This window comes from Salvelinus namaycush, unplaced genomic scaffold, assembly GCF_016432855.1.
Source record: "Salvelinus namaycush isolate Seneca unplaced genomic scaffold, SaNama_1.0 Scaffold338, whole genome shotgun sequence".
Lineage (NCBI taxonomy): Eukaryota > Metazoa > Chordata > Actinopteri > Salmoniformes > Salmonidae > Salvelinus > Salvelinus namaycush.
In genome coordinates, this window is record NW_024060319.1 from 16,998 (window position 1) to 89,086 (window position 72,089).

The 72,089-nt window shown below is 44.0% G+C and overlaps 2 protein-coding genes across 3 annotated transcripts; one reads left to right on the top strand and one right to left on the bottom strand.

Annotated features, from left to right (window-relative positions):
- Positions 1-24,640: 24,640 nt before the first annotated feature.
- Positions 24,641-47,511, bottom strand: LOC120040271 (alpha-N-acetylneuraminide alpha-2,8-sialyltransferase-like). The gene is made up of 5 exons (XM_038985465.1): positions 46,726-47,511; positions 45,448-45,592; positions 31,386-31,495; positions 30,764-30,856; positions 24,641-28,612 (listed from the first exon to the last, which is right to left on the bottom strand). The coding sequence occupies exons 1-5, from the start codon at positions 46,902-46,904 to the stop codon at positions 28,132-28,134; spliced, it is 1,008 nt and encodes a 335-aa protein (XP_038841393.1). The 5' UTR covers positions 46,905-47,511; the 3' UTR covers positions 24,641-28,131.
- Positions 47,512-59,637: 12,126 nt separating this feature from the next.
- LOC120040272 (troponin I, slow skeletal muscle-like) lies at positions 59,638-66,084 on the top strand. 2 transcript variants are annotated; one of them, XM_038985466.1, is made up of 8 exons: positions 59,638-59,727; positions 60,940-60,943; positions 61,224-61,268; positions 61,754-61,795; positions 61,981-62,112; positions 64,077-64,166; positions 64,422-64,610; positions 65,025-66,084. In XM_038985466.1, the coding sequence occupies exons 3-8, from the start codon at positions 61,245-61,247 to the stop codon at positions 65,121-65,123; spliced, it is 576 nt and encodes a 191-aa protein (XP_038841394.1). In that variant the 5' UTR covers positions 59,638-59,727; positions 60,940-60,943; positions 61,224-61,244; the 3' UTR covers positions 65,124-66,084. The 2 variants fall into 2 exon arrangements, with proteins under 2 accessions (XP_038841394.1, XP_038841395.1); XM_038985467.1 differs by lacking the exon at positions 60,940-60,943.
- The last annotated feature ends 6,005 nt before the right edge of the window (positions 66,085-72,089 follow it).

Consider the following 72,089-nt stretch of genomic DNA (forward strand, 5'->3'; position numbering starts at 1 on the left):
ACACTGTCTGTCTTCTGGTAACTGAATAGGACACTTCTCCATACACTGTCTGTCTTCTGGTAACTGAATAGGCCACTTCTCCATACACTGTCTGTCTTCTGGTAACTGAATAGGCCACTTCTTCATACACTGTCTGTCTTCTGGTAACTGAATAGGCCACTTCTTCATACACTGTCTGTCTTCTGGTAACTGAATAGGACACTTCTCCATACACTCTCTGTCTTCTGGTAACTGAATAGGACACTTCTCCATTGCTAATTAGTGTGTAGTGATGTAAGATTATTCATTCAGCTCTCTCATTGATTTACATTGGGTTCCCAGGTGCATGTGGTTAAAAACAGCCTAAAATGTCCAGTGGCGCCCCCTCTGCCCATCTGTGCCCCATTTAGCACCCTATTCCCTATATAGGGTGCTACTTTTGACCAGGGCCCATATGGCATCCTATTCCTTGCATTTTATTTAATTTATTTAACCTTTATTTTATCAGGGAATCATACTGAGAAGAAAACACACATCAAAATATAAATACAAAATTCAAGCAGAATAAAAACACAAATACAAACACATTAAGGTTCTCAAACAGTAAGAAGGTCCTCAATCAGCTTTCTGAATTACCCTTGAGGCACCAACACATCCAATTTAAGAATATTGTGAAGATTGTTCCACAAATAAGGTGCAAGAAAAGCTGCTTTACTTAACTCAGTACAGATGAAAGGGATTTCAGTTAGCCATCCCTGAGACCTGGTTGTGGTGACTCAAGTTTAAAGTTCAGTAGTGATGTGACTTACAGTGGGACTTTTTGTAAAAGGGCTTTATACATGAAAACATAGCAATGTATCAACCTACGTGACATCAAAGAGGGCCAACCAACTTTCTGGTAGAGAATGCGGTGATGACTACTAAAACTGTTGCCTGTAGTAAAGAGCAGTGCTCTATGATAAACTGCATCTAGCTAACGCTTTAATGAAGGGGCTGATGTGTTCATATAGATGGTGTCACCATAGTCTACGACTGATAGGAACGCCGACTGAATAATCGGCTTTCTACTATTTAGCGAGAGGCGGGACTTATTTCTATAGAAGAAGACCATTTTTATTCTCAGCTTCTTAACTAACTCAATCTTCTTTTTCTGTAATACAATGAAGGCAGACTGTAGGTCAGATAGAGCCTGATCAACCGTGGGGACAATAGCATACACAACAGTATCATCGGCATGCAAGTGCAAGTCAACATTGTTAATGTAAACAGTAAAAAGTACAAGCCCCAGAATTGACCCCTGCGGGACACCTTTCGTTATGTACCGAAAACCTGATTTAACACCATCAGTAGATTCACATTGAGTTCTATCTCTCATGTAACGTTTTAAAGCCAGTTACATGCAGACTGGTCTCGGCCAATTGAGGAAAGCCTCTGAATTAGCAGTGAGTGATCAACAGTATCCAAGGCCTTTGACAGGTCAATGAAGAGGGCAGCACAACATTGCCTTTTATCCATACAGTTGACCACATCATTTATAACTCGGGATGCAGCAGAGATAGTGCTATGACCTGGTTTAAAACCCGACTGATGTACATTTAGAATACATTTCAAAGATAGCTGAGAATTAATCAAGGTTTCTAATATTTTAGCTAGGCAAGAAAGTTTAGAAATAGGGCAATCATAATTTAGGTCACAAGGGTCACCACCTTTGTGAAGGGGGAGTACATGGGCCACGTTCTAAACCTTGGGGATAGTACCAGATATAATCGTCAGGTTAAACATATGGGTTAATGATTCAGCAATCAGGGGGGCAGAGAGCTGCAGCAAAAATGGATCAAGCATATCAGCCCCAGTGGATTTGTTTATTTTTTTTACATCATTCTTAAGCAAGGCATCTAGCACATCACAGGTAGTAAATTGTTGAAATGAAAACAAAGATTCACTAGAAGTTAACGGGTTAACCATTGAGTCAGCTAGAGGCTGGCAGAGGGAAGAGCAGTCGATTGACTGATCAGGGTCAATTAAACCTCAGTTTCTCTCAAATAATAAGCCTGTTGAGATAAAATGATGATTAAAAGCAATGATGATTAAAATCCTATTCTTCTCAGTTGTGATACCAGAGTCAGACAGAACTTGCTTAGGCAGGGAAGAAGAGGAATTTGTATGCTTCAGTGCATTTAGAAGGATCACCAGCAGAGTCAGAGATAGAGCTTAAAAAGTAGCTTGATTTAGCTTTCTTAATCTGTTTCTCAGTTGTCTGAAAGATTTCCAGTCCACTACAGAGTCAGTTTTCATTGCTTTGGCCCGGGTCTGATTTCTCATCTGAATGAGCTCAGATAGCACATAAGAAAACCAAGGGTTAGATCTATCTTTGACTCTGAATTGTTTAAAAAGGGCGTGTTTATCTGCCAGACAAATAAATATGAAGGATACATTTTCTAAAGCCAACTCAGAGTCAGGAATACAGGAAACAGTGGCCAAATCAGAGAAGAACATGTCATGTAAAAACCCTTGAGGAGAAAACATTTAAACATTTCTGTTCTTAATTAAACAAGGTTAGTATTTTGCTAGTTCGTATCTCAAATACATACTATGGGACAATGATCACTGAGATCATATGCTAATACTCCACAAGACAAATATTTATGGGGATTATTAGTAAGAATTAAATCAATCAATGAGGAGTTAACAGGGTTTTTGTCATTTAGACGTGTGGGTCTTGAGATTGATTGAGTCAGATTAAAATCAATGCATATACTCTTAAATTAATCTGAGGCCGGGGATAGCCAATCCAGATTCACATCCCCTACAATGTATTCTGGTTTATGGACACATCTACAACCAGCAGCTCAAATTTCTTGGGAACAGAATTAGTTAAAGATTGGGATGCCATGAAATTTGATTTGACATACATATATGGCCACTCCTCCCCCTAAATACATTATAAGAATTAACTTCAATGTCTTTATTAGAGACAGAACCATTTAACCATGTTTTCGAGAGAACCAGAATGTCAGGACATGATTTCTGTACCAAAATGTCAATTGTGTCCATTTTTTAAAACATACTTGGTAAATTTAGGTGCATTAGCCCAAGCCCCTTAGGAGATGTAAAGTCAGAGGGGGTATTCAGCTCATTACCTTAAGAGCTAACAGGCATAGGGTCATCTGCAGATATTTGTTGCGTGAGCTGACACTTTGCCACGGTCCCTAGTCAACCACGTGAGAGCAGAGAAGACTGAACATTCGACAGACCTCCCTCAAGTGGTTGTATGCAGTGGCTAGGGTGGGAACTGGGTGAGCAGTGTTGGCAGAGCTCAGTCCACCCGGATGAAGCTCTCGCCAAAGGAGTGGAGCTGCAGCAGGGGACCGGAGTGGCTGCATAGTGCCCTACTGGGGACCCTGGACAAAAGTAGTATACTCAAAAAGGGTGCCATTTGGAATGCAATCCAAGAGTGCCATGCATTGATTTAGCTCCAGTGAGGGGAGGAGCACAGATTGAACCTGCTGATTTATTTGGGCCACGTGCACTTACCAAAGCTTTTAAGTGGATTGATTTCTGCTTGCACCGGCATCGGAAGATCAGGACTCAATCACTTACTCCCCACCTCAACACTTCTTGGCCATGCGCCAACCAGCTTCCGATTGGCTTACCTCCAGGTGCACTGGAGTCTCATTGGTCTTGGAGCCAGACGGACAGGGGGTGATGATTGGCTGAGGGGAATCTGGCTTCCCTCTCACTTTTTTTCTCTCACCCTCTCTTTAGCTCTCTTTCTGGCTCCCTCCGTCCCTCTGAGGTAAAAGTAAAAGCACAGACTGTACAGGGACTGATAACCTCTGATGCCAGCCTAGATTTACAGAGGACAGAGGGAGAGGGGGATGTGTGGAGTGACATCCAGAGAGAGAGAGAGTCATCAGACCAAGAAATAATGAAATAGAAAGAGAGAGAGAGCGAGGGAGAGAACGAGAGTTGGCACAAATATAATCTCTTAGCCATGACACAGGCTCGTACAGCCCATTATCAACCTTCAATAACATAAAAGCCTACAGCAGCAGATCATCATCCAGCACAGTACAGAGTAGGGGTCAGTATACTCTGTACTCCACTGAAGGCTCAACTTGTTTTGGCCGACTGATGCATTTCCCATCTCTCAGGATAGCCCTATGGGCCCTGGTCTAAAGTAGTGCACTATATAGAGAACAGGGTTCCTTTTGGGAAGCGTTCCAAATGTCCCTGGCTCACCCCTATCTGATATCTGAATGATTCAATCAGGACAAATGGCTAAAATGGGCCTCCTCCAAATTATCCTTCACTCACCTTTGGAAAAAACACCTCATGGACATTCATTCATTCTCCCTATTGGTCACAGCATGCAGAATGGATTGGTTGGAGAAAAATGTTGAGTCACTTGGAGAGAGAAGACAATAATGTAAAGCCAAATGCCTCACAGGCAGCTCTTGTGAATATGCAGTCACAGCCACATCTCTGGCAACATAATCCAGCTGGTGGCAGGTGCATTGGTTACAGTTAATGGTGTTCATTTCCTGCTGGTAAGACAGGAAGCATGCACGGCTGAACTGTCTAGATTTAGCGACTTTTGTGTAATGATGACGCTGTGAGTCGAGAAGCAGGCGCAGGTGAAACGTTTAATTAAACAAACATGAAACAAGACAGCGTAACATTGGCAAGATGGCATGAAAACAGGGACAATACCAACTGAGGAATGAACAAAAGGAAGGGACCTATAAAGGGCAGGTAATGAGGTCTAGGTGTGAATCATAATGATGTCAGGTGTGCGTTATGATGATTCACAGGACCGGTGGTTAGTATTCCGGCAACGTCGCACGCCGGAGGGAAGCAGCAAGAGTAGACGTGACATATTGTCCTGATTCTAAACGGTTGATTGGAGTGTGTTGACTACTCTTTATTGGACTAGGCTTGATAACTGCATTTCTATGTTTGTGGAATTATTTTGTTATTATTGTTCATTATTGCGTTTTTAATCACACAGTTACCATCAGCAGCACTGATAAGCAACTTCAACCAACAACCGCCACTCCTATTTTCATCCTTCTGCTTTGCTGAAATGTATGACTAATCAAACCCATTGTTTGCCCAGTTGATCTTATTCAAGACTCAGGGTAGAAATTGCCCACAGGCACAGGATCAGCACTCTTGCCCAAATCCTAATCATCCTACTATATTTTGGAGACACAGAGGCACCTGCAGTTATTGGTGTGTCTCATCATCACTGTGTGGCGCCAGGAGGTCAAGGACCAAGAAGACGTGAATAATGGAGCCCCTGACTGAACAGCAGAGAGAGACAGAGAAAGAGAGAGAGGGAGCGAGAAACACAGAGAGAGAGAGAGAGAGAGAGAGAGACAGAGCGAGAGAGAGAGAGAGAGAGACAGAGCGAGAGAGACAGAGAGAGAGAGAGAAAGAAAGGGAGAGAGAGAGAGAGAGAAAGAAAGGGAGAGAGAGAGAGAGAGAAAGAAAGGGAGAGAGAGAGGGAGAAGAAGAATGAGAGATACCTGGAATGCTAAGGATCATCAGTGTGCAAAGAGCTTCTGTCCTCAACATGTACACTTGCACACATGCACGCATGCAGGCACGCACACACACAAGCTGATGTCAGGGGAGATAAAGCATCTGCAGTGGAATGATTAAAGCTAGTTAGCCAGCTTTCATTTAACAACTGAAAATAATGCGTCCTGGGAGCTGTGGCCAACCATGTCAGCAGCATGAAAATACTTAATTAATCATATGATTACAGTCATATACTGTATCACGTCATGGTCCCATGTGGCTCAGTTGGTAGAGCATGGTGCTTGTAAAGCCAGGGTTGTGCATGTGGCTCAGTTGGTAGAGCATGGTGCTTGTAAAGCCAGGGTTGTGCATGTGGCTCAGTTGGCAGAGCATGGTGCTTGTAAAGCCAGGGTTGTGCATGTGGCTCAGTTGGCAGAGCATGGTGCTTGTAAAGCCAGGGTTGTGCATGTGGCTCAGTTGGTAGAGCATGGTGCTTGTAAAGTCAGGGTTGTGCATGTGGCTCAGTTGGTAGAGCATGGTGCTTGTAAAGCCAGGGTTGTGCATGTGGCTCAGTTGGTAGACCATGGTGCTTGTAAAGCCAGGGTTGTGCATGTGGCTCAGTTGGCAGAGCATGGTGCTTGTAAAGCCAGGGTTGTGCATGTGGCTCAGTTGGTAGAGCATGGTGCTTGTAAAGCCAGGGTTGTGCATGTGGCTCAGTTGGCAGAGCATGGTGCTTGTAAAGCCAGGGTTGTGCATGTGGCTCAGTTGGTAGAGCATGGTGCTTGTAAAGTCAGGGTTGTGCATGTGGCTCAGTTGGTAGAGCATGGTGCTTGTAAAGCCAGGGTTGTGCATGTGGCTCAGTTGGTAGAGCATGGTGCTTGTAAAGTCAGGGTTGTGCATGTGGCTCAGTTGGTAGAGCATGGTGCTTGTAAAGCCAGGGTTGTGCATGTGGCTCAGTTGGCAGAGCATGGTGCTTGTAAAGTCAGGGTTGTGCATGTGACTCAGTTGGTAGAGCATGGTGCTTGTAAAGCCAGGGTTGTGCATGTGGCTCAGTTGGCAGAGCATGGTGCTTGTAAAGCCAGGGTTGTGCATGTGGCTCAGTTGGTAGAGCATGGTGCTTGTAAAGTCAGGGTTGTGCATGTGGCTCAGTTGGTAGAGCATGGTGCTTGTAAAGCCAGGGTTGTGCATGTGGCTCAGTTGGCAGAGCATGGTGCTTGTAAAGTCAGGGTTGTGCATGTGGCTCAGTTGGCAGAGCATTGTGCTTGTAAAGCCAGGGTTGTGCATGTGGCTCAGTTGGTAGAGCATTGTTCTTGTAAAGCCAGGGTTTTGCATGTGGCTCAGTTGGTAGAGCATGGTGCTTGTAAAGCCAGGGTTGTGCATGTGGCTCAGTTGGTAGAGCATGGTGCTTGTAAAGCCAGGGTTGTGCATGTGGCTCAGTTGGTAGAGCATGGTGCTTGTAAAGCCAGGGTTTTGCATGTGGCTCAGTTGGTAGAGCATGGTGCTTGTAAAGCCAGGGTTGTGCATGTGATTCCCACGGGGGACCAGTATGAAGAAAGTATGAAAATGTCTGCACTCACTACTATAAGTCACTGGATAACAGCATCTGCTAAATGACTAAATAAAATGGTGAGTTGAAGAACATTGCTGCTGATACAAATCCAACTCAAGGTATATGTAGTTTCTAGTGTCTGGGAAGTCAAAATATTGTTTGCGTAACATGGTGCAACAATTCCAATAGATCACGTACATTATTGTACTACTAGAGCATCAAGGACCTGTCCATTGTCAATACAGTGCAGTGTGAGACTGATTCACAAACCTCACTCCCTGTTTCACACTGATTGAAACATTCCCTGTGTGTTGTACTCCCACTAATCTCTTTCTCATTAGCCTTAGAATGTCAACACAGGGGAGGTGCTTAGGCTGGCCAATCACAGAGCACGAAGCAAAACAGCTAATTGGCCCAGGGGGCTGCTGCTGGAGGTAATCAGAGCTGACATTGGGTGCCTGTGGGGAAGCATGTTTGTGTTCGCCTCCTTCTCCACCACTGACTGGCACTTTCACTTTCAATTAGATGACCATGGGCTGGGTCAGGATGAGTAGAGAGAGAAGGAAGGGGAGAGAGAAAGAGAAAGCGAGAGAGGACGGACGGGAAGAGAGACAGAAAACAAGACAGACAGAGAGGGGGAGGGACGAAGAAAGAGACAGAAAGATCTCTCTGCTCTGTGGCCCTCATCAACAGTGTGGATTAAATATAGATGGTGGAAGCATGAAAAATGGAGAGGCAGCAGAGGAGAGTCATTAGAAGACAATCAGCCTTTTCTTTTGACTCTTCTACAGGACTTGCTAGTCCATCATAAGATAGGACACCTCAATCCATCAGTGTGATTTGTGGTGTGGTAAAATTGACTGTATTTATGGTTATAATGAAGGAGAGATATATCATCAATAAGAAGTGGGGTATTTTGGTTTCACTTTGAGCCTAAAATGTGCCGTCTGTCTATACAGGTGTGTGTTTAATTTACATCACATTTTAGTTATTTAGTAGATGCTCTTATCCTAAGCAGCTTACAATTAGTGCATTCATATCTCAGCCATAGTAAGTAAATATTTCCTCAATAAAGAAGTTATCAGCAGTCATTGCTGGTAGGGGAAAAAACTGTTTCCAGTCACAGTGTTCATTCTGAGCGACCTCTCTAACCAACGGTAAAAAAGCCAGCTGAGTCAAAATAGTACCCCGCCGACCCTCTTCTCTGAATAACGATGCAGCATTTCCTTCCCCAGCCTGCATACTAAAACCACAGCTAGTTCTGATATGCTAAACCTACAGTTTAGTCTTTCCCCACATTCTGTCAAAAGGGTTGATAAATGCTATGCAGCAGCTTGTGAGCATAGTACTACCCTGCCAAAATACTAGATAAACAGTCCTACCCTGCCCAAATACTAGATAAACAGTCCTACCCTGCCAAAATACCAGAAACAGTCCTACCCTGCCCAAATAGCAGATAAACAGTCCTACCCTGCCCAAATACCAGAAACAGTCCTACCCTGCCCAAAGAGCAGAAACAATCCTACCCTGCCAAAATAGCAGATAAACAGTCCTACCCTGCCAAAATACCAGATAAACAGTCCTACTCTGCCAAAATACCAGAAACAGTCCTACCCTGCCCAAATATCAGATAAACAGTCCGACCCTGCCCAAATACCAGATAAACAGTCATACCCTGCCCAAATAGCAGATAAACAGTCCTACCCGGCCAAAATACCAGATAAACAGTCCTACCCTGCCAAAATACCAGATAAACAGTCCAATCCTGCCCAAATACCAGATAAACAGTCCTACCCTGCCCAAATACCAGATAAACAGTCCTACCCTGCCCAAATACCAGAAACAGTCCTACCCTGCCCAAATAGCAGATAAACAGTCCTAACCTGCCCAAATACCAGATAAACAGTTCTACCCTGCCCAAATACCAGATAAACAGTCCTAACCTGCCCAAATAGCAGATAAACAGTCCTACCCTGCCCAAATAGCAGATAAACAGTCTTACCCTGCCCAAATACCAGATAAACAGTCCTACCCTGCCAAAATACCAGATAAACAGTCCTACCCTGCCAAAATACCAGATAAACAGTCCGACTTGGCACTTTAATTGGCACATTCTCACACCAGATCAACGGGTGTATCTTCTCAGACACACTGAAAGAAACCCTTGGAAGATTGTTTTCATCTCCAGTCATCTCACAATGGCTGGCTTGGTGAGGCAGTGCCTCTAAACATCCTCCAGCATCAGCAGACCCAGGACTTGTTCATATAGGGCTGTTCTTTCATTGGTTTATTCCTTTGGGTTTGTTGATGCCTCATGCTGTAAAGTGTGTTGAGACCCATGTTGACTTGACTTGTTCAGGGCAGTCAGGTCTGCTTTATAGCTGTTAAAACCCCACTGGGAGAGAGGGAGAAAGCGCGAGACAGGGAGAGATACAGTGAGAGAGAGACAGAGAGAGACACAGAGAGAGAGAGAGAGAGAGAGAGAGAGAGAGAGAGAGAGAGAGAGAGAGAGAGAGACAGGGAGAACGTTAAAGAGGGGGGGAGAGGAAGATAGTGGGAGGGGGGAGTCTGGCTGCCGCTAGAATACTTGACCTGCATGGCTCTTTCCAGGAAACACCAATGTCAGGCACATGGGGAAGACATGCACTGAGTGTACAAAACATTAGGAACACCTGCTCTTTCCATGACAGAGACTGACAAGGTGAATCCAGGTGAAAGCTATGATCTCTTGTTAAATCCACAGTGTAGATGAAGAGTAGGAGACAGGTTAAAGAGCCTTGAGATAATTGAGGCATGGATTGTGTATATGTGGCATTCAGAGGGTGAATGGGCAACACAAAATATTTAAGTGCCTTTGTATGGGGTACGGTAGTAGGTGCCAGACGCACCGGTTTGAGTGTGTCAAGAACTGTAAAGCTGCTGGGTTTTTCACGCTCAACCGTTTCCCATGTGTATCAAGAACGGTCCACCACCCAAAGGACATCCAGCCAACTTGACACAACTGTGGGAAGCATTGGAGTCAACATGGGCCAGCATCCCTGTGGAACGCTTTCGACACCTTGTAGAGTCCATGCCTCGACGAATTGAGGCTGTTCTGAGGCCAAAAGGGAGTGCAACTCAATCTAAGAAAGGTATCCCTAATGTGTTGTACACTCAGTGTACACATGAGAGAGAGAGAGAGAGAGAGAGAGAGAGAGAGAGAGAGAGAGAGGTAGCGGGAGGGGGTAGCGCATACAACAGAGAGAAAATGAGCCAGGACGATAACAAGAGAGAGAGAGAGAGAGAGAGAGGTGAAGAGGGAGAGGTATACATGGAGACAGATGGTGATAAACATTTCAGGGACAAACAGTCCAGTGCAGGCCAAATTGTACCATTATGACCCGTCCTCCGGTCAGTAAGAGATAGTAGAAACTAGATTAACATGTAGATTAGACAGTATTCATCTTATCTCTTCATGGCCAGGTTTTGTATATTCAAACTCCAAGCAAAATATATGCATTGTTATTTGCTTGTGGTTGTCCCTTTGTCGCAGTTATTCAGACAAAATGTGTCATGCTATTTTGATACTGACACAGGACAGTAAACGGAGGCGCTCATCTTTGAGTTTTTCCCCAAAATGAATTTAACGCAAAAGAAACCTGGAGGGGTTTCCGGAATTGGCCACTGGGTTCGATTGTAATTAAACAACAACATTGAATTTGAGGGCCAGGCGAAGCGAGAGTCAGCAAACTAACTCCATTTCCAGTCTCGCCTCAACTTCCTTGGTCTCCCTAAATTGGCCTATCTGTAACGGGTGTCCTCCTCCTCTTCAAACGAAAAGGAGGAGTAGTGATTCGACCAAAATGCAGCGGGTTGTGAATACATAATGATTTATTAAAGCAAACGACGAAACACGAAAACAAACACTTGGATTACAAAAATAACAAAACAACGTAGACTGACCTGAACTTAAGAACTTACATGTAACACGAAGAACGCACGAACAGTGAAAACAGACTACACAAAAACCGAACGAACAAACATACCGAAACAGTCCCGTGTGGCGCAACATACACAGACACGGAAGACAACCACCCACAAACAAACAATGTGACACCACCTACCTTAATATGATTCTCAATCAGAGGAGATGAAAACCACCTGCCTCTAATTGAGAACCATATCAGGTACCCATTAAACCAACATAGAAACACAAAACATAGACTACCCACCCAAACTCACGCCCTGACCGTCAAACACATACAAAAACAACAGATAACAGGTCAGGAACGTGACAGAACCCCCCCCTCAAGGTGCGAACTCCGGGCGCACCCCTAAAACTCAAGGGGAGGGTCTGGGTGGGCATCTGTCCGCGGTGGCGGCTCCGGCGGTGGACGAGGACACCACTCCACCACTGTCTTTGTCCCTCTCCTTCGCGTCCTTTGAGTGGCGACCCTCGCCCCCGACCATGGTCCAGGAACCTTCACTATAAGGCCCCTCCTACATAGAGGAGACAGCTCAGGACAGAGAGGTAGCTCAGGACAGAGAGGTAGCTCAGGACAGAGAGGTAGCTCAGGACAGAGAGGTAGCTCAGGACAGAGAGGTAGCTCCGGACAGAGAGGTAGCTTAGGACAGAGGGACAACTCTGTACTAATGGCAGCTCCGGACTGAGTGGCAGCTCTGGACTGAGTGGCAGCTCCGGACTGAGTGGCAGCTCCGGACTGGGTGGCAGCTCCGGACTGGGTGGCAGCTCCGGACTGAGTGGCAGCTCCGGACTGAGTGGCAGCTCCGGACTGAGTGGCAGCTCCGGACTGAGTGGCAGCTCATGACTGAGTGGCAGCTCATGACTGAGTGGCAGCTCCGGACTGAGTGGCAGCTCATGACTGAGTGGCAGCTCATGACTGAGTGGCAGCTCATGACTGAGTGGCAGCTCATGACTGGAGGGCAGCTCATGACTGGAGGGCAGCTCATGACTGGAGGGCAGCTCATGACTGGAGGGCAGCTCATGACTGTAGGGCAGCTCATGACTGTAGGGCAGCTCATGACTGTAGGGCAGCTCATGACTGTAGGGCAGCTCATGACTGTAGGGCAGCTCTGGCAGCTCCTGACTGGCTGGCGGTTCTGGCAGCTCCTGACTGGCTGGCGGCTCTGGCAGCTCCTGACTGGCTGGCGGCTCTGGCAGCTCCTGACTGGCTGGCGGCTCTGGCAGCTCCTGACTGGCTGGCGGCTCTGGCAGCTCCTGACTGGCTGGCGGCTCTGGCAGCTCCTGACTGGCTGGCGGCTCTGGCAGCTCCTGACTGACGGACGGCTCTAGCGGCTCCTGACTGACGGACGGCTCTAATGGCTCGGGACAGACGGGCTGCTCTAATGGCTCGTGGCAGACGGATGGCTCAGAAGGCGCTGGGCAGACGGATGGCTCAGAAGGCGCTGGGCAGACGGATGGCTCAGAAGGCGCTGGGCAGACGGATGGCTCAGAAGGCGCTGGGCAGACGGATGGCTCAGAAGGCGCTGGGCAGACGGATGGCTCAGACGGCGCTGGACAGACAGATGGCTCAGACGGCGCTGGGCAGACAGATGGCTCAGACGGCGCTGGGCAGACAGATGGCTCAGACGGCGCTGGGCAGACAGATGGCTCAGACGGCGCTGGGCAGACAGATGGCTCAGACGGCGCTGGGCAGACAGATGGCTCAGACGGCGCTGGGCAGACAGATGGCTCAGATGGCACTGGGCAGACGGATGGTTCTGGCCGGATGAGGCGCACTGTAGGCCTGGTGCGTGGTGCCGGAACTGGAGGCACCGGACTGGAGACACGCACTTCAAGGCTAGTGCGGGGAGCAGGGACAGGGCACACTGACCTCTCGAAGCGCACTATAGGCCTGGTGCGTGGTACCGGAACTGGAGGTACCGGGCTGAGGGCACGCACCTCAGGGCGAGTGCGGGGAGAAGGAACAGTGCGTACAGGGCTCTGGAGACGCACAGGTGGCTTAGTGCGTGGTGCCAGAACTGGAGGCACTGGGCTGGAGACACGCACCATAGGGAGAGTGCGTGGAGGAGGAACAGGGCTCTGGAAACGCACTGGAAGCCTGGTGCGTGGTGTAGGCACTGGTAGTACTAGGCTGGGGCGGGAAGGTGGCGCCGGAAATACCGGACCGTGCAGGCGTACTGGCTCCCTTGAGCATTGAGCCTGCCCAACCTTACCTGGTTGAATACTCCCCGTCGCCCGACCAGTGCGGGGAGGTGGAATAACCCGCACCAGGCTATGTAGGCGAACCGGGGACACCATGCGTAAGGCTGGTGCCATGTAAGCCGGCCCGAGGAGGCGTACTGGTGGCCAGATATGTAGGGCTGGCTTCATGACATCCGGCTCAACGCTCAATCTAGCCCTACCAGTGCGGGGAGGTGGAATAACCCGCACCGGGCTATGCACACGTACAGGAGACACCGTGCGCTCTACTGCGTAACACGGTGTCTGCCCGTACTCCCGCTCTCCACGGTTAGCCTGAGAAGTGGGCGCAGGTCTCCTACCTGCCCTTGGCCCACTACCTCTTAGCCCCCCCCCAAGAAATTTTTGGGGTTTCTTCTCGGGCTTCCTTGCTAGCCGCGTACCTTCATATCTGCGGTTTTGGGCTTGATTCTCCGGCTTCCAGCCTTGCTTCATTGCTGCCTCCTCATATCGCCGCCTCTCAGCTTTAGCTGCCTCCAGCTCCTCTTTGGGGCGGCGATATTCTCCTAGCTGCGCCCAGGGTCCTTTGCCTTCTAGGTCTTCCTCCCATGTCCATTTCTCCAAATAATTCACCCTCTCCTGTTGTTGCTGCTTGGTCCTGGATTGGTGGGTGGTTCTGTAACGGGTGTCCTCCTCCTCTTCAAACGAAAAGGAGGAGTAGTGATTCGACCAAAATGCAGCGGGTTGTGAATACATAATGATTTATTAAAGCAAACGACGAAACACGAAAACAAACACTTGGAAGGATTACAAAAATAACAAAACAATGTAGACTGACCTGAACGTAAGAACTTACATGTAACACGAAGAACGCACGAACAGTGAAAACAGACTACACAAAAACCGAACGAACAAACATACCGAAACAGTCCCGTGTGGCGCAACATACACAGACACGGAAGACAACCACCCACAAACAAACAATGTGACACCACCTACCTTAATATGATTCTCAATCAGAGGAGATGAAAACCACCTGCCTCTAATTGAGAACCATATCAGGTACCCATTAAACCAACATAGAAACACAAAACATAGACTACCCACCCAAACTCACGCCCTGACCGTCAAACACATACAAAAACAACAGAAAACAGGTCAGGAACGTGACACTATCCCTCAACTCTTACAGAGGAAGAGGTAATGAATGGCAGGAAGTTAGCCTGTGGCGGGGTGACATTAGCCATTAACTTTGTCTAGAGACTTAACAGAGATACCTTTGTCTGTTTTTTGATGCATGGACATCACCAGAGCTTCCTAATTAGATTAAATGTAGTTTATATTTATGTACATAGAGAGTTGAGGGTTCTGGTTTTGCTACAGTGCCTTGCAAAAGTATTCATCCCCCTTGGCGTTTTTCCTATTTTAATGCATTACAACCTGTCATTTAAATAGATTTTTATTTGGATTTCATGTAATGGACATACACAAAATAGTCCAAATTGGTGAAGTGAAATTTAAAAAATACTTTTTTTTTAAATGGAAAAGTGGTGTGTGCATATGTACTCACCCCCTTTGCTATAAAGCCCAAAAATAAAATCTGGTGCAACCAATTACCTCTAGAAGTCAAATAATTAGTTAAATAAAGTCCAACTGTGTGCAATATAAGTGTCACATGATCTGTCACATGATCTCAGTATATATACACCTGTTCTGAAAGGGTGGACCTGCCCGCGCGTCGTGAGTTTAGATTGTGTACTGAACGCGCAAACCAAAATAAGTTATTTGGACATAAATGATGGACTTTATGGAACAAATCAAACATTTATTGTGGAACTGGGATTCCTGGGAGTGCATTCTGATGAAGATCATCAAAGGTAAGTGAAAAGGTATTTCCTTAAAACTGCATTGTTTGGTTTAGGGCTTGTAAGTAAGCATTTCACTGTAAGGTCTACACCTGTTGTATTCAGTGCATGTGACAAATAAAATGTTATTTTATTTTATTTTACATTGTAAATATGGTACTGGAACTGAGCCCGTATTTAGCTTACTTACTTCTCATGTTCTTATTATTTCCTATTTTTATTTCTTGTGTGTTTTGTTCATATGTTACTTTTAGTACTACATTACATTAATATTTATTACTGCATTGTTGGTTTTAGAGCTTGCAAGAACAGCATTTCACTGTACTTGTGCACGTGACATTAAAACTTGAAACTTAGTTAAAACTGATAACCTCACACTCAATGGAGGAAGACAGGTTCTTGTCATCAAATGTTGATATAATGTAGGCAAAAGGGCCCTTATGATGTATCTTGAATAGCATTGTCGCACGAAGGCCAGGGTCCGACGGGAGTCCGGGTGGCAGCAATGTATGGAAGGAAAGGTAATTGACTCTTTTACACATTATACATTATGTCATTCACCTTTTGATTGTATATTACATGACGTCATTACAGCATTTTGGGGGTTCAGTGTATGGAGTAATGTCAGTGTGGTAGGAAAAACAAACAAATATGGTTTCTGAGAACCACCCCCCTCCCAAAAAAACTACAAAGCCCCCCTTTCTTTCTGTTCTGAATAGTCATATGATCAGTGTGTTTCAAAAGTAGGAACACAAAACAAGGGTGGAGAAAGAGAGAAGAGATCAAATTTAAAAAACTGGCCCTTGAGCGTATATCTTCCTATATATATTTTTGTACAGTGCAGTAAATGTGCTTTCTAAGAACTTACTGCCCGCATCCATAAGCTATGCTGATTTTTTAAATTATTATAAAACATTTTTCCAATCCGATCCACCACCATTCCAGCCAGGTCTCGGAAAATCTCATTCAGGTCAGAGATGTCTCCTCAACCAATCACGTAGTGCAATAACTGGATGGATGTCGGGAGGTGTCTCGGACCAAAATGGCAGTCGAAGGGACAAGATATATGCTTTATATTTACTATTTTGTTTGTTGTCAGATTTGTCAGATAAGTCAGATTTCAACATTCTAAATAGGTCATCACCTTTGTGCACAAAACATCCATTGAATTATTCAAATATTTGTAGCTGATGCCAACATTTTATATTCATCTGTCTGCCATGTTTTTGGATGAGGTCTGCGCTGCTCCCTGTGCGCACTGAGTGCTAGTGTGCATGTGATGTTGGGGTACGAACGGAGAAATATACTTGTACATGTATTCCTTAAATGGCTCTGGGACTCTCCAACAAGCTCTGTTGGTTTTATTTACTTTTATTTTGTATTTTTTTTTAAATCATGGAATATATTTATATTCATGCTGGTCTTATCAATAGCATATGTTAGTATAAATATAATAGTGCTTTATATAGGCCTATTATGCAAATATAATATTCTATAATTGTGGTACAACAAAGGTAAACTAATAGGAACAAATATGTAATGTTTTTTATTTGAATTTTCGTTTCATTTTACTTTTATTTTATTCTGTTGGAAAAGTTTTATTCAGTTGTATTTGTCTTCAAAACTAACATTGTCTTCTTAATATCAGGAATCAAGGTAAGACCCAGATGCAGACTTTAACTAATAACGAGGAGAGGCAAAATCAATAATCAATCAAGGTATTACTTTTATTAAAAACGTATTATAATAAGGAGGCTGGACGCCCCACCCCCGCAGGTGAGATGGAGTGAGGGCCCACTGAGTGGAGTTAGCTTCTGGGTTATATACTATCTCAGGATAGGTCAGTATAGGTGCAACCTCAGAGATGACGTACAATGGTTCCAAACACCAAGCCCACACATCCTGTGCCAGACCTTCGGCCCCAAATACAAATAACTTGTTGCTTTGTTCAGTACTAAGAACTTAGGACATTTGTTGTTACTTAGTTTCCACTTTGAACTAGGGGAGAGAACATTCTCCCACTAGGAGGAGGTGACTGATGCACACTGTGGAGACAAGTGATTGGTTCCCCACTTCCCCAGGAAGTGCAGCTGCCAACACCAGAGTCCGAAAGGAGACATTCTAATGGCAAGAGTTCAACAGTTCAATCATATAAGCATATTCTGCAGATAAGACATCTTAGTTATCTTTGTTACTTAGCTAATTCTGATTTCTCCACCACAATCTTTCCCCAGAAACAGGCTCCAAAACAGAAGAATGTCTCTGTTACTGCTGTGCAGGATATAACCTTTTCTCTGTCTAGGATCAAGAGGAACCAGTCAGTTTCTGTCATATTCTTGGATGAGTGCCCAGACATCATCGGTCCCTCTACACACACAGAACAGTTAGAAGAGGCCTCTCTCAATGCGCACACACACTTTTCTTATCTTATATGAGTTAGTTAACAAAATCTCAAGCCCAATGCCTAGGCTTAAAGAAGGATAATTTAGTACACAAGCATGAGCAGGGTTTAACAGAAAATGTCCTTTCCCTCACAAGACAAACAGAGAACACAGGTATAAATACACAGGGGATAATGGGGAAGATGGGCGACACCTGGAGGAGGGTAGAGACAACCACAAAGACAGGTGAAACAGATCAGGGTGTGACAGTACCCCCCCCCCCCCCCCCCCCAAGGGGCGCCACATGTCGTCCTACCTGGGCGCATACCTGGTTGACCGGGGTGCCGGCGTTGAAAATCCGCGATGAGGCCTGGGTCCAGGATGTCCCTGGCAAGGACCCAGCACCTCTCCTCCAGACCATAACCCCTGATAGTCCACCAGGTCCTGGAACCCCCTGCCCCGAGGTCGAACCAGATACTCGTAGTGACCGCTGGCCGTGTTGAAGGCAGTATTCCACTCGTCCCCTTCCCGTATCTGCACCAGGTGGTAGGCGTTCCGTAGATCCAGCTTGGAAAACCTGGTGGCCCCCTTGAGCGGCTTGAAGGCCGAGGAGATGAGTGGCAGCAGGTAGCGGTTCTTCACCATTATGTCGTTAAGACCCCGGTAGTCGATGCATGGATGCAGGGTCTTGTCCTTCTTCTCCACAAAGAAGAACCCTGCGCCGGCGAGAGAAGAAGAAGGACGGGAGTCCCTAATGTAGGTCTCCATCGCCTTGGTCTCTGGTCCCGACAGAGAGTACAGTCGTCCTCCGGGCGGAGTCATGCTAGGGAGAAGGTCATTCCCGCAGTCATAACGTCGGTGTGGCGGAGCGAAGTGGGCCGGGCCTTGCTGAACACCTCCCGGAGGTCCTGGTACTCCGTGAGAATGGCGGAGAGGTCCGGGCCACCTTCCGAGCCCCCAGGAAGACATCCCGAGGCAGGTTGTGCTGAATTCAGGCAATGGGCGTGGCAGAACAGGCCAGGAGAATCCCAATACCATGGGAATCTGAGAGGACTTGATGAGCAGGAACTGGATAGCCTCACTGTGGTTCCCTGACACACGTAGTTGATGGGAGTGGTGTTGTGGGTGACTCGGCCTATAGAGCGCCCGTCCAGCGCTCTAACATCCATGGGAATGGAAAGGGGCTGAGTGGGGATGTTCAGCTCGGACGCCAGCGTGGCATCTAAAAAGCTCTCGTCGGTCCAAGAGTCAATGAGACCCGGAGAGATTTGGACTGGTCTCCCCACAGCAGAATGGCATGAAAAGGGGTGCGATTAAGGGAAGCATGAACGTTCTCCATATGGCCCACCAGAATACTCGCTCCTACCGGTGAGCCTGGTTTTTTAAAGGACAAGAGGACACAAAATGAACAAGAATCCGGCAATACAGACAACTCTTCACGTCGATCTTGTATTGCCGTTCCACTGGCGACAGCCCAGCTCTGTCTAGTGGCATAGGCTCAGGAAACGGTGACTTGGCCATCTTCGGGGGCCCTCGGGGCAGGTTGGGAAGCCTCGGGATCTCTCGGTAACAAGACCGTCGGGAGATTCCGGGATGACTCGGAGGCAAGGTGGGATCCCTGGGCGTGTGAGCCAAATCCAATTTCCTCTCCCTCCATTCTTCCCATAATTGGCCATCGATACGGATGGTCAAATCGATGAGGGAATCGAGCTCTGTAGGTAACTCCCGGGCTGCAACCTCATCCTTGACATCCTCCGAGATGCCGTGCAGGAATATATCGAACAGTGCCTCTTGGTTCCAAGCACTCTCCGCTGCCAACGTGTGGAAATCACTGCAGGAGTCCTGCCGAAGCTGGATTAGCTTCCAGGCGTCCTCTTTCCTGGAGAACGGGGCATCAAAAACCTTCCTCACTTCTCCCACGAACCCCTCCAGTCAAGCGCATATGGCCGGCTGTTGTTCTCACACGGCAGTAGCCCAGGTGAGAGCACTACCGGACAAAGCCTTCAGCTTTGATATGTGCCAGAGAAGGACAGTGTACCGTCTAGCCATACTCCCACGTACTTGTATCAAGCTCTAAACCATCAGAGGTAGTAAACACACCTGTGGGGAGAGAGGCATTCTTCTTACTGAACCACATTACCTTTGTTTTGGAGGTGTTCAGGGTTGAGAAAGCTTGTTGGACACTAAGAAAGCTTTGTTGTAGAGCGTTTAACATAAAATCAGGGGAGGGGCCAGCTGAGTATAAGACTGTATCATCTGCATATAAATGGCTGAGAGAGCTTCCTACTACATGAGCTATGTTGTTGATGTAAATTGAGAAGAGCGTGGGGCCTAGGATCGAGGCTTTTACACTGTACTCTTTGAGAGAGCAAACCATGCCAAAGACCCCTCAGAGACACCAATACTCCTTAGCCGGCCCACAAGAATGGAACGGTCTACCATATCAAAAGGCCAAGTCAATAAAAATAGCAGCACAACATTGCTTAAAGATCTTACAATCCAATCCCACACTCACTCACATCCCTGGCTGGAACTGTTGTCTACACCAGCGTTTTCCAACCCTGGTCCTCCTGTACCCCCAACAGCCCAACCCTGGTCCTCCATTACCACCAACAGCCCAACCCTGGTCCTTCATTACCACCAACAGGCCAACCCTGTTCCTCCAGTACCCCCAACAGCCCAACCCTGGTCCTCCAGTACCCCCAACATCCCAACCCTGGTCCTCCATTACCCCCAACAGCCCAACCCTGGTCCTCCAGTACCCCCAACATCCCAACCCTGGTCCTCCATTACCACCAACAGGCCAACCCTGGTCCTCCATTACCCCCAACAGCCCAACCTTGGTCCTCCATTACCCCCAACAGCCCAACCCTTGTACTCCAGTATCCCCAACAGCCCAAACCTGGTCCTCCAGTAACCCCAACAGCCCAACCCTGGTCCTCCAGTACCCCCAACAGCCCAACCCTTGTCCTCCAGTACCCCCAACATCACAACCCTGGCCCTCCAGTACCCCCAACAGCCCAAACCTGGTCCTCCGGTACACCCGACAGTACACAGTCTTGTTGTCGCCCTTGACCAACACACCTCATTTCAAATTATTGAGGGCTTGATGATTAGTTGATACGTTGAATCAGGTGTGCTTGTCAAGGGTTCCAATAACAATGTGTACTGTTGGGGGTACTGCAGGACCAGGGTTGGGAAACACTGGTCTACACAGTGGACACTGCGTTAAAACACCAGACAAAATAGATAGCTGTGGGACAGTTCCACGTCAGTACAGACATCAACAAACAACATCTGCAAACATTGACATGAGTATCTGTTCTGCTCAATACGTCTGTCTACTCCAGAGGCTTGGAGACAGATCAAGGTAGCGGCTCTTCTTTCAACCTATTTCTATTAACATTCTGGAGCTGAATTTATTTACAGCTCATCTTCTGAGGCGAGCATCCCTCTAAAAAAGAAGAAAGGGGCTTACAGGAGAGCAGGAAAGATGAACAGAGGTCCACAACTAAGGAGGGAGTGGGAGACGAATGCAGCAGATGAGAGAGAGAATGAGAGGGAGAGAGAGAGTGGAGAATCATATAAGGAATTGTAGAATAAATCCCACCTCAGGGCAGATCAGTGTGTTGCAGAGAGTTTGGTTAACTAAAACAAGAATAAACAGCAGTGTGAAAATTGCAATGATTTCTCTCTTGCAAATGACATGCTCTCTCTGAAAGCAGTGTGGGTGGGTGTGCGTGTGTTCGTGCGTGTTAGTCAGTGTGTAGGCGCTGAAATCCATTTCCTGGTGGCTTTTAAAGCTTTCCTCTGGTGCCCATTATCTGGGATAATCACATGTTTCATAAACGTTAGATCTCCATCAGATTACCATCCAGCAGTAAGGTCATGCTAGGAAATGATGGCAAACAGTAAAACACATTCAAGTTGCAGATAAAGTATGAAAAGATAATGCTATTCCAGTAACTGTAAATCCAAGTCTTATCTGCATCCGTAAACCATAAGTGATAATGTCAGGTGGTTTACGGATCCTTGGTTTAGGAATCAGTGCATATAAAATATTAACATTTCCTCATGCCCACCGGTACTGTACACACACGCACACACACACACACACACACACACACTTAAAACGACTGTTTGTGCACGGACAGACACCTGTCATCTAATAACACATTATATCTTTCTCCATATCCCCTATTCTCCACTCCTGTAAGACTGTCTCTCTCTCTTTCTCTCTCTCTCCTTCTCTCTCTTTCTCCAGACTTACAAATGACAGCCTTGATCATAAAAATAACCCTGTGATGCTGAACTGTCTGCGTCTGGGACGGAAGAGCAGCTGGGGAGTTTTTGCTGACACATGGTCCAAAATGCATGGGCCAAGGAACTAGGCCACTTTGACTGTGTTAATCGAAGTTTCAGAGGCTGAGCCACCACTCTACAGCACCTCCATTATTCATACTATAAAACACAATTACCCTGCTGTAACCCCTAACACACCTGGACAAATACACTACCGTTCAAAAGTTTGGGGTCACTTAGAAAGTTCATTGTTTTTGAAAGAAAAGCAATTTTTTCCCCTTTAAAATAACATAAAATTGATCAGAAATACAGTGTAGACATTGTTAATGTTGTAAATGACTATTCTAGCTGGAAACGTCAGATTTTTAATGGAATATCTACATAGGCGTACAGAGGCCCATTATCAGCAACTATCAATCCTGTGTTCCAATGGCACATTGTGTTAGCTAATCCAAGTTTATCATTTTAAAAGGCTAATTGATCATTAGAAAACCCTTTTGCAATTATGTTAACACAGCTGAAAACTGTTGTTCTGATTAAAGAAGCAATTAAACTGGCCTTCTTTAGACTAGTTGAATATCTGGAGCATCAGCATTTGTGGGTTCGATTACAGGCTCAAAATGGCCAGAAACAAAGACCTTTCTTCTGAAACTCGTCAGTCTATTCTTGTTCTGAGAAATGAAGGCTTCTCCATGCGAGAAATTGCCAAGAAACTGAAGATCTCGTACAACGCTGTGTACTACTCCATTCACAGAGTAGAGCAAACTGGTTGTCATTCTCATAGAAAGAAAGTCTAAGAAGTGGTAGAGCTGTTCTATGTGCACCATTTTTATGCTTCCTGTTCTTAAGTTTTGTTTTTAGCGTCTTTTACTGTCAGTTTTGTACACCAGCTGAAAATACAATATTTTTGCTCATGGAAAATATATTTCACAGAGACTTAGATGATAAAATTATTCTCTACACTGAAACTGAAATGGGGTGTACTATTAGAATTTTAGCAACCAGGAAATGGCGGAGCGATTTCTGCATATTAAATCAACCACCATCTGAGTTGTCTCCTTATGCATTATAAACACACATGAAATCATTACAACAGGAAGTTAATGTAATGTCACCAACACCTGCTTTCTGAGTTCACATAAGTTCTTGTGCCTGACGCCTCATGTCCACCAGATGCATCAAACTCTTTGCATTTCAGCGGAAGTTGTTCATTTTTAAAGGAGCCGTCCGCAACACTACATTGGGGGTGCCGCACTAAGATGCGGTGCGTTCTGTGTACTGCATGCCTTCAATATTTTCAACTCGTGCGTTGCTTTACCGTGAGGTGGTACAAACAGAAGTACACACAGACTCCAACTAGCTAGCTTTTAGCGAGTTGAAAAGCAAAGCACATGTGCGTCAAGTACAGAAAATTTGGGCTAGACATCCGGGCAAAACAAAACGCAGAAGCACCTGAGGGACATCAGGTATGATTTGTGGTTCAGCTCTGTTGCGGCATATCACATAACTTCGTACCCAGGTGTAACGGATGTGAAATGGCTAGCTAGTTAGCGGTGGTGTGCGCTAATAGCGTTTCAATCGGTTACGTCACTCGCTTTGAGACCTTGAAGTAGTGGTTCCCCTTGCTCTGCAAGGGCCGCGGCCTTTGTGGAGCGATGGGTAACGATGCTTCGTGGGTGTCAGTTGTTGATGTGTGCAGAGGATCCCTGGTTCGCGCCCGGGTATGGGCGAGGGGACGGACGTAAAGTTAAACTGTTACATTGATGCTGTTGACCCGGATCACTGGTTGCTGTGGAAAAGGAGGAGGTCAAAAGGGGGGTGAGTGTAACGGATGTGAAATGGCTAGCTAGTTAGCGGTGGTGCGCGCTAATAGCGTTTCAATCGGTTACGTCACTCGCTTTGAGACCTTGAAGTAGTGGTTCCCCTTGCTCTGCAAGGGCCGTGGCCTTTGTGGAGCGATGGGTAACGACGCTTCGTGGGTAACTGTTGTTGATGTGTGCAGAGGGTCCCTGGTTTGCGCCCGTGTCGGGGCGAGTGGACGGTCTAAAGTTAAACTGTTACACAGGCTCAATTGCTACTCCATAGGTTAAACAGAGAGAGAGAGCCAGCTGGTGGACAAGCTTACATATGGGCAATAATTCCATGGTAACGGAATTACGCTGAGACTCACTTTAAAATGTATACCAAACAAAACATATTGATTTCAAAGTTTAACGAACCATACAACTCTATGTACAAGGACTAGTTTTGACAATTTCCACTGAGAATTTGACAAAACACATTTACTGAAAGAAATGTTTGGTAACAGAATAATCATTTTTTATGTTCTGTGTAAATTGTTCAAAGTCATCATTGTGCAGAGTTGTATGGTTTGTTAAACTTTGAAATCCATGCTTTTTGTTTGGCATACTACATTCTAAAGTGAAAGGTCAGAGTCTCAGGGTATTTCAGTTACATGGAATTACCCATATCCCGCAAAGACAAGGCAAATGAAAAGATCCTTTGCAAAATAGGTTAGTAGTTGTACACGCCTTTCTCCCATAGGCTTGGATGGAGTTGAACAACAGGCCCAAGCACAATTATCCTCGTACGAACCATCTTGATCTTGCGAGTTTACATTCTGTTTTGCTATCCTTGTAGTAAGCTCACGAGATCAGGATGGTTTGTACAAGGCTATACTACAATAGGCTTTCTGAGGCACAATGGGTTAACGGGACCCATCTGCGTTTCATCAATCAATTAAATGTGCTGGTTAACTCATGACCATTACCTTCAATAACAGATGTTGCCCCTCTGTACGTGAAGGGGACCATAGCCCCATTGAATTAAAAGTCAATGGAATCATTTGAGAACAAAGATGATTGAAAACAAAACACAAGAGTGGTAGTGATTCAATATTATTACCTTCTTTATTGGATACCAGTGTTACCTCTTATTTGGATGCAATGATTTTCTTGGCATAGTCCAGGTGGCACATAAAACACATTTCAGTCCTTAATTTTGACTTCCTGTATTCGAACATGCTCAGGCAGGGTACTCTCGCCAAAAACAGCATTGAGCTGACGTAAGGTGATTGACACAAGGGTTGAATATACATTAACAGCTTAATAATGTAAAAACCTCACAGCTTTTTTCCTTTCCAAAGTAATTTTCAAAAACAAATTCAAGGCAAGGCAAAGCAAAGAAAACACATTTATATCTATTGTCCAAATGAACCTGGTAATGGCATACACTTAAAACACATCTAAATATACGTAGGAAAGATTCAGAAGTACCACTGTGCAGAAGCCCTCGTTAACTAGATGTCATCTTATTCATGACACAGTAAGTAGGATTCGCTCACACGCGCTCACACACACTGTGTAGCTGAGAACGTCACATTGTGTTTGCATTACGTCACAATTCAACCCCAGAGTAGGCTAATATAGACTGGGTACCAGTATTTAGTAGGCTAATATAGACTGGGTACCAGTATTTAGTAGGCTAATATAGACTGGGTACCGGTATTTTTAGCTAACACTCCACTCCTTGCCACTTCTGTCATTTGGCAAATGACTGGTACCCATACTAAGGCTAAAAGGGATTGCCAGCAAAACCGATATTGAGGTACAATTTGCGCTATTTCTTTTTGGGCATAATCAACCCAATATGGCGCTTCACAAAATAATGGACAGAATGAGTTTGAAAGTCAGAACCCCAAAACACATACAGAGTCACAGTCATGCTTACTGCAAATGACACAGTAAAATATTTCTCATTCACAATACTGGGCAGAGGAACCAGACGGTGAGATAACACTTTATTTGGATAACATGTCAACTAACTATCTACTAAGCCTTACCCTAGCCCTAACCTTTACCCTAACCTTAGCAATCAGTTGCTTCTCAACAGATAGTTTGTTGATAGTAAGACCATCTACAGATGGACTATCCAGACTATCCAAATAAAGTGGGCCCAAAGGTGCAAATACGTGTCATCAATTTAATCGCATTCGTTAAAAAAAAAAGATCAACAGTTCAATTCCTGGTTGGAAGAGAGCACAAGTTTGCATCAGGACTGGCAATGAAGAGAGTTTAAACAGGTTTGGTTAATCATTAACTGACTTGGTCCAACAACAACCAGCTTAATATAAAACTCTGGACTTGTTTCCTTAGTCAACAGGTTTTCCAATAGAGGTCAAGGGGGTCATTTTGACTTGGTACCGTCAGAAATGGTACCCTATTCCCGATGTAGTGCACCCTATGGGTGATGGGCATAAGTAATACACTACATAGGGATTAGGGTGCCATTTCAGATGCACCCTTGAAATACTTCAAACATTTAAATGGCTCAAATAATTCATGCTACTGTATTACCACCTCCCTACATCCTCCTCTCTACTGTAGTACTTTATTATTCTATGATATCGCAGTGTCACATTGTGATAGTGGAAATCAGTTTCAAAAGGGGAACAACGGAAAATGTCATTTTAAAGATAGCATACAGTAATGTCTAGCATTTCCATTTGCCTTGGTGAATTCTGAAGGCACAAACACCTTTCATTATACAGTAGATATGAGGAATAGGTCATGGGTTTGAAGAAACCTCATAATTCACATGATCTGTTCTGTACCTGTAGGTTAGTCCAAACATTGTTTAAATGTTGTTTCAGTGTTGGTGCTAGACTCCATGCATGATCCATGCGGACCTAGACTGGCCCATGACATGATATGGTACTGGTCACATTTGCACAACCAAAATATCAATGACAGTACCAACATTTAAACGTATCATACCAACATTCAAGACAGGAGTTCATGTAAAACCAAAAGGGCTGTCTCAACTGTTTGGTGATGATGACAGAAGGACAGAAGAACGAGCACCTACTACACATCATATGTTCATTCCCTTGTATGTGTATACGGATCAGGGTTGGAGTCAATTCTATTTCAACTGGAATATCAGTTTACTTCCTGAATTGACTGAGTTGAAATGGAATTGATCCCAACCCTGTTATGAATGACAGAAAAAAAACACCTAGAAATAAATGAGAGACAGCAAAGTCACTTCCCTGACATTCAGACGCACACTGATGATGACAAGTACGATGACGATGAACTTGAATGTTCAAGTTCAATGTGAGCAGGTTTCCCGCACCTGAACAGAAACATGCAGTGTTGTCATCACTCAGTCAAGACACTTTTTAACAGCCCCTACAGAATGCAAGATATGGTAGCACCCAGTCTCTTGTCAATGGAGTGTGTTTGTAAGTGGATCATACCAATAAGCAATCGTAGCGTGAACGGGGGTGAACCTTCAAGGCCACAACCTCTCGATGAACACACACAGATGAGTTCATGATTTGTAAAGCTCACATATTTTTCTCTGCAGGGGATTTTTGTGAAAACATTTAAATACATACTCAGCTCTCAATCGGAACATAACTAAATCAACGTAGAACATCAACCTATAAAAAAATGAAAAACGTATCATTAAAGTCATGATTAACAAATATAAATTAACATACGGATAAATCAAACACTGCAATGTTCTTGGCTTCCCTTTTAGTGAACAGGGATCTGTTCAGCTTGGCTGTAAAATGGAACATTCTAGGAGCTCGATATCGTGCTTCACTCTCCTTTTCTATTGGATCCTAATTTGAACCTCAATGGTGATTGGTTGCTTAAGATGTCCATCAAGGGTTTTTGTTCAAGACAAAATATAACAAACTCCTTCGAACGAGCAAGGTACCAAGACATCTTTCATTCTCCCTTTTAGTCCGCTCTCATACAAGCCTAGTACCATGACACCTTGGTACCAGGACACTCATAGCCTAGTACCGGGACACCTATGTACCAGGACACTCATAGCCTAGTACCAGGACATCTTGGTTCCTCCTTTCCTTTTTCCTTCCGTGTTTCAAGTCTTTCAGTCTGTTCTCTTAAGACTTCTATGAAAACCTCTTGGTTAGGATTGTTCCTTCTGTCTCTGTTTAACAAAGACTCAGTGGGGGCATTGCTGCTCCCTATGTCACATTGAGTAGTCAAAACACAAAGAATCCTCCAGCCCCAGCTGAGACAGTTAGCAGACCTCCTCTCTGCACACACACACGCACACACACACACACACGCGCACACACACACACGCACACAAACACACATGCACGCACGCACGCACACAAACACACACACATAGTGAGAGTGAATGGAGGACAGGAGATAGAGAGAGAGGGTGTGTGGGGGCTTTCTCGGCTGGGTGGGTAACCATGGGTTACATTCTCATGCTAATGGTGGAGAAAGAGGTGGTGGTTTGCGGGTGGTTTGCTGGGGACGATCGCAGGGGGCTGGTGGGTTGTAAGCAAAAGGAAGGGAAGGTTTATTAGGGGAGGGTCCCTTGGTCCCTTGAGTCTTATATAGCCCCTTCCCGAGGTGGGCAGTGTCCCACCCTCATACGCAGTGTGCCGCTCTTGTGCAACTGCCAGAGCTGGACAAACTCCTCAGGCATGGCGTGGAACCCACTGAACGGCAGCACGTTATCGTAGTAGTGGTGGCTGACGGGCTGCTCGTCGAGCCCAACGCTGAACGGCCAGAAGCCGTAGGCCGTCACCTCCTCACACAGCCCCAGCGCCAGGCTGACCAGGAAGAGGCCTGTGGACAGGCGCTTGGCATGCACTCCGCGACCCTTCCAGAACTTTCCCACGGTCCTGAGAAACTCGGGGTTGGCAAACAGCATGGTGAGGTTAGACGAGGTGTCGGCAAGGGCGTAGTGTGCCCGCAGGGAGGGGTCGGTGCCCGGCTTCATGGAGAAGGCTGGCATATAAATGTAGCTGGAGCCGTAGGCCTTCATGCTCTCCACAAAGCTTTTCCGCGACCAAAGAAGGTTCTGGAACCTGAGTAGGGAGAGAGAGAGAGATAGAGATGAGAATGTGTGAGTACCATAGAAATACAACCTATAGAATAGACAGCACCAGTCAACGTTCCATGACGGTGGACTGGAGGTCATATTGGTGTACCCATGAGTGTACAGCTAAAGCTACAATATGTACGTTTTTGATAGACCTGATCAAATTCACATAGACATGTGTTATAGATCTGTAATTCTCATTGAAAGCAAGTCTAAGAAGCGGTACATCAGCTCTATGTGTCCTATTTCTATGCTTTCCGTTCTTAGGTTTAATTTTTGCGTCTTTTTCTTTTGGTTTAGTGCACCAGCTTCAAACAGCTGAAAAAACAATATTTTTGGTAAATTAAAATATATTTATTTCACAGTGGTTTAGATGGTACAATGATTCTCTACACAATGACTTGTTTTGTCACAAAGTGAAATTAGGCAAACTATTAGAACATTTGCCAACAGGAAATGGTGGAGCGACATCTGCATTGCTATGGTCAGAGGGGGCTTTCCCTGTTGTAGTCATTATATTTCTACTGTGACCACCACTTGCTGTTTATCCATGCTAATGTTGCCTTTGGAAATCTAAACTCTACGCCAGTAGAGCCACGTGGATGTACACACACACACACACGCACACGCACGTGCACGCACACACACAAGAACACACGCACACACGCACATGCACGCACACACACACAAGAACACACACACACTACAGTCACAGAGGGTGATTGTTTTGGTAAATCTATTTGATCTGGTCATGCATTCCAGGCTAAATCTACTGTGGATGTCGTGTGAAATGGGTTCTGGAAGTATCTATAGAGTCCAGATAGAACCGGCGTCCTCATTCCATGGTTATTTATGGACTGTGGTATTATGGATATGTCCTCTCAGGATATGTCATACCGTATGTGTTGTACATAATCTAGCCGGTTTATGGATGTGGGTGTAGTTGCTTGTGGAGGCGGGGATTCAATTGTACTGCATTGCATTTCGAATCACCCCAAATGTAAACAATATACAGTACAGCCTACCTGCCCTCACCGTGATTGAGATTTCAAAATATCAACAAAATGTCTTGAGGACAGGAGTGAGGTTGTGCCAACATCCAATGATAATGTCACGAGACGTCAATCTTTAAATGCACAGAGATGAGATGATGGGAAGCAGCAGGGGGTGTGTTGGCAACAACGTGGTTCAGAAACACACTGAGAGGAAACGCATTGCTGAAAACAGGAATGAATTTCAGCCTGAACTGTGTCAGTTTGGGCTCTTCTGTCTGTTTTGCCTGTATACCTGACATATGCAGCACAGAGTAGCATTCTAAACAGACACAAAGAGGCTCTGTTCAAACACACACACACACAAACTTGTTCTTCCCTCCTTGTGGGGACCTAAAATGTATGTCCATTCAAAAAACTTAAACCTAACCCTTAACACTAACCCCAATTCTTACCCTAATTGTTACCCTAACCCTAAACTTAACCCCTAAGCTTAAAACAGTCCCCATGAGGGAGAATTTTCCTTGTTGTACTATCCTTGTGGGGGCCATTTGGGGATTTCAGGTCCCCACGACGATAGAAGAACAAGATCACACACACACGTTTTGGCTCTGGATCCCGGCTCCTCTATAAAACACCAGTCTGGAGGAGGGAAGCTGCTGCTAGGACAAGACAACAGACAAAGCTCTTAGAACCTAACATCTGGAACTGACAGTAGACATCATGAGAGAAGGGAGAGAAGATAGAGAGGGAGAGAAGGCAGAGGCCTTGGTAGGAGAGAAGGCAGTAGAGAAAGAGAGAGGGAGAGAGAGAGAACTGGAGAGGAGAGATAGCAGGAGAGAATAAGAGAGTGAGAGAGAGAGAGCTGGAGAGGAGAGAATAAGAGAGAGAGAGAGAGAGAGAGCTGGAGAGGAGAGATAGCAGGAGAGAATAAGAGCGTGAGAGAGAGAGAGAGCTGGAGAGGAGAGATAGCAGGAGAGAATAAGAGAGAGAGAGAGAGGGCGGGGAGAGAGTGGGAAACAGAGTAGTAGAGAGGAAGGATGGAGAGGAAGAGGGAGAGGACTGAAAAGGAGAGGACTTGGATGCTGTCCCACACACCCATACATTTCACAGTCAACAGCAGTTTTGAAAGGAAAGGAGTGTACCTCTTCTCAATGATGCTGGGGTTGGCTGTCACCAGGTTAGTTCTGGTCCCCACATCCTCAACATACTCCCTAGACAGTGGTGGAAGGTTGCACCTAGATACGAAAAACACAAGTACACATGTAAATTAATATACTGATAGTGACTTTACAGTGACCAGTTCTCTCTCTCTCCATTCACTATTTGACAACTTGGTCAGGATTGCAGATAGTGGTTCTTCATGTTTTGCTTTCAGAATGGAACTAGCTTTTAGCTTTTTGTTTGGATGGAGTTGGAGCTCCAAAGTAATTATATTATTTTAGTCTTGCCTTCCCCAGGTTCAAGCCTGGTTTAAGCCCGCCAGGCATGCCTGAGATGAGGGGGACAACAGTGATCCAAGGTAGAACTAGTCAAATCAAACCCTCTGTTGTTAGTCCTCAAGGCTCCAGAGCCAAAATGATTCACTACTTGACCTCTCTCTCTCTCTCTCTCTCTCTCTCTCTCTCTCTCTCTCTCTCTCTCTCTCAGATATGACAACAACTGTTCTCATTCATTCTGATGGCTGATGCTCTTTCTGGCCCTGGCGAGCGCAGGACGGCCAAATCATATTTAGACGGGCACTGGAGCGGACAGCCCCTCTCTTACCGCATGACAAAGTCAGCCTGGTCAATGTCCTTCCCACAGCCGCTGTGCTTCAGGACCCCTCCATTGCCCACCACCGAACACTTTTTCAGGGGATGCTGAAGAGGTGTCTCCTGGTAAACGAGAGGGAAGTGAGTGTCATGAAGTGGGTAAACATACACACGTACACAAACACATCCTGAAGTGGACTGGCCTGAAACTTTTGTGAACAATCAAAGACAACGGTAAAGACAAGTCAAATGAGGTGAGAGGGATAGATAGGGCTGTTGCGGCGACCATATTACCAGCACGCCGGCAGTCACGAGTCATGAAGGCAGTCAAATTCCACGTGACCGTTTAGTCATGGTAATTAGGCTTCTCCAAGCTCTGATGCTGCTGATGGTCATTAGTAGCCTACCAAACTTGCTAACTGCCTGGTACTCAGCACTCTATTGTCCCTCTAATCACTCTGACATCATATGTATTCAAAAATCGAATCAAACACTTCATGAGAGTCCGTCATTGTAAATAAGAATTTGTTCTTAACTGAGGTGCCTAGTTAAATAAAGGTTAAATAAAAAGTCCATGAGCTCATGTTGCACAACATTTCTTTAGGCTATGCAATTGCGTGAGAAAACAGAGTGATGGCCTCTATTAAAAAGAGGAGGATCCCATCCGCTTCTATAGGCTAGGCCTACTATATTTATTTCTCAACTTTCCTAATATGAAGCACATTGCTTCTCTTTACAACAGGAAGCCTCCCGAGTGGCGCAGAGGTCTAAGGCACTGCATCGCAGTGCTTGAGACATCACTACAGACCCGTGTTCGATCCCGGGCTGTGTTGCAGCCGGCCCAGCATCGTTAAGGGAGGGCTTGGCCGGCCGGGATGTACTTGTCCCATCGCGCTCTAGCAACTCCTTGTGGCGGGCAGGGCGCATGCATGCTGACTTCGGTTATACGGTGTTTCCGCCGACACATTGGTGTGTCTGGCTTCCGGGTTAAGTGAGCAGTGTGTCAAGAAGCAGTGCAGCTTGGCAGGGTCATGTTTCGGAGCACGCATGGCTCTCGACCTTCGCCTCTTCCAAGTCCATATGGAAGTTGCAGTGATGGGACATCATTAAAAAGTACAAAAAAATGTGTATAGTCTACCTGGCTGGCAGGAGTATAGCCTACCAAAACAGGAGTATAGCCTACCTGGCTGGCATGAAAATGAACCATGGGAAAAGTGTCCTCCATTTGCTATTTAAGTGCATAGATGACATGCATTTTTCCCGCTGCCCCTGTTTGGAGACAGGTGCATGATAATGGTCCATTCTAAATCAAAATAAATTTCACACATATTATTTAGTATATGTAAAGACAAGATTAAATCAAGAACAGTCTGATGGGTGATAATATTAGCCTATCACTTGTGAATTATATATAACCACCTGTGAATGATGCCCAGCGTAAGAAACAAACTTTTTTGTAAAAAAAAGTGATCATAGTCACACACCTCATGTAGCCTAGCCCTTAGGCCTATATGTTTTGATAAGGTTAGTATCACACCTGATGTAGCCTAGCCCTTAGGCCTATATGTTTTGATAAGGTTAGTATCACACCTCATGTAGCCTAGCCCTTAGGCCTATATGTTTTGATATGGTTAGTATCACACCTGATGTAGCCTAGCCCTTAGGCCTATATGTTTTGATAAGGTTAGTATCACACCTCATGTAGCCTAGCCCTTAGGCCTATATGTTTTTGATAAGGTTAGTATCACACCTCATGTAGCCTAGCCCTTAGGCCTATATGTTTTGATAAGGTTAGTATCACACCTCATGTAGCCTAGCCCTTAGGCCTATATGTTTTGATAAGGTTAGTATCACACCTCATGTAGCCTAGACCTTAGGCCTATATGTTTTGATAAGGTTAGTATCACACCTCATGTAGCCTAGCCCTTAGGCCTATATGTTTTGATAAGGTTAGTATCACACCTCATGTAGCCTAGCCCTTAGGCCTATATGTTTTGATAAGGTTAGTATCACACCTCATGTAGCCTAGCCCTTAGGCCTATATGTTTTGATAACGTTAGTATCACACCTCATGTAGCCTAGCCCTTAGGCCTATATGTTTTGATAAGGTTAGTATCACACCTCATGTAGCCTAGCCCTTAGGCCTATATGTTTTGATAAGGTTAGTATCACACCTCATGTAGCCTAGCCCTTAGGCCTATATGTTTTGATAAGGTTAGTATCACACCTCATGTAGCCTAGCCCTTAGGCCTATATGTTTTGATACGGTTAGTATCACACCTCATGTAGCCTAGCCCTTAGGCCTATATGTTTTTATAAGGTTTGTATCACACCTCATGTAGCCTAGCCCTTAGGCCTATATGTTTTGATAAGGTTAGTATCACACCTCATGTAGCCTAGCCCTTAGGCCTATATGTTTTGATACGGTTAGTATCACACCTCATGTAGCCTAGCCCTTAGGCCTATATGTTTTTATAAGGTTTGTATCACCACTAAAGTGGCCAAATAACTTCTTAAAATTAAGCACATTAATTCGCTTTACAAGGGGTGTAGAGCCTAACTGGCATACATAAACAGCGAATGAGTTTCAAGTTTGGGGAAGATAATAGGATAGGTCAGCTTTTGTACTATGAGGGATAGTAGGCTAATGCTTTTGCTGTTCGTTAAGCCTACTCGTCTTGTTGGCAGACGAAAAGTAAATGTGAACAGTTCTTCCAATATCTTCAATATGCACCTCGGAATTGGATAAGGACTTGGGCAATTGCGTCCCAGATGTTTCTGTCTTCACCTGTAACCTGTGAGAAACACCCGATCACGTGATAGAGAGCAATGTGAGTGAGAGGTGCTTTGGAGCGCGCAGCATTCATCGAGAAGGGCACAACGCAGCACTCCGTGCCAAGAGCAAAACAGCCACTGGCCGCAAAAGGCATGGACTTTTTTAGGGTGCATTATGACCACACAAAGGGGATGCCGCCGTGAAATTCTAGGCATTATCAAGTGCTTGTCAAATTGTGAATGAGAGACTGATAAAGTGTGTACAGCCTGAGCAAAAGACATGCCTTTCAAGTCGCATCATGCAGCCTTACAAGGTATTAAAATGTTTAAATAAAAACATGTAGCCCAACATTTGTAAAACAAGTTACATTAATAACTCCAAATGAAGCATATAGGAGTACCTATTTCTATGTTAACCGCTCAACACAGAATAGCCGCATGTGCAACACTCAAATAGTTTGGAGAAAATATCCTTTCTACTTTATTCAACTGTTCAATTGTATTCTTCATACTATAAAATAATATTAAATAATGACATGGAATTTAAAGCAAATCTTGTCTGCTAAATGAACTAGTGTAGCCCACAGCCATTTGGCATAGCCAGATCAAGACCTAACATAAGGACAACTCAGAGCATGTTATTCTGTTCTTCTGAAATAGTCTACATTTTCTTCATGTAATGCTTCTTTAGACCTGTCTAAAATAAATAATGGATTTATTGTGAATGAAAAAGTCAAGGGGTCTGAATACTTTCCGAATGTACTGTAAATATTGACTACTTTCCTAAAAAAGTATAAAGCAATAAATGTCTGCTCACGGTTTGCTACAGACGGACAGCAAACATTGAGTGGACAGAGGACATTCACTTATTTTCCATTGCTATAATATTTTGACCAGCTCTTGCGATAAGTTAAATTTGGATACATGTAAAGTAAATAAACAAATGCACTTTATACATTTGTGGAACATTCTTATCAGAATTTAGAACGTACTAGGAATATAAACTAAAAGTCCTGGGAAAGTTCCCAGACGGCTAGCTGGGTACTCTCTTTTCAACCTCCATTACAGGCCGACCATAAGGGCCTAAGCATGGCCAGTGTTGGCCAGTGAATGGGGTGTCTATGGGTGCCTCTTGAGGCAAATCCTTTCTATTCGTTTGGCTTGTTGCTGTGAGTCTGCGCCCTGCTTGAGCCGGTGCCAGCGATGAACAGAGAGTCCCGAGAGAAACAAATGCTCTCATTATTCCCTTTGGAGTGGAGGACTAGACCCCCTCATCCTCCTATTCACCCCCCCCCCCCCCCCCCCCCCCTGTGTTCCCCCCAGGGTGCCTGGTGAACCATGAAAGGGGCTGAGCCAGCTAGAGGAGAACAATGGCCAGCTCACAGTTCTGGGAACATATCACTCCATATCATTGTGACACATGTGATCCAAACATTAGTTATATTTTTATTATATCTCACTGAGAGAAGTATTATGAGATGAGAGTAGGGATAGCACAAGCCAAAACACAGGCCAAAACACGGGCCAAAACACGGGCCAAAACACTGACCATCTCACGGGCCAAAACACGTGCCAACGCACGGGCCAAAACACAGACCAACACACAGACCAAAACACACACCAACATTTTTTTTGAAACCAGGCTATACTTTTTAATAAATTAAAAAAATTAAACCAGACAAATGAGAGGAGAAGAAAGAGGATGAGAGATGATGAGCACTACTGACAAGGGCAGAAGCAATCACAGCCTAAAAGCCCTTTCTATGTGATCAAAGCTAACAAAGCTTCTCCATTAATCAGCCAACTCCTAAAGGACACATTCCTCCAATGCCAACCGATGCCAACGCTTCACTGCGTGGTCAGAAGGGCTCTGTTTTGCTGTGCCCATGAGCTTGGTGGCACTGCCAGTTCTGGTCAGGCATGGCTCGCTCTCTATGCCCAGACCTGCAATTAGTGCTCCGACTGAGACAGAAAAGTTAGCCCTACTCATGACGACCCAGGAGTGTGTTTCCATGTCAAAAGAGAGAGAGAGAGACATTGCTCAACAGAGAGGCTGAGTCTATAACATTCATGCACAGGGGAAAAAGTAGACAAATAGTGTATGAATACTTGTGTGTGTGTGTGTGTGTGTGTGTGTGTGTGTGTGTGTGTGTGTGTGTGTGTGTGTGTGTGTGTGTGTGTGTGTGTGTGTGTGTGTGTGTGTGTGTGTGTGTGTGAGTGAGTGTGAGTGAGTGAGTGAGTGAGTGAGTGCCTCCTCTTCCCTGCTTCAGGCTCTATTTTTGTCAGGCAGTGGTTATACAGTACTGTCTAGAGCTGTCCTTGTGTATAATGTGTGTGTGGGTGAGTAGCCACTGGCGGTTAGGACGTGGGAAGATAGGGTACACAAACACACACTGGACACACACTCACTCACTCACATGCTCTGCAAACACAGCACACAGATCTCACAGGACGCACACGCGCGCGCACAGTGACACGCACACACACTCTCTGGATCCCTCTCTCTCCACGTCAAGAGGATTGCTGTAACGTCAATGCCTCAGTCATAAACAGGTACATTAGATGGTGTCAAGGCAACCTTTACTAGTAGGGAGACTGACACACACCCACACACAATAAAAGGGGATTTACCTCAGTAACACGGCAGTGAGGCTCAGCTAGGTGCATCTCCTCTGTCTGAATAAGGACAGTGAGGTGTGAAACCAGAACTATCCCAGGGCAGCAACATCTATACCCTGAACTTTAGAATAACATACCCACTGGCCAGAAACTGGTCACATTAACGTTGTTTCCACGTCATTTCAACGACAACAAAAATGATCTGATGATGTTCAATAAACGTGGGAGAAATGATTGGATTTGCAAAAAGACATCACCGTAAGGAAATGTCATCTTTTTCTTCACCCAACTTATATTTTTTTTCCAGAGAGGAGTCACAGACACAAAGATAACCCTGACCCATCCCCCCTCAGTACCCATTTACCCGCCCAAATCCTACCTCCTGATCCAGAAACCATGTTTCCCATGCCGCCTAGCCCCTCTCCCCACCTCCCCGAAGAAAGCATGGCTCCCACCCCTTTCCATCCCACCTAGCAACCGAGGTTGCTTACCAGTCCCCCTCCCACCCACCCATCCCCTGAGTCTCCCCTTACATTCCTCCCAATCCCCCACAACGACCAGAGACCCCACCCCCCGTACCACCAACTTTTAGCCTAAATCAAATGACATGTTTGTTGACTTCACATTCAATTCACGTTAGTTTACATCTCAACCAAATGTATATCAAAACTAGACGTTGAAATTACGTTCATGTCCAGTGTGTAGCCATGGAGAAAGAGATAAATGAGTGATCACCATGACCCCAAATAGGGAATCAGCAGAGCTCAATCAGGAGTGTGTTGGGGGAGATAAAGAGAGAAACATAGGGAGTGGAGGTAGTGAGGTAGTGAGGTAGTGAGAGAGAGAGAGAGAGAGAGAGAGAGAGAGAGAGAGAGAGAGAGAGAGAGAGAGAGAGAGAGAGAGAGAGAGAGAGAGAGAGAGAGAGAGAGAGAGAGAGAGAGAGAGAGAGAGAGAGAGAGAGAGAGAGAGAGAGAGAGAGAGAGAGAGAGAGAGAGAGAGAGAGAGAGAGAGAGAGAGAGAGAGAGAGAGAGAGAGAGAGAGAGAGAGAGAGAGAGAGAGAGAGAGAGAGAGAGAGAGAGGGTTGAGGAAGAGAAGGGGAGATGAAGAACATTAGGGTGTGAGAGACAAAGAGAGAGATTTTTTTTAAAGATGGCATATCTGAGCGAATGAGAGAAGAGTGGGAGCAAGAGAGGGATAGCGCGAGGAACAAAAGAGAACGCAAGTAACTCTGACTGTAACCCTCTGACTGTATCCCTTTTTAGGGAACTGAAAACATTGTAGAAGGAATTCAAAACATCTTCACAGTGTAGCCTATATGGTAACATTTGTAACCCAATATGTATTAACGAACTTTGTGTTTGAGTTGATTCCCTACTTCCTCTCCTCTTTTGTCTGTGGACTTGGTGTAGATAACGAACCATGACCTTATGGCACAAATTACACACACACTTCACCTCCCCCATCTCCGACACACTGTCTAAACATGCCACTTTTACACTTTTATAAAAAAAGGTGATATCTAGAACCTAAAAGGGTTATCCGTCTGTCCCCATAGGAGAAACCTTTGAAGAACCCATTTTTGGTTCCATTTGGGTAGAACCATTTGGAACCCTCCGCAGATGGTTCTACATGGAACCAGAAAGGGTTCTACCTGGAACCAAAAAGGGTTCTCCTATGGGGACTTCTGAAGAACCCTTTTGGAACCCTTTTCTCTAAGAGTGTAGCATTGAGTCACATGAATGTACAGTATGTATATGTGTAATGAATGAATATCCTAGGCTGTAGATTGTTGTTTTTCTGGAAATGTCTTTTTGGTTATGTAGCTAAAATGCTGCCGTTTCTCTCTCTCTCCCTCTGCAGTGGAATTGTTTTCTCCCTATTCCTCCTCATCTTCTCCCACTCAAAATACAGCACACATGCATACAATCACACAAGACACACACCACACACACATCCAGACACTTGCTTTAACCTACACACACACACACACACGCACACACACGCACACGCACACACATACACACACACCTAAACCCCCCTCTACAGATACACACACACTGTCACTACCTAGAATAACAACAACAGTTGTCTTGTCACACTAGTGTTTTCTCAGTGCTAGGTAGTAGTGGGCGAGCAGGCCACGCATCAACAGTCCTGGGGGCTGAGACTCACAGTAGCTTTTTCCATCTCTCCTTGAAACCATTAACACCTGCAACAGGGGGGGTTCATACTGCATGTTCTGCTCTGAGTAACAAGGGATGGTCTGTTGTTAGTAACCAGAGAAACAGATACAAATGAAAGAGAAAGAGTCCAACATTTCTTTCATTATTACTCTCAATGTTCTGCTTAGAACACGCACGCACACACACACACACACACACACACACACACACACACACACACACACACACACACACACACACACACACACACACACACACACACACACACACACACACACACACACACACACACACACACCACCTGGCAGAAAACATGTAGGCCTCTACAGACTAATGGATATATCTGATGAGTGCCACAATTTGACAACCCATCTGTGTTTTTCCCCACATTTTGAGGACTGAATATCTCCGGTTATCTGATCCAATCTCCAATGAGGGTTTTCACATCCTCCTTTATGTCCTCTCTGTCATGATAAAGTGGGATCCATCTCAAATCCCACAGCTTGCATTCAGGGTGTCATATTCCCATGTTCCCCGGGGCTCGTGACCTATGACAAATAATTTCCCAACAGCAGAATCTGTTCCCTTTTTTAGTCTCTAGGTGGATGACGCGTATTTAAGTTCCCTATACCCTTCTGAGTAATTTAGGGGGTATCTCAATCATCTAAAGTAGATTCCTCTACCGTGTCTCCTCTCCTTCAACTAAACAGATTTTCACCTCTCCACTCTTTTCAGACCAGTGCAGACTGAAGGAGAGGAGACAAGGAGGAAACCACAGACTATTGACATTCCCCCTTACTGGTTTACTGTTACATTGGGTTGATGACCTTGAATAAGGCCTGTGTGTCTATGTACGCTGATGACTCAACAGTATACACGTCGGCTATGACAGTAAAATAAAAAACGGACACCCATAGAGCTCCAGTCAGTTTTACAATGGGTTAACTAGCGATATGCCGGTGATCAATATCTCAAAAACTAAAAGCATCGTTTTTCGGACAAATCACTCGCTCAACCCTAAACATCATCTAGATCTATTTTTGAAAAAAATTGTCAATTGAGCAAGTTGAGGAGACTAAACTGCTGGATGTAACCCTAGACAGCAAGCTGTCACGGTCAAGTTGAGGAGACTAAACTGCTGGATGTAACCCTAGACAGCAAGCTGTCACGGTCAAGTTGAGGAGACTAAACTGCTGGATGTAACCCTAGACAGCAAGCTGTCACGGTCAAGTTGAGGAGACTAAACTGCTGGATGTAACCCTAGACAGCAAGCTGTCACGGTCAAGTTGAGGAGACTAAACTGCTGGATGTAACCCTAGATAGCAAGCTGTCACGGTCAAGTTGAGGAGACTAAACTGCTGGATGTAACCCTAGACAGCAAGCTGTCACGGTCAAGTTGAGGAGACTAAACTGCTGGATGTAACCCTAGACAGCAAGCTGTCACGGTCAAGTTGAGGAGACTAAACTGCTGGATGTAACCCTAGACAGCAAGCTGTCACGGTCAAGTTGAGGAGACTAAACTGCTGGATGTAACCCTAGACAGCAAGCTGTCACGGTCAAGTTGAGGAGACTAAACTGCTGTATGTAACCCTAGACAGCAAGCTGTCACGGTCAAGTTGAGGAGACTAAACTGCTGGATGTAACCCTAGATAGCAAGCTGTCACGGTCAAGTTGAGGAGACTAAACTGCTGGATGTAACCCTAGATAGCAAGCTGTCACGGTCAAGTTGAGGAGACTAAACTGCTGGATGTAACCCTAGACAGCAAGCTGTCACGGTCAAGTTGAGGAGACTAAACTGCTGGATGTAACCCTAGATAGCAAGCTGTCACGGTCAAGTTGAGGAGACTAAACTGCTGGATGTAACCCTAGACAGCAAGCTGTCACAGTCAACTGGGGAGACTAAACTGCTGGATGTAACCCTAGATAGCAAGCTGTCACGGTCAAGTTGAGGAGACTAAACTGCTGGATGTAACCCTAGATAGCAAGCTGTCACGGTCAAGTTGAGGAGACTAAACTGCTGGATGTAACCCTAGATAGCAAGCTGTCACGGTCAAGTTGAGGAGACTAAACTGCTGTATGTAACCCTAGACAGCAAGCTGTCACGGTCAAGTTGAGGAGACTAAACTGCTGGATGTAACCCTAGACAGCAAGCTGTCACGGTCAAGTTGAGGAGACTAAACTGCTGGATGTGACCCTAGACAGCAAGCTGTCACGGTCAAGTTGAGGAGACTAAACTGCTGGATGTGACCCTAGATAGCAAGCTGTCACGGTCAAGTTGAGGAGACTAAACTGCTGTATGTAACCCTAGATAGCAAGCTGTCACGGTCAAGTTGAGGAGACTAAACTGCTGTATGTAACCCTAGATAGCAAGCTGTCACGGTCAAGTTGAGGAGACTAAACTGCTGTATGTAACCCTAGACAGCAAGCTGTCACGGTCAAGTTGAGGAGACTAAACTGCTGTATGTAACCCTAGACAGCAAGCTGTCACGGTCAAGTTGAGGAGACTAAACTGCTGGATGTAACCCTAGACAGCAAGCTGTCACGGTCAAGTTGAGGAGACTAAACTGCTGTATGTAACCCTAGACAGCAAGCTGTCACGGTCAAGTTGAGGAGACTAAACTGCTGGATGTAACCCTAGACAGCAAGCTGTCACGGTCAAGTTGAGGAGACTAAACTGCTGTATGTAACCCTAGACAGCAAGCTGTCACGGTCAAGTTGAGGAGACTAAACTGCTGGATGTAACCCTAGACAGCAAGCTGTCACGGTCAAGTTGAGGAGACTAAACTGCTGTATGTAACCCTAGACAGCAAGCTGTCACGGTCAAAACATATATACTCAGTGGTTGCTAAAATGAGAAGAGGTCTGTCGGTGATAAGGCGTGGCTCTGCTTTCTTGATTTCTCAGTCGACCAGACAGGTCCTACAGGCCTTAGTTTTGTCGCATCTGGACTCATTTTTATTGATTTATTTTTATTTAACCTTTATTTAACTAGGCAAGTCAAATAAGAACAAATTCTTATTTACAATGGCAAAAGGCCTGCTGCGGTGACTACTGCCCAGTTATGTGGTCATGTGCGGTGAAGAGGGACATAAGTAAATTGCAGTTGGTCCAGAACAAAGCAGCACGTATCGCACTTAGATGTACACAGAGAGTGAATGTCAGTAACATGCATGTCATGGCTCAGAGTTGAGGAGAGATGGACTGCATCACTATTGGTCTTTGTGTGAGGTGTTGATGTGTTTGTCGGTACCAAACTTTCTGTTCAAGCAGTTGTCACACAGTTCGGACACTCATCAGTACAACACAAGACATGCAATGTGAGGTTTTCACAGTCCCCAGGTCCAGAACAGAGGCTGTGAAACACAGTATTAAATATAGACATGACTACATGGAACTCTCTGCCACCCCAGGTCCAGATCAGAGGCTGGGAAACACAGTATTAAATATAGACATGACTACATGGAACTCTCTGCCACCCCAGGTCCAGATCAGAGGCTGGGAAACACAGTATTAAATATAGACATGACTACATAGAACTCTCTGCCACCCCAGGTCCAGATCAGAGGCTGGGAAACACAGTATTAAATATAGACATGACTACATGGAACTCTCTGCCACCCCAGGTCCAGATCAGAGGCTGGGAAACACAGTATTAAATATAGACATGACTACATGGAACTCTCTGCCACCCCAGGTAACTCAAGCTAGCAATAAAACCAGATAAAAGAACACCTTACGGAACAACGAGGAGTGTGAAGAGACACAGACATTTTTATATATTTTGTATTGTATTATGTAGGAACGGCTTATAGGGCAGGAGCCATCTCCTGTTTCTGAAGCGTGAGGCAGAGGCAGGAGATGATGTAGTATTATGTAGTGTTATGTAGTATTATGTAGATTTATGTAGTATTATGTATATTATGTTATCATATTATGCATTTTATTTGCTGAGTTTTGTTTGGACCCAAGGATGAGTTATTTATTTAATGTATTTATTGTGACTTGCAGGTCTGATGTGGCCCATGAGCCAGGATTTTCAGACCACAACGTGGAGGTAAACTAGGCCATAACTAAAGGCTGAGGATAACTTCCTTCTGAAATGTATGGTATGTGGTCATAAAGGGTTTACTTTTAATTATTATTTATTTTATTTATTAGGATCCCCAATTAAAAAGTCTAAATAAATAAATAAAATACAAGAAATAATAATAATAGGGGATCCTAATATATAAATAAATAATAATTAAAAGTAAACCCTTTATGACCACATACTATACATGTCATAAGGCCTTTAGTTATGGCCTAGTTCTCCTCAGCCTTCAGTTATTGCCTAGTTCTCCTCAGCTTTCAGTTATGGCCTAGTTCTCCTCAGCTTTCAGTTATTGCCTAGTTCTCCTCAGCCTTCAGTTATGGCCTAGTTCTCCTCAGCTTTCAGTTATGGCCTAGTTCTCCTCAGCCTTCAGTTATGGCCTAGTTCTCCTCAGCCTTCAGTTATGGCCTAGTTCTCCTCAGCCTTCAGTTATTGCCTAGTTATCCTCAGCCTTCAGTTATGGCCTAGTTCTCCTCAGCCTTCAGTTATTGCCTAGTTCTCCTCAGCTTTCAGTTATGGCCTAGTTCTCCTCAGCCTTCAGTTATGGCCTAGTTCTCCTCAGCCTTCAGTTATGGCCTAGTTCTCCTCAGCCTTCAGTTATGGCCTAGTTCTCCTCAGCTTTCAGTTATGGCCTAGTTCTCCTCAGCCTTCAGTTATTGCCTAGTTCTCCTCAGCTTTCAGTTATGGCCTAGTTCTCCTCAGCCTTCAGTTATGGCCTAGTTCTCCTCAGCCTTCAGTTATTGCCTAGTTCTCCTCAGCCTTCAGTTATGGCCTAGTTCTCCTCAGCTTTCAGTTATGGCCTAGTTCTCCTCAGCCTTCAGTTATGGCCTAGTTCTCCTCAGCCTTCAGTTATGGCCTAGTTCTCCTCAGCCTTCAGTTATGGCCTAGTTCTCCTCAGCTTTCAGTTATGGCCTAGTTCTCCTCAGCTTTCAGTTATGGCCTAGTTCTCCTCAGCTTTCAGTTATGGCCTAGTTCTCCTCAGCCTTCAGTTATGGCCTAGTTCTCCTCAGCCTTCAGTTATGGCCTAGTTCTCCTCAGCCTTCAGTTATGGCCTAGTTCTCCTCAGCTTTCAGTTATGGCCTAGTTCTCCTCAGCTTTCAGTTATGGCCTAGTTCTCCTCAGCCTTCAGTTATGGCCTAGTTCTCCTCAGCCTTCAGTTATGGCCTAGTTCTCCTCAGCCTTCAGTTATGGCCTAGTTCTCATCAGCCTTCAGTTATGGCCTAGTTCTCCTCAGCCTTCAGTTATGGCCTAGTTGGGTTATTGGGTAAGCATTAGAATAAGCCGCCTCAACATTTGCAGCCATAGGTGGTAATATCTCTGTAGGAGCTGATCTGTCATCAGTATTGTGAAAGAATTGTAATGTTAAGGAAAGATTTGAATGGAGAAAGCTGATCCGAGAGCAGCGCTCCCTTTATTTATATCTTATCAGTATCGATCGACACATGCTCCAACGACGCACTTAGCGACCGTTCTCTCTGAGTGGTGTTTTAGGAAACGCATGTTACATCTTCGGCCGTTGTAGGAAAGATGCATCGTTAAAACACTCGTAAGCCATCGCTATCGGGAAACAGGGCCCTTTTCAGTTGTGCTGAAATGTAGGTAAGGTGACAGACATTACTAACACTGATCTGAATAAAAGGCATTGAAAGTCACATCAATTTCTAAGGACGAGAAGCACTCCAAACAGGACGATGGGAAAGTAAATGCTAGTGGTTCAAATCTTAACACGTAGCAGATATAGGTGTTCTCCTGGTTGGACACGAACTGGAAACAGCTGACTGCCATGTTTAACGTTGCATTCTAAATGCCTGTGTCTAAGATGAGAACATTTATTGGCAAATCTAAATGCCTATTGGTTTTAAACACTGACAGTTAGGTTATCGACGTGTCACGTGTTTTATGGTTTTACAGTGTATGTTGCAGAGGTTAGACTCACTTCTCAGTTCAAAGTGTCTATCGTTCACTACGTGTTTTAGTGAGATGGTAATGATGTTCTTATCTTGGAGACCTGTGAAAGGGGTGATAGCGTGGGGATTTCACAGTTGAGCTTGGGTGAAAGGGAAGGTGGTGAGAAACTGATTAAGTTGTTACATATATTTATGGCCATCATTGTGAAGCAAGTTACTGTAGAGACCCTGCCCTTGTTAAAAATCTTAAAAGAGTGTTAACCATTAACACAGACTATGGCTGGTGTGTTTTCAGTGGGGTCAGGGGGTTTGGAGTTCAATTCCACACATGGACAACCCCCAAATTCTCTACACTACCATCAGTGACCATGCAAGTGTGATCACAGACACAAACACATACAAACACTCAGAAATATATGATTGGGTTTTTAGGTGTGTTAGAGTTGGGCTGGAACAAAAGCCTGCTCACTGCTGGCCTCCAGGACCAGAGTAGAGGCCTACCTGCACAAAGAGAGAGTAGGTCTCATTGTTGACTGTGTGTGAGTGGTAAAACTCTCCGTCGTACCACAGGACCTTCCCCATAGGTGAATTCTGCTTGGTCACCGCAAACATTCTCCTTGGGTCACAGCACTCTGAAAGCAGCTTCCTGTAACGAGAGAGGGAGTAGGATGACGTTGTATCTCGACACTGATCTAATGTCAGTTTAGGGTGTCATCACTTATGTGTGAGTTTAGGATTTGGGGAGGGTAAGCTGATCCTAGATCTGTGGTAAATGGGAAACCTTTACCCCTGAGCTATAAATAGACAGTCAGAATGAGAAGAGAATTTGTCATTGAGTGACACTCAGACAGTGTATAAATTGAGACGGTCTCTTGATCTGAATTATAGTTACCAGTCTGGGACTCTGGGCCACATGTAATTTGAGCATTCTCTATTGATTAAATAAACACTCATTGCAGAGTGGGCACTGTCAACTATAATTCAGATCATGAGACAACTGTCTCAATTGATACAGTGTCCAAGTGTCATGCATGCTATTTTAACACAATGACACATTCATACATGCTTCATAAATCCTGTCTGCATCGACAGTAGGCCTACTGTGGGGAAGCCTGAGTAGTGTAAATGCATTTGGAATCCATTAGGAGTCGGCGCAGATATGATAAAAAATATAATCTTCAGTCCAACTGTGGGCGTCAATTGGCAAATGGAAAAAGGCTGGTTGTTGCTGGTTACTTTGTCCTAGATTCAGCACCACCAGTACAGTTGCATTTCTGTCGTTTCCATGGACACACACACAGCTTCGGCTGCGAGGCAACCTTTTCAACTCCAAACGTGCTAAACCATAGAGATCCTATTCAATTATTCTAATTCCCTCTTGCACCATCATAAAACGCGTCTCTGTGCCTTTCCGTGCAGGTGCCACGTTCTGCGCATTTCCCTAATCTGCTTTCCTCAGTGCTTTAGCCTACGACTCCCGTCATATTCTCGTGAGAATGCGACTAGATACAACAAATGGGCCTACCATACCGTGACTGTTGTGCCCTGGAGATTCAGCTTGATAGTGACATATTTTCTTTTCACCATTTGCATTCCTCTTTTTCCATTTAATAAACATTATTATTATAATTAGCCTAATAGACTGTAGGAGATGTTAGGCTACTTGGACACAATCATGTAATAATGTTTTGCTATATTGTTGAATATTAATATTGCTATGAATTATTTATGAGGGCCAAATCGCATAGGCCTAATGTTTTGAGATGAGTGAAAACCCACCTGAACAGATCGATGTCCGTCTGGTTCCTCTGCCATACTTGTCCCTGCCGCAGCACTTCATCAACTATCTCCTTGTCGCTCCGGAGTCTGTACACTGGGAAAATGTAGAGCCAGCATAACACGAGCACACACAGAACGGCCCACACCGACAGCTTGCTCCGGTGGCATCTCACCAACATCGTTACAGCTTGTGGTTCACGAATCACAACCGGCCTACTCAAACAAATCTAGTATGGTGAGAAAAAGGCAAGCTGGCCCTCTCCGTTAGCTATGTATGATAGGTTTTATGGAGATGGCATCCTTTCTCATCCAGAAGGCTCGGAGTCTCAATGGAAATGCGCGTTGCTATTCTTCCTGCTAGTGCAAGCATCGAATTCCTTAGTTTAGCTCCCAAACTGCCGGTTTTGTTATAAATGCTTGGTGATGTTTTGCAGCATGAAGGGATCCGCTATCCATGCGCCATCTCGGCCGGCGGTAAGCTAGCGGGCTTCGCTCTCTGCAGCGGCGGGTTGCTGGAATCCACCACACTCGTCTTGGTGCATCACTGACCCCGCATGCATCACCTAGATGTCCGCCGCTCTCTCCCTACACAACAGCGGTCTTGTGTGAAATCCCTGCCCGGTTCCCTAGAGCCACATCGCCCTTTGTGGTCACTTATTTTGGTACATCCAACCCGAATGGACCATGCTACCCCTTCCTCATTTCCTCTCTCTCCTTGTCCTGCTGGATCTTCTTGGAAACCTTGCAAGTGTACTGGGCAAAATCCATTGAATCTCTCTTTCTTTCTCTCCCCCTCTTTAACTACCATAGTTCTACATCCCTCCAACCTAGACTCAGGGGTAGACGTAACATAGTAAATGTAAATCCAGGACCCTCCAGGATACAGTGGGTTACATTTCTTATGGTGCCTATAGAAAGTCTACACGCCCTTGACTTTTTTCAAAAATGTCTGCCTTAAAGTTAAATCTAAAGGGATTCATTTAGATTGTTTTACTACAATGAAAGAAAGTTATAGCACATTTTCAAAAATTAAGGGAAAAAAACGAAGTATCAAAATTGGATAAGTCTCCACCCCTAAGTTACAGTTCTTCTCGATTGCTAACACACTTTTAATGAAACTGGGGTCCACTTGATCTCCATCATAACCTAATGAGCAAAAAATATTACTTTGTACAAAACTAAGTCATTTCTCATTGCTTTCAAACACAACACAAATGGTAAGCACATTTTTGCAAAACAGTAAACACTATTCTCTATGAAAGATGCAAAACTCAATTGAGTAAATCATAACAAACTAAATCAAAACATTTGGTCACAGCTGATACAAATGACTCTCATGATTGTGAACCTCTTCTGCACAAAACTTCTTTGTACAATTGTTCAATCAGCAATCAATTCTTATTCATGCATAAGAGAGGTCACTTCTGAGTTGTTATTTGCAAGAATGGACCAAGAACAAGGACAAAGGAGAGGTAGCGGGGCCCATAGAGGAAAATAGTTCAGCTCTCAGGTCAAAAGGGAAACAGGTCAAATAAAGCCTTTTGTTTCTGGATATTCATGCTCTTGAGTGACATTCTTTCTGTATGGGACATCTTTGGTACAATAATCTTAGGAAGAAATAACACAACCCATGCTGTGCTAATATGTTTACTTGCCTTTAATGGTGCATACTATAATTATAGTATCAACAAATGGCACAGACATATAAAAGAGGGTTGACCATGTTAGGCATATTGATAGTTGTAGTTAGTATTTATTGGGCCATCGTGTAATGATTGATTGAAATTACTTTTAATTAACAAGTTGTATGTTTTGATGGAGGTAGTTGATTGTGTCATTTTGGCCAACGTGTTTCAATTTGGGGCTGCGTGTTATTCATTGTTTTAAAAAAGGGAATTCTGTTTGGACAGATGTGTTCAAGCATCCAAGGAAAAACAGTAATACTTGAAGGAAGCACCTTTGGCAGCCATTACAGCTGTGAATCATTTGGAATAAGATTCTACCAACTTTGCATAACTCTTAGGGCAAAATATTTTTGGAAAAACATTGCTCAAGCTACATTTGGAAGGGAATATTTGATTGACAGCAATATTCAGACCCTGTCTCTGAGTTTCAAGTCAATACTGAATCTAGACCACTCAGGAACACTTAATTTCTTTAAATTTAGCTAGGCAAGTCAGTTTAGAACAAATTCTTCTTTACAATGATGGCCTAGCAGGGAACAGTGTTTTTTTAAACCTTATTAGCTATTAAAGTTTTACCTCATTAGCTCAGGGATTCGATCCAGCAACCTTTCGGTTATTGGTCCAACGCTCTAACCACAAGGCTACCTGCGGCCACTTAACACCTCTTGGGAAGCCATTCTGGTGTGTCTTTGGCATCAACATTTAAGAAAAAAATTGAAATATAACAAATAATTAAGGAGCAACAATAAAAAAACAGAGTCAATATGCGGGGGCATCGGTTAGTCGAGGTAATTGAGTTAATAGAGGTAGAGGTTAGTCGAGGTAATTGAGTTAATAGAGGTAGAGGTTAGTCGAGGTAATTGAGTTAATAGAGGTAGAGGTTAGTCGAGGTAATTGAGTTAATAGAGGTAGAGGTTAGTCGAGGTAATTGAGTTAATAGAGGTAGAGGTTAGTCGAGGTAATTGAGTTAATAGAGGTAGAGTAGAGGTTAGTCGAGGTAATTGAGTTAATAGAGGTAGAGGTTAGTCGAGGTAATTGAGTTAATAGAGGTAGAGGTTAGTCGAGGTAATTGAGTTAATAGAGGTAGAGGTTAGTCGAGGTAATTGAGTTAATAGAGGTAGAGGTTAGTCGAGGTAATTGAGTTAATAGAGGTAGAGGTTAGTCGAGGTAATTGAGTTAATAGAGGTAGAGGTTAGTCGAGGTAATTGAGTTAATAGAGGTAGAGGTTAGTCGAGGTAATTGAGTTAATAGAGGTAGAGGTTAGTCGAGGTAATTGAGTTAATAGAGGTAGAGGTTAGTCGAGGTAATTGAGTTAATAGAGGTAGAGGTTAGTCGAGGTAATTGAGTTAATAGAGGTAGAGGTTAGTCGAGGTAATTGAGTTAATAGAGGTAGAGGTTAGTCGAGGTAATTGAGTTAATAGAGGTAGAGGTTAGTCGAGGTAATTGAGTTAATAGAGGTAGAGGTTAGTCGAGGTAATTGAGTTAATAGAGGTAGAGGTTAGTCGAGGTAATTGAGTTAATAGAGGTAGAGGTTAGTCGAGGTAATTGAGTTAATAGAGGTAGAGGTTAGTCGAGGTAATTGAGTTAATAGAGGTAGAGGTTAGTCGAGGTAATTGAGTTAATAGAGGTAGAGGTTAGTCGAGGTAATTGAGTTAATAGAGGTAGAGGTTAGTCGAGGTAATTGAGTTAATAGAGGTAGAGGTTAGTCGAGGTAATTGAGTTAATAGAGGTAGAGGTTAGTCGAGGTAATTGAGTTAATAGAGGTAGAGGTTAGTCGAGGTGATTGAGTTAATAGAGGTAGAGGTAAAGTGACTATGCATGGATAATAAACAGAGAGTAGCAGCAGTGTACATGTAGGTAGAGGTAAAGTGACTATGCATGGATAATAAACAGAGAGTAGCAGCAGCGTAAAACATGGGGAGTGGGGTAGGGCCAATGCAAATAGTCCGGGTAGCCATTTGATTAACAATTACACACATTTTTATGCAAAATATACACCAGAATGGTGCTAAGTGTTCCTGTGTGGTCTAATCTCAGTCCTGACTTAAATCTGCTTAAGAAATCTGAGACAAGGTTTAAATAATCGCTGTCCATCAATGATCCCCAACCAAATTTACTGAGCCTGAGAAATGTTTTTTTAAATTATGGATATATGTTGCCCTAAGAGTTGTGCAAAGTTGGTAGAATCTTAATGAAAATGATTCACAGCTGTAATGGCTGTCAAAGGTGCTTCCACAAATATTAACTCAGGGGGTCAGGGGGGTGGAAACCTATCCAATTATGATATTTCAGTTGTTTTATTTAGTCTTAATTTGGAAATGTTCTAGAAGGTTGTCTAATTTAATCCCTTTTTAGATTTAATTTTAAGGCAGCAAAATGTGAAAACAAATATGATATGTTATGAATTGCAATTCATACAATATGTTACGGCTTTGCTAAATGTATGATATGTTACAAATTCCAATTTCCAATTTGTTGTGGCTAATTGGATAAGTCTCCACCCCCCTGAGTTAATACTTGTGGAAGCATCTTTGACAGCCATTACAGCTGTGAATTATTTTAATTAAGATTCTACCAACTTTGCACACCTCTTAGAGCAACATATATTAATTAATCAAATGGCCACCGGACTATTTACATTGCCCCCCCCCCGCCCCCTCCATTTGTTTTGTACACTGCTGCTATTTGCTGTTTATTATCTATGCATAGTCACTTCACCCCTACCTAAATTACCTAAAAAGTAGTAATAGTTGCAAAGTTGCTAATGATCTAAAATGCAACCTTTGGGTAGCTAGACGTTCGCGTTATATGCCAACCTATCAACCCCGACCAACCACCCTACTCTTGTTCTTGCCTTAAGTAACCTTCTGTCTTATGTAACCATACCAAACATAGCATATCATACCCATTTTAGTGTCCTGGATGTAAATTTACTATGTTACGTCTAGTCTATGAGACCAGGCTGATCCCTCCTCTTTCTCTCTCCCCTTGCAAGCCACCCTATCTCTGGAACAAAGTGCTTCTTGTGCTGCTGAGAATGCGCTTCGTTCCCTGCTGTGAACGGGTGCCATTAGCACAGTCTTGTGCTGCCCCCTGTGGAATATTCTATTTAATGACAGCAGGTTGGCTTGCCTCATCTTTTTCTTTGATTGATTGGGATACTAATGGTGATGATGCCTTCTGCCACGCCCCTCTTGGTACAAACAAAGGCCGATTTTTCTGATTGCCTGGACAATCTAACTAACTGACGTGTCCAATTTACAGTAGTTATTACAGTGAAAAAAGACCCTCCTATTGTTGGAGGAGAGTGCACAACAACAAAACTTTTATCACAGTAAATAATGTACTTGCATTCAGTAATCTTGCTCTGATTTGTCATCTTGAGGGTCCCAGAGATACAATGTAGCTTAGTTTTGCTTGAGAAAATCATTTTTTATATTCAAATGTAGGATCTGTGTCCTACAGTTTGAACCCCTGTTGTGTCTGGCCCCACAGGTTAGCGTCTTTTCTGTAGGGAAGCTAATTATCCATAATTTATGACATTCCTGGGAGTGTGAAAACTCAACATTTGTATTACCATATAATTTTTGTAAGTTGTCTATACTTATGTCCTTGAAAATGTATCAATTGACCAATTCGGCACATTTGGCTAGACTTGATACAAAATTCTGTGCAATAATGCAATGCTTCCTTGGATAAGTCTGAAGCGTTGCACATACACTGCTGCAATCTGGTGGCCAAAATCTAAATTGCGCCTAAACTCCTATGTGATTTAATGGCCTTCTCTTGCATTTCAAAGATGATGAAAAAATAATAATATAGAAATCGCATGTTTTTTGTTTGTATTATCTTTTACCAGATCTAGTGTGTTATATCTCCTACATTGATTTCACATTTTCACAAACTTCAAAGTGTTTCCTTTCAAATGGTATCAAGAATATGAATATCCTTGCTACAGGTCCTGAGGTACAGGCAGGTAGATTTGGGTTGTCATTTTAGGCGAACATTTTAAAAAGGGTCAGTTCCTTTAAGGCCTACATATGGTGAAATCACATTTTTAACCAAAGAAAAGCTAGACAATTTTTATCTTTCAGACAAAGTACAATTTCATAGTCTGGACTAAAGTAATATGATTAGGTAGAGTAAATATTGATTGAACATGATCTCTGCATTTGCATCCAGTGTTTAAAGACATGAGCTTTTAATCACTCTAATCTGATGTTGCCAAATGCATGACATTATGTTGAATGTACATCGTGACAGCATTCTGTGTACTGCTATCATGTTGAATGGATGTTTGCTCTTCCTAATGATACCATTGCAGACTATGACATTGTATTCTGTTTGACCCTGTCCATTTTCTGTGCTCCATGAAATCTGAAATCAGGCAGGAGGCCATTGTTCTCTGTCAACTCACAGAATATACCAACCCACACCAACATCATAATAACCACTAACCCATGAATACCTTGGCATTTGCTAGACCTAACCAAAGATGGTGGATAAATGAAGATAATTCACTCAGGCCTTTAACCATTGAAAAAAAAAAAATGTTCTGGTCTACTTAAAGGACCCCCTGCCATACTAGATTTGTTTGAATAGGTCACTATTTCGACATCATTTCCTGTCCTAGAGAGGAAATTCACGTTTAGAATGATGAAGGCTACTTATACATATTCACGAATTGGGTGTTGGAATTTCCACGTGGAGATGATAAACATCAACAAATAGGGCACTGACAGCTCTCAGTGTAGCTACCGACTGGGCACATTGAACCAACGCTGAATTTATGTCGGTGCCCAGAGGGTACCTAGAATGCTGACCTCAGTGTAGTTAGCTAGTTATCTTGCTAACCTTATCTAGCTAATGTTATCTGTTGCCTCTATAAAACATTTTTTACAACACTTTATTTTAAAAAAAAGTCTGGTTCTGGTGCTGGATACGTCATAAGCATTGATTTAGGCCAAACTTTGCCACAGATGGACGCCACTGGCCTATCTTTGACTTCGCCATCTGTTGTTATCTCAAGTTTTGGCATCTTTAATAAATTGTGGCTGCGAATCCGCCATATAAATAGTTAGAAAGAATAAGATGAAGCTCTACATTGTAATGGACCTTTGGTAGGTAGGCTGCTGACAGGCTTCAGCTGCAGTACAGCAAAGCCAAGTCAGCCCGTGCTCATGTTCAAATCAAATCAAATGTTATTTGTCACATGAGCCGAATACAACAGGTGTAGACCTTACAGTGAAATGCTTACTTACAAGCCCTAACCAACAATGCAGTAAAAATAAATAAAAAAATTAAAATACCTACAAAAAATAATAAGAATAAGAAATAAAAGTAACAAAAAATTAAAGAGCAGCAGTAAAATAACAATAGCGAGGCTATATACAGGGGTTAACGGTACAGAGTCAATGTGCGGGGCACTGGTGTCGAGGTAATTGAGGTAATATGTACATGTAGGTAGAGTTATTAAAGTGACTGTGCATAGATAATAACAGAGAGTAGAAGGAGTGTAAAAGAGGAGGGGGAGGGGGGCAATGCAAATAGTCTGGGTAGCCATTTTATTAGATGTTCAGGAGTAACATGGCTTGGGGGTAGAAGCTGTTTAGTATCCTCTTGGATCTAGACTTTGCGCTCCATGCAAATAGTCTGGGTAGCCATTTGATTAGATGTTCAGGAGTCTCATGGCTTGGGGGAAGAAGCTGTTTAGAAGCCTCTTGGACCTAGAGTTGGCGCTCCGGTACCGCTTGCCGTGCGGTAGCAGAGAGAACAGACTATGGCTAGTGTGGCTGGAGTCTTTGGCAATTTTTAGGGCCTTCCTCTGACACCGCCTGGTAAATCAAATAAAATGTTATTTGTCACTTGCGCCGAATACAACAGGTGTAGACCTTACAGTGAAATGCTTACTTACTGGATGGCAGGATGGCAGGATTTTCCCAGGGGAAGTGAAATGATAGGCTACCATGACTTTGCTCATGATCATGCACGCCGCAAATGACTTACATTTTATTTTGCAGGTGACTTTTATTATCTGGATAGACACTTTATGGTTCTAGCTAACGTTACACCAATCAAAGCAGTTGAGCGTGTCGTGAAGCAAAACTTTAGTGGTCAAAACCATTAATCTTGGGGCGACGGGGGGAGCGGGTTTGAGAAATGCTATCATATCACTGAAGCGGTCTAAGGCACTGCATCGCAGCCAGGTTCTCAGCCAGGTTCGATCCCAGGCTGTGTCACAACCAGGCGTGACCGGGAGTCCCATAGCCATCTGATTCAATGAACGATGGAGCTGAGTTTGCCTTATTGCCCAAAATTTCCTTTAAGGTGCTCCAAAGCGTTTTCCTGTCATTCTTTGTCATTTATCTTTGTTTCATAGTGTAGTTTCTTCTTCTTTTAATTCATTTTAGTCACATGATTTCTCAATTTGCAGAACGTTTGCCAATCGGTTGTGCAGCAAGACTTATTTGCCATTCCTTTTGCCTCATCCCTCTCATCAATCCACGGGAATTGAACAGTTTTTACAGTCGTTTTACAATATATACAACCCTAAATGAATAGAGTACATGTGGATGACAGGCAGATACAGTGACTCATTGGTGTAATAATGGAAGTCTAATGACACCTTGTGACCAAGCCATATAATACACATTTGAGCCCACAAATGTCTGTTGTTTTTGCAGTGTCCACAGGGCTGAGACACTCAGGAGTGTTCGGAGGAGAGAAATTCCTATTTGTGTGTGTGTGTGTGTGTGTGTGTGTGTGTGTGTGTGTGTGTGTGTGTGTGTGTGTGTGTGTGTGTGTGTGTGTGTGTGTGTGTGTGTGTGTGTGTGTGTTTGTGTGTGTGGTGGTGTGAAATACTTTAATTGATGAGGATGGCAAGAATACTGCGGATGTTTAATGCTTGAACAAAATTGTAAAAACACACCCAGCTATAAACCTGTCAAAGTTTCATGCGCAGCACCTTAAGAATGCCAATACATTATAAGCTCTTTATCTCAGAGGTAGGACCACATGAGCTGATAAGGAAATAATCCAGGCCCAACTCTAGTAATAACCTAAAACTATGGCCCAGAGTTTTTCCTGGTCAAGTCACATGGTAGGAAAAACTTCTAGCCCTCATAGATTGCATCCCAATAATCTCTCCTTTCTCCTGAAGTGTGCACTCATTCACTACTCATTCACTACTCATTCACTACTCATTCACTACTCATTCACTACTCCCCCACCCTCCGCAGAAAATACAGGTTTTTTTACAGTATTTTCAACCTAACTTCCATTTTCAGTGAAAGGCATCTTTCTATGCCAGCTACGTTATTAGGTTACTACTCCCCACAAATATAAGAGCATTGGTGTAGGAATGGCCTTGAGGGAGTTTCTTATAAAAGTATTTTCCTGTCAAATCCATGAAGGGTAGTCAAGAAGTGCACACTTTGGGAGAAAGGAGTGGTTATTGGGAAGAAACCATAGGCTGAGTATGGAGAAGGCATGAATTTCATCACATAGAGAAACTACTGTCTATTTAATTATGCATTCCATCATCAGCCCATTGTTGTAGCCTGGATTTCCAATGTTAAGCATGGTGACAGAGCCAGATCTGTGTAGAAGACCACCAGTTCGGTGAGGGGATTTGACTGAACTGAACTATGGGATTTGACAGCCGGGTTAACCTGGTTAGCCTGCTTGCTGCGGGGATATGGGCAGAGAGATATATTTAGTGAGGGGGGGTACTAAGGCATACGGGGGTATGTACCATCTCTGTAACCCCCCCCCCCCCCCCCCCCACTAGGGAGCCCTAGTGGGTAGGTTCAAAGTTAGCCCCCCCCCCCCCCTAGTGGGTAGGGTCAAAGTTAGCCACCGGCCTGGACAGAGAACACCCTGGCATGATATTGGGCTCAACCTACATCAGCTGTTCACTAAAGACAGAGCTGTTGTTGTCATTGTTACAACCTGTGAAACTCACTGTCAAAAGGCAGACTGTGGCATTAACAGGTCACATCACGTACTATATAAAGGTTGTTGTGTTCTTAGATGATTCCCATGCCAGAGACTGGTTTGGTGCCCTTTTGGAATCTCGATATGTAAAATAAAAAAAATAAAAAATGAACAGAACAGGTAATGGCTGCGGTGATGGCCTGTCCTCGCAACTCCTCCTGTGTGTGTGTTTGTTTGTCTCCCTTCCTTCACCTCTGTATCCTTTTGACTCCACTTTCGATCGTTTGATCAGATTTACAAGCGTAAGCACATTAAGGAGGCACCTACGGGGTAACATATTGAGTCGTCAGTACCTATCAGAAATCATAACGACAGCAGAAGTGCATGTTGAGAAAGTCTCAGATAGCTGTGTGTGTGTGTGTGTGTGTGTGTGTGTGTGTGTGTGTGTGTGTGTGTGTGTGTGTGTGTGTGTGTGTGTGTGTGTGTGTGTCAGGTTGCTGCAGAAATAGCCAGCCCACCTGCTGGGGATCACTGAGGGAGTGATGACAGAACATTTGCCTCCACCCCCCTCGGACATTGTTGTCCCTCCTGTACCCCTGTTCCTGTCCCTCCTTACCCATGTTCCATCCGAGAGGGGGGTATCAGCTCGGTGACCAATGAGAACCCTGTGGATCCCATCCAGTATATGTACTGAGCCCTGGGCACACACAACAGTACAGGCCTATAAACACTACAGTATACAGCTACGTTATACACATTGTGGGGATTGATTCAGAGTGGCATTGTGGCGACTGATATGTTTTCATGTGTCTGACTGTGTTTTATTTCCTCTAATCCCTTGAAACTTTATGACATGCCAACAAATCAAATCAAATTTTATTTGTCACATACACATTTTATTTGTCACATACACAATTGACTATCTAATAATAAATATGGTCTTATAAAATGTATAATAAATTCCTTATAAATACTATAAGAGTATAGTGTGTTTACTAGCGTTTGAACTCCAAAAAGACAGACCATAAGCACATCTAATATGGTACCCCATTCCCTATTCATAAAACGAGCAGTCTGATTGGCTAAAACAGCATTCCAGCCGGTACGACATAAAAATACTTCTTTACTGTTGTATCTGAAGTACCGCTACGCTGTTCTTGATATACCATGGCTTCCCATTATGCCTAACAACAGCCCTTATGCCTAACAACAGCCCTTAGGCTCCAGTGTTAATCTGCTAAATTGTAATTATTCGATTTATTGCCTACCTCCTCATGCCTTTTGCACACATTGTATATAGATTCTCTTTTTTTCTACCATGTTATTGACTTGTTTATTGTTTACTCCATGTGTAACTCTGTGTTGTTGTCTGTTCACACTGCTATGCTTTATCTTGGCCAGGTCACAGTTGCAAATGAGAACTTGTTCTCAACTAGCCTACCTGGTTAAATAAAGGTGAAATAAAAAAATAAATAAAAAAAGGCAAGGTATTGGCCATACACCACACCCTCTCGGTCCTTATTGCGTAGATATAGCCTAGTGCACTACTTTTGACCAATGCCCTGGTCAAAAGCAGTGTACTATAAATAGGCTGCCATTTTGGACAGAACCCATGTACAGTATAGGCCAGGGGAAGCATGTGGAATGTCTGGAGGAGAAGTTGAACAGTTATGTGGCATATTACTGGTGACAGGAGGGACATGCCTGCCCCCGTTGTCATAACTACATGTTTTATTATCTGGAGAGGGAGGCCGGGGGGAGACAAGATCACAAGAAGCTCTAGCCACATAGAATACCGGCTCCAGAACATTGGGCCTAGCAATACTTCAGATAGACCAATTATTAAAGTTGAGGACATCTTTACTATCCTATTGGAACTATGAATGTCAGTGTTTTGCTGCATATTATAAACTGGGTGGTTCGAGCCCTGAATGCTGATTGGCTGACAGCTGTGATATATCAGACCGTATACCACAGGTATGACAAAACATTTGTTTTTACTGCTCTAATTACATTGGTAACCAGTTTATAATATCAATAAGGCACCTCAGGGGTTTGTAGTATATGGCCAATATACCATGGCTAAGGGCTGGGTCCAGGCACTCCACGTTGCGTCATGCATAAGAACAGCACTTAGCCGTGGTATATTGGCAATATATCACACCCCATTGTGCCTTATTGCTTAAATATCACATCTCACTTTTGCATATATCACAACAACAGGCTCTGACAAGTGCCTGAAATAGCCATGGAAAACATTCACGAACCTTCTGATTTGTTGTCCCTGATTAACCTCTATAAAACCCGTCACATCAAATAAAAAATGCTTCAACTACTGTACATTGTCACAGCAGCCTATTATGATACCTACAGGTAAGTGCCAAAATAAAAGAAACACTTGAGTAAATGAGGGTTCTGGCAGGTCTGTTATGGTGTGGAGTGCATTTTCCTGGCATGGAAAATAATTTTATACAATTAATACATAGCTATTCTGAGTGATCACCTTCAACCTATGGTACGGCATATCTATCCTGATGGGCGTGGTCTTTTCCAGGATGACAATGCCCTAATCTACAGGGCATGAGTGTTCACTGGATGGTTTAATGAGCATGAAAACGATGTAAACCACATGGACGTCTCAGTCATCAGATCTCAACCCAATTGAACACTTATGGGACATTCTGGAGCGGCACCTGAACCAGCGGTTTCCACAACCATCAACAAAACACCAAAGGATGGAATTTCTTGTTCCAGACACTTGTAGAATCTATGCCAAGGTGCAATGAAGCTGTTCTGGCTCGTGGTGCCCCAACACCCTATTAAGACACTTTATGTTGGTGTTTCCATTATTTCGGTAGTTACCTGTATTTTAGTAATGATAATCAAAATCACAACAACCAATATACACATGTATTATTTTCATTTCAAGACACGTTGACCATTTTCATAGGCTTTAATGAGAATATAAACCACACAAGTGAAACAGAGTATGTATCCACCAAACCAACAAAATAACCCACACAACATTACCCTGTTAATTTTCAGTGTTCCATAGGAACAAGGGCTTTTTGCAAAAAGCAGCGAGAGGAATTCACAGAAGTTTTCCTGCAATGCCATTAAGGCGTAGGTCATGATTTATTATTACATTTTGACCTGCATTGTCACAATGTCACAGGAGGTTATATTTCATCCCTGGTGTCCAGCCAGCCCATTCTTGTAGGACTCTGGTGCTAGGCTATATCTGTTATCCACCCGCTGCCCAGCCCTGCCCAGCCCCACATAAAAGAGAAAATCACCCCCATTGTTTCAGATCCCTCTGTTGTTTGAGCAGGACAGAGAGAGAGTACTGTACCCGACCCGACTGTGGTCCACCCTATTCCAGGTAATACTCATTTGGGTTGGGGATTCTGTGATTCAGAATCAAACTTAAGTGTTAATTAAGTAAATTACTTAAGAATGTATTTAGTTTACTTAATAATTACTTAGGTGAATGGTGGCGTTTTGTTGCTGTTGTCAGTGATTTGAAATGGTCTGAGGGTTTCAGGCTGATCAGGTAATTCAACAAAGGGAAGGTGCCCTAATTGAATTGCCTTGATCAGATTTCAAAATCAAATGTTCTCTCTCCAACCAAGGTTTTCATAATGGCTGATGAGTAAGTATTGTTATCTGGGACAATAGGTCGGCTTGACTGTTAATTAATTATGCATATAGCTCCTCTTCAAGTACATTTTTTAATAATACCGCTTTAATGATTATGTATAGCTCAATCTCAGTGTGTTATCTGTTTAAAAATACATAATATTATCTGTTCTAAATATACTTAGCATAAGCCTTATTATAACGAAGTGGACCTATTGTCTTGAGATGACAAGCCATTTGAGTCTTACAGCAGCATGTTGTAGCCTAAGTAATAATGTATGTGATGTAAGTATATAATAACTGCTTTTGGGAGTATGATACGTGTGTCCTACCTTACTTGAGATGATAAGGAATTTGAGTCTTACAGTAGCAGCATGTTGTAGGCCCTAGTTATAATGTTATAATGTATGTATGTTAGAATAACTGCTTCTGAGGGTACGATACGTCCGTTCTACCTGATTGTGGATCTCTTGCAACTTACATTCCTTTGCAAATGACACATAATGACCCTGTTAAGCTGACAGTTAGCCATACACTGAGCTAAAACTAAGGGGATGCTACAATGCTATCCGCGGCAGAATGGCTTTTTCCTGTAGTGTCCTTGCCCTAATCCATGGGTAAAATTATGATGGGGCTTGGGGACAAGGCTGCAACTGTCTGTCTGTCTGTCTGTCTGTCTGTCTGTCTGTCTGTCTGTCTGTCTGTCTGTCTGTCTGTCTGTCTGTCTGTCTGTCTGTCTGTCTGTCTGTCTGTCTGTCTGTCTGTCTGTGTCTGTGTCTGTGTCTGTGTCTGTCTGTCTGTCTGTCTGTCTGTCTGTCTGTCTGTCTGTCTGTCTCCTATTACAATGTAATGTACCTCCAGCAGGTTACAAATTGTTTTTCTTTTTACTAATGCTATTTTTTTACTTATGTGTCTCCCTTGTCTTTTTGTGCCCATAAACCTGTTCAAATTTAAGTGAGGTAAGTATTTTAATGTTTATAAATTCACCATCATCACGATCATCATCATCATGACCATCGTCATCATCATCGTATTAGATTTAGGACAGGAAAATTCTTCATTCTATTTCGACTTGTCTGTTATGCCAAGCATTTCTTTCACGTCTAGTTGAATCTTACATGCAATTTTGAACAAAGTCCAATCAATCAAGAGACACGTTTTTCAGACTACCTCTCATAGAAGTGTGTATACTTTGATAATTTTGAATAATGTCCTGACATGTCCCCTCTGTCCCTGTAGGAGCAAGACAAACCCAGGCCAATGAATCCCAAGTTAATTGAAAAGGTGAGCTAGAGCCAGAACTAGAGACAGCCCTGGTTCAACAGTGTTAATCCCTATATAGAGAGGGAACACGTTGTCCCAAGGTTGCCACTTCAGTCTTATCGGTTATTGTCAGCTATCAAGGGCCCAAATAGCTGAATGTTTTTTGAGTGACCACATTCCGACTAAACTGTAACTGGCTCCCTGTATGGATGAACTTATGCTATAAAGAGTGTAAAACGTTTGCTCAATGGAGAATCTCTATTGAAAGAGTTTTTCATTCTGGGACAAGTTGTGTCCAGGAACAGGCCAATTTGTAGTTAAATGCTTTAGGTCCATAGTAGATTTGTTATGAGTGGCAGTTGTGTTACCACCTAAACCCTTTTGGGCGAACACAAAAATGTCCCAATAAAAGAACAGGTCACCGATCTTGACAAAATCGATTTTCACTTTCAAGTAGACAGTACTGGGCACACCTTTGCAATAACATTGTGTCCTTTTCCCAACAGCCGAAGTCGAAGATTACGGCTTCGCGTAAACTCTCCCTGAAGGTAAATTACCATGCATTATGTTAACAATTAACATAGATTATAACTAAGTCATTCATTATTACGGATACAACTGTAGTGACACCGTGAAGCATGGAGGACGACTAGCTACTGCATGGTGGTATCAGACTGGGTCCTCCACCCCTGGCCTACCCCTGGAATGACGGATCTTTATCTCGTCCAATCAGATCATGCTGCTCACCAGGGCGATGGAGCAGCTGGAACAGGAGACGCAGGACAGGGATGAGGAGAAACTGAGCTACCTGGGAGAGCGACTGCCCCCCCTGCAGTTCTCTGGACTGTCATTGGCTGAGCTACAGGTGAGAGACAAAAGAGTCAGCCAATTGAGGGAGCAATATGACTGGGGCAAACTAGTGGGCCAACCACAAAGCTAAACAATGAGACTGTAACTGAACAACACTCAAGTAAATATTCCAGCATGGTTATTCTGTCACATATACAGTACCAGTCAAAAGTTTGAAGGGTTTTTCTTTCTTTTTACTAATTTCTACATTGTAGAATAATAGTGAAGACCTCAAAACTATGAAATAACACACATGGAATCATGTAGTAACCAAAAAAGTGTTAAACAAATCAAAATATATTTTAGATTCTTCAAAGTAAGCACCCCTTGCATTGATGATAGCTTTGCACACTCTTGGCATTCTCTCAACCAGCTTCATCTGGAATGCTTTTCTAACAGTCTCATATGCTGAGCATTTGTTGTATGCTTTTCCTTCACTCTGCGGTACAACTCATCCCAAACCATCTCAATTGGGTTGAGGTTATCTGATGCAGCACTCCATCACTCCCCTTCTTGGTCAAATAGCCCTTACACAGCCTGGAGTTGTGTTGGGTCATTGTCCTGTTGAAAAAACAATGATAGTCCCACTAAGTGAAAACCAGATGGGATGGCGAATTGCTGCAGAATGCTGAGGTAGCCATGCTGGTTAAGTGTGCCTTGAATTCTAAATAAATCACAGACAGTGTCACCAGCAAAGCACCCCCACACCATCACACCTCCTCCTCCATGCTTCACGGTGGGAACCACACATGCGGAGATCATCCGTTCACCTACTCTGCGTCTCACAAAGACACAGCGGTTGTAACAAAAAATCTCAAATTTGGACTCATCAGACCAAAGGACAGATTTCCACCAGTCTAATGTCCATTGCTTGTGTTTATTGGGCCAAGCAAGTCTCTTCATATTATTGGTGTCCTTTAGTGGTTTCTTTGCAGCAATTCAATCATGAAGGCCTGATTCACGCAGTCTCCTCGGAAAACAGTTGATGTTGAGATGTGTCTGTTACTTGAACTCTGTGAAGCATTTATTTGGGCTGCAATTTCTGAGGCTGGTAACTCTAACTTATTCTCTGCAGCAGAGGTAACTCTGGGTCTTTCTTTCCTGTGGCGGTCCTCATGAGAGCCAGTTTCATCATAGCACTTGATGGTTTTTGGTACTGCAATTGAAGAAACTTTTAAAGTTCTTGACATTTTGACTGACCTTCATGTCTTAAAGTAATGATAGACTGTCGTTTCTCTTTGCTTATTTGAGCTGTTCTTACCATAATATGTACTTGGTCTTTTGCCAAATAGGGGTATCTTCTGTATACCACCCCTACCTTTTCACAACACCACAACTGATTGGCTCAAACGCATTAAGAAGGTAAGAAATTCCACAAATTAAATTAAAAAAGGCACACCTGTTAATTGAAATGCATTCCAAGTAACTACCTCATGAAGCTGGTTGAGAGAATGCCAAGAGTGTGCAAAGCTGTCATCAAGGCAAAGGGTGGCTACTGAAGTAAAATATCATTAGATTTGTTTAACACTTTTTTGGTTACTACATGATTCCATATGTGTTATTTCATACTTTTGATGTCTTCACTACTATTCTACAATGAAGAAAATAGTAAAAATAAAGAAAACCCTTGAATGTGTAGGTGTGTCCAAACTTTTGACTGGTACTGCATCTCAATGAGATTGATTCTTCACTCTTAGACAAAGGGGTTCCAAAAGAGTTATTTGGCTGTCCCCATAGAAGAAACCTTTGTGGTTTCCAGGTAGAACCCTTTTTGGTTCCAAGTAGAACCCTTTTTGGGTTCCATGTAGGGCCCTCTGTGGAAAGGGTTTTACATGGAATCTAAAAGGGTTCTACCTGGAACCAAAAAGGGTTCTTCAAAGGATTCTCTCCTGAGGACAGCCGAAGAACCCTTTTAGGTTCTAGATATCACCTTTTTTGTGTATGATATGTAATCTTAGTGTGTTTATCTATTTTCTTCAGGACCTATGCAAGCAGCTCCATGGAAAGATAGATGTGGTAGATGAGGAGAGATACGACTGTGAGGCCAAAGTGACCAAGCACAACAAAGATGTAAGTCTTCGGCCCTTTGGGTGAGATGTTATCCTCAGGTCCTGCCTCTTGTGGTGGCAACAAATGGGTGTTAGTCTCAGTGTTGCAGCTGGGTCAGGGCCAAATCAATGGTCAGTGCCAGTTCCTGGGGTTGGCCCTGGCCGGGATTCGAACCCAGGTCCAGCAAGTATCAAACCAACATTTCTTGAAGAGGTTGCTAGGTGTTGGCTTAAGGTTGCTATAATATTTAATCGTAGATTTCGATGAAATCTACAGATCCATGAGTTGAAGCTGAAGGTGCAGGACTTAGGAGGGAAGTTTAAGAAGCCCGCCCTGAGGAAGGTGCGGGTCTCTGCAGACGAGATGATGAGAGCTTTGCTGGGAACCAAACACAAAGGCTCTATGGACCTCAGGTCCAACCTCAAGTCTGTCAAGAAGGAAGACACCAACAAGGACAAAGACAAGGTAACTGGGACTTGGGCCATGTACAAATACTTTACCAATGCATCCTTCCTTTCTCCTGAACCTTGAAATTAGCTCACTTTGAAATTTGAAACCTCTCTGGCACTAGTAAGCACTGGCTTGTGCGGAGATGGCGTGGTCCTGGAAACCATGCTACTGTGGACCTCCGAGCATTTGCATCTAATGGTTAAACTGAGAGTAACTGCGACCATAACTTATTATAGTAGTTAGCTAGCTAATCAAACATGAGTTAGCATAGCGCTACTCATTGTTTGTTTTCCGTCTACACATTGTATGGGGATAGGTTGTAATGTGGCCACCTGAGACAACTCTCCACGAACACAAGGAAGCCTGGGCGCTAAAGCTAGTTAAACGCTGATGTCTGACAGCACAGTGTTTGTTCCCCTTCCCTCTCAGGTGCTCACGTCTGAGGTGACCGACTGGCGTAAGAATGTGGAGGCCATGTCTGGCATGGAGGGCCGCAAGAAGATGTTCGACGCATCTGGTGGCCAGTAAGCCATGCTACAGCCTTGGGACGGGAACGACGCGCATGAAATGGTCCAGAGAGGAGGAAGAGGAGCTGTGTAGTCCCTGAAAGCGCCCCGCCACACACTTTACCGCAGTACAAAGGCAGCATTGGGTTAAATTGTGAGGAGTCCAGTGCTGAGCAGTCCATTAGAGGGATTTGTAGCTTTGTAAAACAGGTTGTAGTTCTCTGCTGGAGTGGAAGGGTTTCTATAAGAGTTTTACAGAGCCTGCAATTTCTTTCAGTTACTAATTACCAAATATTTGACAACCCTGTACAAACTCGTTTTGGAACTCAACCCAATATTAACAGTATACCACAAATCCCTCAGATGAGACCGTATGAGGTAGTCTTGGAAACCCAAAGCAAAAATATTGCGTAATTGCGTCAAATGCTCAATTAAATTATGGGGAGAGTTGTATGAGATAAGATGCTAACGAGACTAGCGAAGTCTCCACCCCTTAAACGGAAACTCTCAGCCAAAGCACCATCTTCACCCAATCCTGATACGTCCAAATAACCAGTGACGGAACAGCACCAGAACTACTGCTCCTCGTTTGTCGTCACATCCCACCAACTTTTGACAGACGTTACGATAATATTTATTTAGGCTGATAGTCTTAAAGAAATAGGAAAGGCTTGAGGCTGATTCACGTTTACAGTTGTCAATATCATCATGATTTCCTATCTAATTAAGCAACATGTTGCTCTCTCGGACTCGGACTCCCTCAGGGCTGATGTCAATGGTAAAACAGCATGATTTAACCCCGCGCGGACAACCTCGCACATGATCTCTCCACCCTGTCATTGACGACTTAGCCTATCACGCTGGGACAGTTAACCACTTCTTGAAAAGCTGTGTGTGGTGCATATCTCACTATTGCTATTTATTATGGAAGATTAGATGTATGTGTCTTTTATTTATGGCATTATAAAAAATGTATCACCAAAGGATGTCCTTGGTTTGTTATGCGAACTCACATCAGTGTCTATTTTCTATTGTCTGGTACTCAGTGATCTAATAGAGGCATGAATGACCATGGGTAGCAGTTTAAAGGGATAGTTCACCCAAATTACAAAATTATATGTTGTTTCTTTACCCTGTAAGAAATAGACACGGTATGACAGCAATCTATGCTTTGGTTTCCAAATGCTAACATTATAGCTTTTGTGACACAAATCACATTCAAGTCATGGTACCTATATTAGCATTTTTCGCACATCCCATGCAGCTCATCTATAAGTGATTTTGTTGAGCTAGACAATTCATTTCAGATACTTTAGGATGATTTGGACATGATGCACTAAAAATGCTAATATAGGTACCATGACTTAGGATTTGTGCCACAATGCTAAAATATTAACATTTGAAATAAGTGCCAGGGAAACTAAACCAAAGCATGGATTGTGGTCATACCTTGTTCATAGGTCACTTACAGGGTTTGGAAACCAATATGTCATCTTTTGTAATTTGGGCGAACTATCCCTTTAACGGTGTTGATGGATTTGGCAAACGATAGATTGACAATGCCATTGAAAAACAGGGGGTTGGTTGATATAGGGGTTATTCATCTGCCACTTTGTAAACTTCAAATGGAAGTTGCCGACAGGCGATGGGAAAAACACTTTCACATTGACCTTCAGTCAAAAGGTTGTGATCCAGCAGTGCAGTGTTTCATGTCCCAGGAACCACATAAATATGATACAGTAGTGATCTTCTGGATGACCTGGCCCAAGGCTTTATCAGCACTGTCTTACACCCACTGTTGGATCGCTTTAGTCTCCTAAAGCTAAGGAATAGGAAATGTAAGAGACTCCATCCCTCAACTCACAATTACAGCATAACTTCTGGTCGATTATTGGACACACGAGACAGCTACACCAGCCCAATAAGAGGCAGAAACAATTTGTGGGTGTTGTGAGTTCAGTTGTCAACAGATGGTGAATCTTAAAGCCTGGCCCACTGCATCAAATCCTCAGTCACCTTGTATTTTTAGCTCTGTTGTTCTCTGAGTCTAATCCAACCTTGGAAACAAACACTGGAGCTGGAGCTCATCATTCACTTTATTGGCCTGCGTGGGTCGCCTGGCTGTTGTCACCCAGACACAGTCATGCCGAGTATGAGAGACACCCAGGCCAATAATAGCCAGAGGCCCGCTGGTGAGAGGGAAGTGTTGACAGGTTCATGTCAGTCAATGTGATGTCAGGTGTGTGTGAGTGTTTGTCCCCCTGTTCAGTGTCTATTCAGAAAGGCACACATCAGACCTCTATGAAGGTTCACCAGTGTGTGTGCCACCCAGGGGACCTACCGGTGCCCGCCTGTGTGTGTGTGTGTGGTGGTTGGTGTCCATGTAGATAAGCTGATAAGTAAAGTAGTTGTCTGTCCTTCCACTAACCTTTGGGAAGAAGATACAGTAGCGGTTTCCAACACAGGCCTAAATGAACAATACCCACAAATCAAATCAAGCTTTATTTATACAGCACATTTCAGACATGGAATGCAACGCAATGTCCTTCACAGGACAAAAACAAAGGAATAACAATAAAAACTGAACAACTAAAAAGCACCCTAAGGAAAAGCAATGTTAAAAAGGTGTGTTTTAAGACCTCTTTTAAATGTGTCCAGTTTCGGCCCGCCGAGGTTCTGGCAGGCTATTCCAGAGGCTGGGGGCATAGTAACTCATTTCTGCCTCACCATGCCTCCTGGTCCTAGGCTTTGGGATAGTTAAAAGGCCAGTGCCAGAGGACCTGAGGTACCTACTGGGTATATAACGTAAAAGCATGTTTGACATGTACTTGGGTGCACAATCGTGGATTGATTTAAAAACCAATAGAAGAATCTTCAAATGAATTCTAAAATTCACAGGTAGCCAGTGCAGAGACCTTAAAACCGGTGTAATGTGTGCTCTCCGTCTGTACCCGTGCTGCAGCATTCTGTATGTTTTGTAGTTGACCAATGGCTTTCTTGGGTAGAGAAGACAGGAGAGCATTACAGTAGTCGAGCGTGCTTGTAATAAAAAGCACAAGCCACAAACATAGGTTTTGGAACCAGAGACATACCACACCACATCAAATTCAAAATTCAAAGGAAAAAACAAGTCCCAATCACTTACATACGGTGTAACAGATTCACATGAAACTGCAGTCCATTGCCGGGGAAACTGGATGGCAGCCAGTCAACAGTAGTAACTGCAGTCCATTGCCGGGGAAACTGGATGGCAGCCAGTCAACAGTAGTAACTGCAGTCCATTGCCGGGGAAACTGAATGGCAGCCAGTCAACAGTAGTAACTGCAGTCCATTGCCGGGGAAACTGGATGGCAGCCAGTCAACAGTAGTAACTGCAGTCCATTGCCGGGGAAACTGGATGGCAGCCAGTCAACAGTAGTAACTGCAGTCCATTGCCGGGGAAACTGGATGGCAGCCAGTCAACAGTAGTAACTGCAGTCCATTGCCGGGGAAACTGGATGGCAGCCAGTCAACAGTAGTAACCGCAGTCTCCATTGCCGGGGAAACTGGATGGCAGCATGTCAACAGTAGTAACTGCAGTCCATTGCCGGGGCAACTGGATGGCAGCCAGTCAACAGTAGTAACTGCAGTCCATTGCCGGGGAAACTGGATGGAAGCAAGTCAACAGTAGTAACTGCAGTCCATTGCCGGGGAAACTGGATGGCAGCCAGTCAACAGTAGTAACTGCAGTCCATTGCTGGGTCCACTGGATGGCAGCCAGTCAACAGTAGTAACTGCAGTCCATTGCCTGGGTAACTGGATGGCAGCATGTCAACAGTAGTAACTGCAGTCTATTGCCGGGGCCACTAGATGGCAGCAAGTCATCAGTAGTAACTGGGACAACTGCATCCATTTAAGCTGGTAGGCTCTCAGCGTGTGCTTTTACTCAAGCCGGATTCCAAGCTAAAAACAACTGACTTCTGTCAAATGAAGAAAGAACAGACTAGTTAGCCAGATATTTGCTTGCACAGTGATATTCATACATTGATGTTGTCACACACGAGTCAGGTAGAAGAGAGTAGTCTGTCACGCCCTGGCCATAGAGAGGTTTTTTATTCTCTATTTTGGTTAGGCCAGGGTGTAACTAGGGTGGGCATTCTAGTTTCTTTATTTCTATGTTGGTGTGGTTCCCAATCAGAGGCAGCTGTCTATCGTTGTCTCTGATTGGGGATCATATATAAATTGTCCTTTTTCGTTTGGGTTTTGTGGGTAGTTGTTTTCTGTTTAGTGTCTGCACCTGACAGGACTGTTTCGGTTTTCCCCTCTTTGTTATTTTGTTCGAGTGTTTTGAGTAATACATTTATCATGAATACTTATCACGCTGCGTTTTGGTCCATGCATTCCGACAAGTCCCGTGACATAGTCAATGTGAGATCACTCAGATGAATGCTCACCGCTAGTCTGTGTGGGAGATTAAGCCAGTGAAACGGGCCTCAAGGCCAACGTCTGGCTGAGACAAGGCACTACAGAGACAGAAGTGTGTGTGTGTGTGTGGTATGTGGGCTGAAAGCGAGAGCAGTAATGAATTGACAAGCTCCACGCTGACATTGATGATATAATGGCGTAGGTGTCACTTTGGACAATGACTGATCGATTCAACACCCCTCAAAAAACACCACTTCCTGTGAGTCACTATGGAAACATTTGAAACATGATAAACAGCACTGTCTTACGTCAATTTGGCGTCACTCCTACGCGACGCTCGTCCCTCAACCCACAGCGCAGCCGGAAACGTGTCTGACGTAAGACAATGCATAAACAGTTGACGTATGCTTTCTGCTCCCAGCTGCCCTCCTTCCTATTGATTCCTATGAGGGTCAATAGACTGGTTCTCCTAGTCACTCCGAGGTAGGCTTGAGAGAGCAGAGCACAGAACATCCCATCTATTCACCCTTCTTGTGCCAAGTATGAGATCATTGACTTACTTAAGGTGTGCATTCACTCTAGATATTGTGGCAGGCAGCCTGACTTTCTACTGTACCTCTCTCTCTTTCTCTCTCTCTCTCTCTCTCTCTCTCTCTCTCTTCCTCTTCTCCTGCTCTGAGGCATTCTCTATCCATGATTAAGTGGAGGGTTGAATTAATTTGAGGTGGCAAGGGCTATTGGATTGTAGACACGTCTTTTCGTTCAGACGGTGATAAAAGGGGAATATCTAAAGTCACTTTATCACATGTCCACTCCAAGTTCCCCTTACAACTCTGTAAATATCATTCAAATGTAGCAATTTACTGTAGTGCCAAACTTAATTGTGGCGCTGTTATTAAATCAAAGAATGGTATATGCAAATGAAACAAATTCTGTTGTCAATTTAGCTTCTAATTAGTTTAAAAGAAAACAGTAATTTTGGGCACAACATTTTTGGGCCCAATGTCCCCTTCATCCTTCTCTATGGTCATGAGCGACGGACGGAAATTTGATCTGTTCAACTGTCACCATGGAAACCATAAATATGACTTTAAAAGGTCTACATCTCACACTCACTGTAGCTGCAAACATATTCTAGTCATCCATAATTCCCTACTCATCTCCTATGGAATGCAAAAGCAACGTGGCAAACATTCACGGCACAGTCTGGGGACACATCCTTCATTCAGTGACAACATGGCATACAAACACACCCTCTTGACGGACATATGACACTGCACTGATACAAATCTCTTTTACACAGATTGCTGTGTGCTCTCACATGTGTGAGTCTGTGTGTGTGTGTGTGTGTGTGTCGGAATGTGTGTTTGTGTATGTGTGTGTCTGTTTGTGTGTGTCTGTGTGTGTCGGTGTTTGTCTGTCTGTCTGTCTGTGTCTGTGCGCTCTACAAGGAGCGGAGAGAGAAACCGGATTTCCACAAAAGTGTAAGGGGAAGAAGTGGAGCCTGACAATAAACAATGACTTGCTGATCTCCCAAGGCCCCTCAGTTCATTTCACCCATGGAATTACCCAAGAGGAGGGGAAGAATGAGTGATTTACTCTGCCATGAACGAACACATTGGGGCAGACTGGAGTGTTTGTGTGTGTGTGTGTGTGTGTGTGTATATGTGTGTGTGATGTCATCAATCTTTGGTTCCTCATTAGAGTGTTCTCTGCTTCTCCAGTTCCGAGGCCAGGGGAGAGGGAGGAGTACTATGTAGCACTATGCACATCAGTAGAGGCTAGTGGGAGGAGCTATAGGAGGACGGGCTCATTGTAATGGCTGGAATGGAATGGAGTCAAATGTGTGGTTTCCATATGTTTGAAACAGTGGCATTTATTCTATTCCAGCCATTGCAATGAGCCCGTCCTCCTATAGTTCCTCCCACCTGCCTGCACTGATACAAATCTCTTCCCCTGTCTAAAGAGCTCCATTTCTGGTCATGGGATTTACCCACATTGAGCAATCCTTTCCACCTCTCTTTACTCTACATGTCTCAAACACTAACACGGCATCGGCATATTTTTAACATAGATCTAAAAAGCTCAATGTCAAAATAGGGGCATCAAAGAAAAATCAAACAGTATACTCTAACTTCACCATTAAAGGATCTTACTGTACCAATCACCAACGAGCCAGTTATGAAGTAAAGCTGCAGTGACGTGTATTCATGGATGTCAAGGGATGCCAGGATTCCCCCCCAAAGAATCGACCAAGAAAAGAAAAAGAAAACATAGATAATAATTAATCTTTCGTCTATCTGTTTCATCATTTTCCTTCAATTCACAACAGGCTGAATGTATCTCACCGGCGAAAGCATCCAAGCGAGCGAAACAGCGCCCCTCTGTCTCTGTATGTGTAGCCCATCTGTCTGGTCAAAAAGAGTATGACATTGTTGCTGCCTGTAGCATTAAATGCAAGGGAAGCCAGTGAGCATTTGGCCTCCCTTGATAAAAAAGTATCAAATAACAGCCAATCATCACACAAACACACACACACACACACACGCGCACGCACACAGACACACACACACACACACACCAC

What these genes read in the sequence shown, in the direction of transcription:
- LOC120040272 (XM_038985466.1), top strand. Translation starts at nt 61,245, where the DNA reads ATGAATCCCAAGTTAATTGAAAAG. An exon ending in TGTCATTGGCTGAGCTACAG is followed by an intron (nt 62,113 to 64,076) that starts GTGAGAGACAAA and finishes TATTTTCTTCAG; the next exon opens with GACCTATGCAAGCAGCTCCA. An exon ending in CCAACAAGGACAAAGACAAG is followed by an intron (nt 64,611 to 65,024) that starts GTAACTGGGACT and finishes CTTCCCTCTCAG; the next exon opens with GTGCTCACGTCTGAGGTGAC.
- LOC120040271 (XM_038985465.1), bottom strand. Translation starts at nt 46,904, where the DNA reads ATGTTGGTGAGATGCCACCGGAGCAAGCTGTCGGTGTGGGCCGTTCTG. An exon ending in CCTACTCTCTCTTTGTGCAG is followed by an intron (nt 31,496 to 45,447) that starts GTAGGCCTCTAC and finishes CTCGTTTACCAG; the next exon opens with GAGACACCTCTTCAGCATCC. An exon ending in CAGGCTGACTTTGTCATGCG is followed by an intron (nt 30,857 to 31,385) that starts GTAAGAGAGGGG and finishes TTTCGTATCTAG; the next exon opens with GTGCAACCTTCCACCACTGT.